This window comes from Microtus pennsylvanicus, chromosome 9, assembly GCF_037038515.1.
Source record: "Microtus pennsylvanicus isolate mMicPen1 chromosome 9, mMicPen1.hap1, whole genome shotgun sequence".
Lineage (NCBI taxonomy): Eukaryota > Metazoa > Chordata > Mammalia > Rodentia > Cricetidae > Microtus > Microtus pennsylvanicus.
Genome location: NC_134587.1, coordinates 49804130 through 49860410, shown reverse-complemented (window position 1 = coordinate 49860410; position 56281 = coordinate 49804130). Strand labels below are relative to the sequence as shown.

General features: G+C 40.6%; 2 protein-coding genes across 3 annotated transcripts; both read left to right on the top strand.

Annotated features, from left to right (window-relative positions):
• The first annotated feature begins 685 nt into the window (after window positions 1-685).
• On the top strand, window positions 686-18724 carry LOC142857548 (complement C5-like). 2 transcript variants are annotated; one of them, XM_075985983.1, is made up of 10 exons: window positions 686-792; window positions 3245-3437; window positions 8828-8990; window positions 11487-11557; window positions 11865-11956; window positions 14505-14587; window positions 14848-14910; window positions 15215-15277; window positions 15609-15812; window positions 18412-18724. In XM_075985983.1, exons 1-10 carry the CDS (start codon window positions 728-730, stop codon window positions 18423-18425), a joined length of 1011 nt encoding a protein of 336 aa, XP_075842098.1. In that variant the 5' UTR covers window positions 686-727; the 3' UTR covers window positions 18426-18724. The 2 variants fall into 2 exon arrangements, with proteins under 2 accessions (XP_075842098.1, XP_075842099.1); XM_075985984.1 differs by lacking the exon at window positions 14848-14910 and having other exon boundaries at window positions 3242-3437; window positions 18412-18723.
• A 5008-nt stretch (window positions 18725-23732) lies between these two features.
• Window positions 23733-46513, top strand: LOC142857549 (complement C5-like). Its single transcript, XM_075985985.1, has 10 exons — window positions 23733-23805; window positions 30401-30593; window positions 33807-33969; window positions 37016-37086; window positions 37392-37483; window positions 41646-41728; window positions 41983-42045; window positions 42358-42420; window positions 42754-42942; window positions 46342-46513. Exons 1-10 carry the CDS (start codon window positions 23741-23743, stop codon window positions 46350-46352), a joined length of 993 nt encoding a protein of 330 aa, XP_075842100.1. The 5' UTR covers window positions 23733-23740; the 3' UTR covers window positions 46353-46513.
• The last annotated feature ends 9768 nt before the right edge of the window (window positions 46514-56281 follow it).

Sequence of the window (56281 nt, the reverse complement as noted above, 5' to 3'; positions counted from 1 at the left end):
ACAGGCATGCTCAATGGCACCAGAGCAGCAGAGCGACACAGGGAGGAGAAACTGGCATCACAGGCATGCTCAATGGCACCAGAGCAGCAGAGCGACACAGGGAGGAGAAACTGGCATCACAGGCATGCTCAATGGCACCAGAGCAGCAGAGCGACACAGGGAGGAGAAACTGGCATCACAGGCCTGCTCAGCGACATCAGAGCAGCAGAGCGACACAGGGAGGAGAAACTGGCATCACAGGCATGCTCAATGGCACCAGAGCAGCAGAGCGACACAGGGAGGAGAAACTGGCATCACAGGCATGCTCAATGGCACCAGAGCAGCAGAGCGACACAGGGAGGAGAAACTGGCATCACAGGCCTGCTCAGCGACATCAGAGCAGCAGAGTTAATGACTTGGTCTAGAGAAGAAAGCCAAAGGCAGCAAGACTCTTGTTGTCTAGCGCTGAGCCTTTCTTCGTGGGACCAGGCTCCCACATTTGAGTCCTTATTTTGCATTCAATAAAGTAAGTGTCTTGTTACAAATCCCTACATAGTACCTCCTGCCTGTGCTCCTGGGCATGAAAGGGTAGTTCCCTTCCGATTTCAGTGGTCTCATGTAGCCATCCCTTTTCCTGCTGTTAATAATTAACATGGCCTCGCTGATCCCCAAATTCCACATTCACTTTCCTTAAATGGAAAGTCACTTCAAGGAGGTGACATCCATAGTTTTGGTACCATCTCGAGCCATGGGGTTTTGGGAAATACTTCTGGTTTTGGCCTTCCTTGAAAAAAGTTGGGGACAGGAACAAACGTAAGTGAAGGAGAGCATCTTCATTCTATAGTGTGTGTGAGGGTGGTGTGGCTGGTAGTCACCAGACTGCGGACCTGACGGCACTGGGCTCCTCTGAGGCACCAGGTGTGCGGCTCATGTGAATGGGAAAGTCTTGGGAGCGCTGAGGCCAGTGGATGGCTAACCCACGGAGGGCTGAGATTAGTGGATGGCTAACCCACGGAGAGCTGAGATAAGTGGATGGCTAACCCACGGAGGGCTGAGATTAGTGGATGGCTAACCCACGGAGGGCTGAGATTAGTGGATGGCTAACCCATGGAGGGCTGAGATTAGTGGATGGCTAACCCATGGAGGGCTGAGATTAGTGGATGGCTAATCTATGGACTGTTTGTGCGGTCACTCATATTGCTGTTCCACCAAAACTTAACCATGGGATTATATGTATATACAAACACGTGAATTATTTTGCTTTTTGTTTTGTATTTGGTGCTTAGCTTCTTTGTGTTTCTTATGATTTTGCTGTAGTTAAGCCACAGTTACTTGGGGATCCTTTTTTAAATGAATTAGTTTATTTTAATTTTTTAAAAATTTTATATACCATATTTTGATCATATTTATTCAGCTTTCCCAATTCCTCCTGGATCTTCCCCTACCTAACTTCAGGTTCTTTTTCTCACATAAAAAACAAACAAACAAACAAACAAACAAACAAGCAGTAGTGTCGGAACTAGGGTCAGCACCAGAGCTCCCATGTTTGAGTCGATAAACATTCTGAATTCTTTCTTCATCACTGTGTTGACACTACTGAAAGACGGCTCCTTACTTTTCCTGAAAAGTAACAAAGTGTATCATGAACAACATGGAAGTTGATCACTTAATGGATAAACTGCTTGATTCAGCAACTACCTGTTGAGCACGCAGTATGTGTCAGGCAGTGAGGTGTAACAGGGGGAGGAGCAGGTGAGAGCTTTGCCATAGTGGGAAGTCGGGCACTAAACGATTGGCCCACTGATTGCATCAGCAAGGATGGGGCAGGGTAAAGTTGTGTAAGAAGACATAGAAGTCAAAGGGCAGAGGTGAAGGGTCAAGCCATGCACGTACCTGGGGAAAGCATGCCAGAGGAACCCTCCTGCCTCGCTGCAAGCTCAGGATCCTCTGCTGCTGTTAAAGAGCATACAAAGATGAGATTCTCCACATGGGCACACTATGTGGCAGACATGTCAGGGAGGACCAGAATGTGTATGAGGGAGGACCACTGCCAGATTTAAGGGCTTTGACGCTCAGCATGCCACGGCTCACCACTCTGTAACACACACGATGGTTACAACTGCTGAGCACTGAAACCGTCGCAGTCTTTAGCTCCAAAGGCTTTGTCTCATTTCAAAATTCTTAGTAAGTTCAGTTTAGAAGAGTGGTGGAAAGTTTTAATGCTGGAAACAAACAGACTGTTCTCCTTCAGTCTGGCTAGCCCCGTGACCCAGGACAAATGAGCAGCAGTTTGCTGGTCCTCAATGGGAGCAATAGTGACACCCTCTGAACCGAATGTGGTAGCAACACAGTGAGTGACATATATATAACATGCTGAGAACGGCACAGTGAGTCACACACACACACACACACACACACACACACACACACACACACACACGTGTGTGTGTGTGTGTGTGTGTAAAACATGCTGAGAATGGAGCCTGCTCATAGGAAAGTTTCAGTAAATGAATCTTATCGCCCACTTTCATTTTGTGTCTGGCTAAGCACATACCTCAGATGAGTAGGCTTACAGGTTCCTCAATTGATCCGCAAATGCCTCCAAATCACTTTTGCAGGAAAACTGCCAGATTTGGTAAAGGTCTCAATTGCTGACTAACTTCATTGCTATGAAAGACTTGCTGACTTAAGTTTGTATTATAACCTAAAATGTAATCATATAACTTAAGATAGTCTACCACTGGTGGGTGCCTGCACGGTCTCAGTCGGGTGTGCACTGCCCCTCTCTGTTGGCAGTGTCAGGTGGGTGCCTGCACGGTCTCAGTCGGGTGTGCACGTGCTCTCAGTCGGGTGTGCACGTGCTCTCAGTCGGGTGTGCACGTGCTCTCAGTCGGGTGTGCACGTGCTCTCAGTCGGGTGTGCACGTGCTCTCAGTCGGGTGTGCACGTGCTCTCAGTCGGGTGTGCACGTGCTCTCAGTCGGGTGTGCACGGTCTCAGTCGGGTGTGCACGTGCTCTCAGTCGGGTGTGCACGTGCTCTCAGTCGGGTGTGCACGTGCCCCTCTCTGTTGGCAGTGTCACACACCTTGTGCCCACCGAGCTAACACATGTCTAAGATCGCTTTCTCTCATCTACTTCAGTGAGTCTCATTCTTTCTTGTTGGTAGTGTGCTGATGTTTTCTAGACATGTTTTTATTTAGCACACCACAGAAACAGTGTGAAGTACGGTGTCACCAAAGCTGTTACGTCTTGGCCTGTTTCAGCAGATTCGCCATTTCAACACCAGTGGTCTTCCGCGTCGGAGTGTCAGAGAACGTCATGGTCCAAGCCCACGGCCACTCTGATGCCTTTGATGCAACCATCTCTGTAAAAAGCTATCCTGATAAAAACGTCACTTACTCTTCAGGCTCTGTTAGTTTATCACCAGAAAATAAATTCCAAAACGCGACAATCTTAACAGTATGTATTTTTGTCTTTCTTTTGAAAATATACAGAGAGAATATTTTTGGTAGCATGTATGTGTTTTGAACATTGACAGAGATCTTGCATCGGTTTACCATTGCGTGAGTATTAGATGATTATCACCAACTCATAACAATCTGAGGTTCACAGAATTATTTTTCTAAAGGATTTATCTTTTATGTGGGTGTGCCTGTATGAGTATACATGCGTGCATGTTCAGGTGTCCAAGGCCAGAGGATGTTGGTCCCCTGGAACTGGAGGTGGTGAGTGGTCACGTGGGTACTAGGGACAGAACTCCAGGTCCTCTGCAAAACAGCAAGTGCCCTTAACCGCTGCGCCATCTCTCCAGCTCCTGAGTTGAACGATATTCTAAACAGACAATTGTGTTTGCTTTTTGAGCAATGGATGTAAATGTTAACATTTTTATTGGGAAATAAAATTGTCTCAGCTTGGAAACATTTGGAGATGTTTAGAAATGCCTATGAAATTATCACTAAAAATAGCAAAGAAACAAAACATGCATGTTTTTAACACATCTATGAGAATTATTACAAACAGCAGAGAAACATAAATGCTTTTAACACTGGTCCAGACCTCAGTAGTCTATGGTTATATGTACTGCCCCAAACTTATAAAATTACTGTTTTTGTTTATCTTCTCTCAACAATTCATGACTCCCTCCCTGCTCCCAAAGAAGATGGTACACGGGGATAGAGCTTGGGGGTATATGGGGGTGGTGGTCTCATGTTAGACCAGAACTCTACCACTGTGCTACAGCCCCAGTGAAATGATTGGTGACCGCAGTGAACAGCTCTCACTGATAATCAGCAAGAGAAACAGCATGTTTAAGTAAACGCTTTTTTAAAATGACATTCCAGGCAGGGGATATACACCTCAGTGGTGGAGCGCTTGCCTGGCATGTACAAGGACCTGGGTTCAAGCCCCAGTGTCACAAAGACTCATTTGAATACAGATTGTTTGCCAAAGTGCTTGCAGCCCTTCTTACTGATAGCAGCAAACAAGAAAAATGAGAGAACCTCACCTTTGGCTTGAGCTGGTTTTTGGGAACCTGTTCCCCATGCTGGGTCGCCTCGCCCAGCCCAGCCTTGATGCAAAGGGAGGAACTTGATCCTACCTCAACTTGATGGGTCATGCTTTGCTGACTCCATGGGAGGCTTGCCTCTTTCTGAAGGGAGACAAAGAGAAATGGGTGGGAGGTGGGGGGGGCATAGATCAAAAGTGCAGGGAGGGAGAAGGAAGAAAGAAGAGAGGGGAAACTGTGGCCGGAATGTAGAATAAATGAAAAGATTTAATAAATGCTAAAAAAAGAAAGAAAGAAAGAAAAGAAGAGGCTCTGTGGCTCCAGAGAAACAGATGTCTCTCTACAGTGAGAAGCAGATAAGGAAAGTAGCAACGGAAACATACAGAGGGCCTACAGTTAGACTTCTATGCATTTATTTTAATACTTTTAAGTTTTTATTATTATTTTAAAAATCTTTAAATTAAAAAATTCTTTCTTTGTGTATTTGTGTGTGTGCCTTATATGCACTGTGTACATGCAGACCCTCAGATGCTAGAAGGGCCAGTCAGCTTTCCTGAAAACTTAGCTGCATGGTATGGGGGCTGGAAACAAAACCCAGGTCCTATCCAGATCCTCAAATACTGAGCCATCACTCTAGTCCCTATTTTGGATTTAAATATCTAAAAACCATAAATGTAAGATTTCTGCTTAATTCAAGTATTTATGTATAGATAGATATTTGAAATATTTATATGTATTTCAAATTATAAATTTTTTATTGCACTGTAAACAACAAAATGTCAATGCTGTGAATCTTCTATCTTTCATTATTTAAAAGTAATAGTCCGGTAGTGGTGGCGCACACCTTTAATCCCAGCACGGGGGAGGCAGAAGAAGCAGGCGGATCTCTGTGAGTTCGAGGCCAGCCTTGTCTACAGAGCTAGTTCCAGGATAGGCTCCAAAACTACACAGAGAAACCCCGTCTCAAAAAAATCAAAAAAGTAGCAGGAATATATACTATTACTCATATTTGAGAAACGTTGGTTAGAATAAATTCTAACCAGACATAGGAATTGCCCCATCATTGCTCTTGAGAATAAATGTTCTAATCTCTGTTAAAAAAAGGTTTTCCAAATACTTGGTTTATGAAAATTTAGAGTTAATTCTACAAACAATTACTTTCTCTGACCACTCTGTTATGACACATGGCAGCCACTAGCCACATTTGCCTTTAAATGCAAATGAATTAAATGCAGCTGATGCAATACTTCATCTCCTCGCTGGCACTAGCCTGTTTAAGTGCTAGAGTTACCACGTGTTGGGACAGCATAGTTCCAGGACATGTCCTTCACCACAGGAAATCCCACTGAGCCATGCTTTCACGGTCAGCTCAGTGAAAGCATGGAGGAATGAGAAACTTTGGTCCATGAAGACTTAGCTTCATGTTGACACTGTAAAGTATTTTTATGCCAATTAAATATTTTGTCATAATCTTGTCTTTGAGTCCATGATTAAATCTTTTTTTCTTTTTTTTTCTTAGAATTTTTTAAAACAGTCTTCTCATTTTACACAGCTATCCCCATTCCCACTCCCTCCCCTCCTGCTGCTTCCTCCACCTTCCCTGCATCCCATCTCCCTATCCATGCCTCAGAAAGGGTAAGGCCTCCCATGGGGAGACAACAAAGTCTGACACTCCACTTGGAGGAAGATCAAGGGCATCCCCACTATATCTAGGTATCCATTGATAAAGAAAGTTTAGACACCAGTTCAAGCACTAGGGATAAATCCTGGTTCCATTGCCAGTGACCCCACAGACTGTCCAAGCCTCACAACTGTCCCCCACTTTCAGTGGGCCTAATTTGGTCCTAGGCAGGTTTGCCCGCTATCAGTCCAGAGTCAATGGGCTTTCACTAGCTCAAGTCAGCTGTTTCTTTGGGTATCACCGTCTTGGTCTTGAGCCCTTTGCTGTATTATCATTACTCTCTCTCTCTTGGGTTTGGTCTCAGGCAGCTCAGTCCAGTGCTTACCTGTAGATCTCTGTACCTGCATCAATCAGTTGCAGGTTGAAGGCTATGATGACAATTAAGGTAGTCATCAGTCTGATTACAGGGGAAGGCCAGTTTAGGCATCCTCTCCACTGTTGCTTAGAGTCTTAGCTGGGGTCATCCTTTAGGATTCCTGGGATTTTTCCCTAGTGCTATGTTTCGCGATAGCCCTTTAATCACCCCTTCAATCAAAATACCTCTTTCCTTCTCTCCCTCACTGTCCTTCTCCCTTCTTAATCATCCCATTTCCTCATGTTTTCCTCCTCCATCCCTTCCTCGCCCACTTCCTTTTAGCAAATCACTTTAAACTGCTTTATACTATTGATCAATGTTCTTTGTAGCTATTCATTTTTGTTTTCAATACATTCTGACTGCAGTTTCTCTCTCGACTCTTCTCCAATCCCACCTCCACAACCTTCCCTTTCCTCCAAATCCACCCTCCTCCATTTCTCTTCAGAAAAGAGCAGGCCTCCCAGGGAGATCTACTGAACATGGCAGAGCAAGATTGGATAAGACTGGGGAAAAACTATCACACTAAGGCTGCACAAGGCCACCCACTAGGAGGAAAAGGGTCCCAAGAGCAGGCAAAAGATCCAGAGGCACCCTTACTCCCCCTGGAGACCCACAAACATCAAGCTGACAACCGTGATAGAAGCTGTAGTTTGTTTTTCAAAGTAGAGAAAGAACTCAGATGTCTATAATTCATCTCAGCACAGAAATCCTAGATTTTTACTGTTTTCAAATCTTTGTAATAATCTCCTAGCAGTTGATTTCAGTAGTTAACTTTACCCCATGTTTCCAAACCCTTAGTTCTCAGAGAAATGTCCTTTCTTTGACTGCCCATGTTAACATATTCAGTGCCCATATCATCGAATATACAGGTGGTGATGGTAATCACATACCCAAACTGGAGAGGGTACATCTGTGCTGTGGGCACAGAAGCATGTGGTGTGATGTTGAATGTCCAGGCCATCGGCCAGAGTCTTGCACAGAGAGAATGGAGAAAACAATTCATGCAGAAGCCAATAAGGTGAAGGTTTCTCACTGTTCCTACAATAGCAGTTCTGTTCAGTATGTCTGAGGTTGATGGTCCCAAAGAGATTTCCAACTACTTAATGTTAACACTTTATTACACTGTCAGACTATGAAGGGATTTTGGCAAAAAAAATTTATTATTATTGTTCCTGTAGTGGTTTTAGTAAATTTTGTTGTTTGGTTATGTTTATGAGACAGATTCTTACCTTGTAATCCTGGATATACTTGAAAATAAGATCCTCTCTGCCTTAGTTTCTGTAGTGCTATACTGTGCTATTATTATTGTTATTATTATTATTATTTATTGTTTTTCAGACAAGGCTTGGAAAGGAACAACCAAGAGTGGGTGAGAATGTTGCCACCTGCTAAGATAAAGTGTCATTGCCAAAACTGTTGATTTGACTCCAGCAAGACAATTTGACATACAAGATAGTAATCTCTGCCTGTAACAATATTCTTTTTTTTTGTTTGTTTTTTTTTTTTTTGGTTTTTCGAGACAGGGTTTCTCTGCGGCTTTGGAGACTGTCCTGGAACTAGCTCTGTAGACCAGGTTGGTCTCGAACTCACAGAGATCCGCCTGCCTCTCCCTCCCAAGTGCTGGGATTAAAGCTGTAACAATATTCTAATAGCTTTGACTGGCCTAGAACTAGCAATGTAGACTAGCTTGGCCTTAAACTCGCAGAGATCTGCCTTCCTCTGCCTCTTAAAATGCTTGGATTAAAGTCGTGCACCACTACAACAGGATCATTATTATTCATTACAATTTCCTGTTAATGGGTATTTTGCCTACATGTGTATTTGGACACCACAGCATGCAATAACAAAGGAGAGAAGAGGAAGTAGGATTCCTGGAACAAAAGTCAGGTGATTTGAGCTGCCACTTGGGTGCTGGGAACTGAACTTTTGTCCTCTGGAAGAGCCACCAGTGCTCTTAACTCCTGAGCCCTGTCTCCAGTGTCTCTTTAAAACTATGCAATGCACAAGCTCAATTTTGCAGCCAGGTGATGGTGACACATGCCTTTAAACCCAGCACCTGGGAGGCAAAAGCAGGAGAATTTCTGTGAGGTCAAGGCCAGCCTGGTCTACAGGAATTAGTTCCAGGACATTTCCAAAGCTACAGAGAAACCCTGTCTCAAAAAAACCAAAAACCAAGCCAAAACAAACAAACAAAAACCAGCATGATTTGGTCTTATGAGTTTGCAGTGGTTTTGTCTCTACAAGGTCAGCACGCTTTAGGACTTCACAATCACACTTTCACACCGTCATGTTTGTTTGTTGTTTTTCAGATTCAGGACAAACAGTTGTCTCAAGGACAAAGCTCATTTTCGTATGTGTATTTGGAAGTCGTGTCAAAGCATTTTTCAAAATCAGAAAAACGGCCAATCCTCTATGACAATGGCTCTCTCTTCGTCCACACTGACAAGCCTGTGTACACTCCACAGCAGCACGGTAGAGTATCTGATGCTTCTTCCAAGGGAGAATGACATAAAGATGTGGAACTTTGAACATCTGAAATTGAGTGGACAGTAGAGACCTTCTAATTTTGGTGGATGCTGATGATGTCCATAGTGAGGTGAATGGGGCTGTATGATAATCAACACATGTAACATGGGCACCTATATATTGATTTGGAAAGGAAAGACCTAGACAGGGTCAGGATGTTGTCGCCAGCTCAGACAGTGAGTCATTGCCTGAATGGTTGACCTAACTCCAACAAGACGACTTCTTATATGAGATAGTAGTCTCTGCCTATAAGAATATTCTTAAGTCCTTATCCTACTGATGTATTTAATGTGAAGACATTTGAAAGATTATTAGCTTAAGCATCTTTGAATAACGGCTTAGTCTCCAAGGCTTCCTAGGATAAAGGACCTTAGAATATTGTCCAGAGTCCTTCAGTTCTTCACAGCCTGGGTCCCACCCTCTTTCCCAGGTCCCTTCTCTGCTATGTTCCCTCAGCTGTGGACTCAAGTTAGTTGCTTTTCCCGCTACTTCATGGAGGTGGATGCAGTGTTACTTCTGCATAGTACGTTTTTATCTTTTTCTTTGACTCATTAACTCCTGCTGGTAGCATCCGCATTCACGGATCCCTTCAGGAACCTGCAACTGCAGCTTGGCCTGCCTCCCCCAGCACATGTTCTCTCTCTCCTCCTTGTCAGTGCTTGGGATAAGTCCAGGGCCTCAAACATCCCAGGCAAGTGCTCCAGCACTTAGAAACATCCCCAGTCCTTTCTTTTGTTGTCTCACCTCCGTACTCCTAGAAACCTACACAACTTGTTTCTCCTCTCCTAGAGCATCAGACGGCATGCATATCAGACTTGGTCACCACTCTTATCTCATTGTCTAGCACAAAGCAGGCATTGCATTAAGTCATGGCTTCAATACGCAGATTTTATTGATCTTGCCTCTGATACGCTAAGATTAATATTCTAAATTAACTAGAAACTAGGTTAGAAACTATGCAAATAATAGTCACTAAAATCATAATGATAACATAAACATTTGTTACCTCTTTTATTCTGAGTCATGTGGAGACTCTGTCCTGTTTGTACCTGTGAGTGTACTGGGAGGTGACACTAATGTTCCTGTTTTATTAGTGAGGTTGTTAAGATAACTCAGAACAGGAAGAGGAAGCAGCGAGACAAGACCACAGTTTTCAACTTTAGAACCTGTGATCGTTGGCTTTTCCACACGCTGCTAACAACTATTTCTTGACACCTGGACAGGGAAGGCAGGTTTGTCATAGATGGGAGGGACAACATGAGGGAATGACAGCACTGACGGGAGGAGAGCACAGGATGTGGGCGACCTGCTCATCATACTGGCTTTACTTTGTTACCTGGTGAAACAGAATTCCCTGGGACATCTCCGTGGAGTTACACAGTATGGACCAAGAGTCGAAATGGTGTAGGGCTTAGGGCACTATTTCTGTTTTAGTGTGAGGACCAAGACTTGGCTATGACTTGAGTTGAAAACCCTTGAAGAAAGAAAATGTGTCACCATGCCCTAGCAGAATCAAAAGCTATACCATTATGTTCAGCCCAGAAGCAGACAGTGCAGCTTAGCAACTGAGCTCCGGTAGGCACCCTGCTCCTTCAGATCTTTGGGTCTTCTGCCTCCTGTTCCATAGCTCTCCCTGATCTCAGGTCTGGGGTTGTGTTTGTACTGTTCGGTGCTGGGTAGCCATGGTCACGCACTCTCTGTATTTGGAGCAGTTGTGAATCTGTGTAGACGACACACAACCCACATGGGGAAGATTTTAAAGGCCTTCTACACGCAAGAACAGCTATATACAGTGGCTGCTCAGAGAGGGAAGCTTGGTTTTTCCCAGGGAGGAGCCCCCACAGCTGATCCAATCCTGAACAGTTAACCCTAAGCACATGCATAGGAACAACACTAAATAAACGTGTGTATGTGTGTGTAAATATAACAATAACAAGCATGCAATTATCTACTAATGCATGTAATTTCAAAAAAATAAAGACTTTAAACTAAAAGATATTGAGCACAATAAACAAAGACAAGGAAGATATTTTAAGGGATCAGTTTCAAATTTATAGAGATTAAAAACTACAATGGTAGAGATGAAATACTTGAAATGTTCTACTAATTGTTTTCTGTGGACTATTTTATTGTTGAATTGCCCTTGTTTTTTGTTTTTCGAGACAGGATTTCTCTGTAACTTTGGAGCCTGCCCTGGAAATCACTCTTGTAGACCAGGTTGGCTTTAAACTCACAGAGATCTGCCTGCTTCTGCCTCCCAAGTGCTGGGATTAAAGGCGTGTGCCACCACCGCCCGGCTAAAGATGTTTTTTAAAATATATATTAATCTTTGAGAATGTCACTCACTGTCTCTTAAATCATTTTCACCCTGATGATGCTTGTTTTAAAAATTAGAATAGTCCTTGCTCAACAAGGTTTTTGATGATATCACTTCTTCTGCAGTAAAGGTTGGCGTCCTTTCGCTGGGAGATGCCTTGGAGCCAGTTACACGGGAAACTGTCTTAACTTTCATAGTAAGTATGTGCTTAGTCCCATGATGCTTCCCTCACAGACGGATACACGGAGCAGGGCTGTTCCTGTGCCAGAGCTTTCTGGTCACATGAACAAACTCTTCCTGAGTTCTTGCTTGCGGTTCTGCTTCTCCATCCAGAGTCAAAGCAGGGCAGCTCCTCCCTGCACAGCGTCATCTCCTTACAACCCTGGCCTCCAGCATTGTGGCCAAGATAAATCTCTAGTCTTCCAAAATTACCTGGTTACAGGTATTACTTTATAACAACGAAAAATGACATAAGGCGGGCACGTTTTTTTATTTCTCTAAAGGACCCTGAAGGATCAGAAGTTGACAAGGTGCAAGGAAACAATCTTACTGGAGCTGTGTCTTTTCCTGACTTCCAGATTCCTTCTAACCCCAAGTATGTAAAAGTGTTTGTTAATAAGTTGTTTTATGAAAAAAAAAAGACCTGGAAATTTTGTTTGTGGGGCAGAGGAAAGGTTAAGTGAGCACCTGCTCTGACCAAGGACAGCACACATGTGGCTATGTGAAGCCTTCCAAAGGATGGTAGAAGTTAGGTCCACTTCTCAGCAGAACAGAAATGAATTCCAGATACCAGAGCACTGCCCAGCAGACCAGGAGTCTCGGATTCCCAGCACACCTTGAAAAGAGAATCCCTTAGATGTAGGTATTGCCAGCCAGCTTCAGCAGATAGCAAAACCCTGTTTTAGTAAATAAATACACAGATCTCTCTCTCTCTCTCTCTCTCTCTCTCTCTCTCTCTCTCTCTCTCTCTCTCTCTCTCTCACACACACACACACACACACACACACACACACACAGAGAGAGAGAGAGAGAGAGAGAGAGAGAGAGAGAGAGAGAGAGAGAGAGAGAAAGTTCCAAGAATTTCCCACCCATTCTTTCTATAGAGAGAGCAATCAATTTAGAAGAGAAAACAATCTTCAGTTGTCCTTTTTACCTTTTCATCCTAACAGAGTGTCCATCTCTGGGGAGAAGGCGTTAGGTTATGGTCTACTGGGAGAGCACTTATGCCTAGCAGGTGCAGAGATTTAGTCTAAATGAGTGTGTGTGTGTCTCTGTGTGTGTGTGTGTGGGTGTGCGCGAGTGTGAAAGAGAGAGAGAGAGAGAGAGAGAGAGAGAGAGAGAGAGAGAGAGAGAGAGAGAGAGAGAGAGACTAGGAAATTTTGTCTTATTTGGCTTCACATGCAAGGACCTACAATCCCTGCCCTCAAGGACCATAGAGCAGGATGTCTCAGACAAGGGCAGCTATACTATACTATACTATACTATACTATACTATACTATACTATACTGGCAGCTACACTATACTGCACTGTACTATACCATACCATACTATACTGCACTATAATAACTATACTGTACTATATTAGACAAGGGCAGCTATACTATTCTATACTATACTGTACTATACTGTACTATACCATACTACACTGTACTGCACTATACGGTACCATACTATACTATTCTATACTACACTATGCATAGCTACTGCAGACATTTCCAGTAGAAATACTTTAGAGTCACTTGTCCTGTGTCCTCTCTAAGGGAAATTGTATTTGGCTCATTTTGAAAACACTTTCTGAAAATCGTCGACTGAAGTTGGGAGGCTGAAATAATCTGGATGATTTAAAATTATACAATTTCTTAAAATGCCATAGGCTCCCTAGTGCAGAATCGAGTCTGCTGTGTTATGATTCTGATTTCACAGATGTCACCTCGTGCCAGCTGTCCACGGCAGATCACTGGAATCCATCAGACTCCACTCTCCCGTCTTAGCAGCTTGGTGTCTGCTGTCCTCTATGCACAGAACACATTCTCCTTCATAGTTCTCTTCTCTGGGGCATGGGAAAATGCCACTTTGTACAAATGCCATCCCTGGATATGACATAGTGTCCACTTCACTCTCCACCTCCTTGTCCTGTGTATTTTCTTTCTTCTCCATGTCTTACTCATTTTTCGTTTATCACCCCCTCCCCATGTTAGACCCCAGGCTCCTTAAGATCAAGGCCCTTGTCCATAGTGTTCATTTAGCTCAGCAATTCAGCATCCTCGGTCCTCGGTAAATACCTGTTGAGCAAGGACAATAGTCATGACAACCGTGCTATCTCCTCCATTGATCGCATCCCCTATCTGCATGGTAGATACGGTTTTTCTCTTTCCCCAGTGACATGCGATAACTCATATGAATCAAAGCTGCTCAGAATACGTGTGAGAATCTGAACTGGTGTGGATTGTTTGCTATAAGGTCTGCGGTTCTTCTGTCTTGACCTTTTTTAAAATCTCAGTGTAGTACTCACTAATTTTTTCTTTGCCTGTTTGGTTTTGGTTATTGGCCTTTGGTCTTTAAGGAAAGAGTTTCTCTGTGTAGCCCTGACTGTCCTCACTGTGTAGACAGGCTCAGCTTGAACTCAGAGATCCACCTCCCAAAGTCCTGGGATTAAAGGCATAAGCTACCACTGCTCAACCTCACTCAATATTTTTAAACGAAGGTTGTTGGACAGGTTATTTTATTCTTTAAACAAGCCGTGCTTTGTTTCCAAATATAATTTTGCTTATATGAGGTGTGATTTACATCACTAGCATGCCATCTTTCAAGACACATTAATCTAAATTTTTTTTGCTGTATTTTGAACTGAACATATATTCCTGGATTAAGTAAATTCTGAAATTCTTATTAGTTCTCCTAACAAAATTGCTATATTAAAGTCAAATATGTAGGAAAAGAATGCAATATGAAAAACTAATTGTTAAACAATTTATTTTATTTTTGAAATGTTCAGTTATGTCTATTTATTTTTTAAATATCTTTCCTCCAAACTTACTTAGGGTGTGTGTGTATTCTTACCTCTTCCAAACAGAAACTACTAGAGTTGATAAATTAAAACTCTTTGTTGCCCTCCATGATTTCAAACATCTGGTTTCCACAGATATGGTAGATGGACGATTCAGGCTAAATATAGAGAAGACACTTCCACCAATGGAACAACACACTTTGACATCAAAGAACATGGTAATCTTCAATCTAAGACTCATTTATAGAACATTAGTTTTTTCCCAGTAATTCTTTTCAGTAATGTAACTGATGCAAACCACTCCCAGGTGGGGATGAGGTCCTGGGCCAGGGTGGTGGGAAGTCCTGGTTCGGTATCCGGCCAGGGAGTCAGTGCTTGTTAGAGGTTGTTAGAGGGCCGCAATGATGTGCAACAGAATACCGTCGTGCGACTGTTTTAGAAGGATTTTATGCCTTCCACACCTCCTTCTCTCTCACAGATAAAGCCTTCAAAATAAGTCTTACGCCAGTAAGTGATTGGCAGCACGAAGTGGAAATTCAAGGTGCTCTAATGCTTTGGTGACTGTTCGGGAGTCTGGGATCAGCTTGCCTGTTATATTTGAAGAAGCCATCTAGATTTATGGATTCATGTTCTTTATAATAGAAGTGGTACAGTCACCATGGGAACCTGGCTTATGGGGGATCTTTCTAGGCTCATGATTTTAGGAAAAATAAACAATTAGTGACACGTAATTAAGTCAACAAACGATTTAGTTGATGAGAGTATTGCGGGTCATATTGCAGGGACAAGACCTATTTTTAAGTAATATAACAACAGTGTAACACTGACCATTCTCCCGCTCATAGATGAAGCCCAAGGCGTGAGTCTCCAGTCAACAGATTACCTGGAACAGAAAATAAGAGAACAAGGTAGTCCACAAATTGTATAGCACTGCGGTTACTGCATTCAAGACCAGAGCAGAAGACATGGGCTTTCCCTAATTGCAATGCAATGGGTGGGGAAAAGATGCCTGTGGAGGTTCAGTTCACCCCTCAAATGATCCTTCACACAAACTCAGGATTTCATTGGCCAGATCCTTACCACGAACAAAGCAGTTCTTTATTATTTCCTCGCATAAAACTATCTAAAATGTTTGTTTTCCCCGAGTATCTGGTGAGGGAGTCCTTTGATGGTAGAGAAATTGACACTTGAGATCTACGACTGTTGGTGGTAAGGACACGCGTATTGACATCGTTTCAGCTGCTACATACAAACATCCAGTGGTAAAGAAGTGTTGTTATGACGGAGCCAGACATAGTGAGCATGAAACGTGTGAGCAGCGAGCAGAACGTGTGAAAAAAACAGGCCCTAACTGTGTCCAAGCCTTCACTCTCTGCTGCACCATGGCAACCGAGATCAGAGCTAATGACACCTTTAAACATATCCACGTGTTGAGGAATCAGTGTAAGTATGGTATTTCCTGTCGGAACCTTCCAAACCTGTGTAAATTCTCCAAGAAAAGCGGTTTTCATGTTCTACTTACAATTAGAGTTGAAAGACAAATAACTTGCAATGCCCAGAAGGAAGCCCTGTTGTGTGTTTGGGGAACTGGAAACAGGATAGCACACTCAGAGAACACTAGTTCAGAGCCAAGACTCAGTGCCACGAAGGCCAGCTCATATGCAGACTCGAAGGAGATTCAGAATTTCCGGTCGATAAAAGGCAATGATTCTGTCACATTACAGTCAGCAAAAGTTGAAATCTATTTCAGTGTTAGCATTAGTAGATGTTTCTGGATGAAAGAACTTTCTTAATGTTTCCAAAACTTCAGGGACTCCTTTTCTATATTGTCTTTAAGAAAACAACAACAGAAAGATGCCTTCTAATTTTACTCTGAATATTTTTAATTAATTTTTTTTATTTGGGAGATTTAGATATAATCACATTATTTTCCCCTTTTCCTTTGCTTCCTGCAAAACAGCCAATAAATCTCCCTTGCTCTCCTTCAAAATCATGCCCTCTTTGTTCAATGTTACATTCATATATGTACAATTGTATATATGTGTACATACATATATGTTCCTAAATATAACCTTCTCCATCTGTACATTTACATGTGTGCTTTTGGGAATAACCAGTTGCCATTGGATGAGCAGTCAGTGTGCTCTTCCCTGGGGAAGACTCTTTCTCCCGCTCCAGCATTCCTCTGATGCCTGTACCGGTGGTCTTTACCCTTCACTCTGGCATGTCTATTGTTGTGTCTTTGTTCAGCTCACATTGGGGGAGCCATGCTGGGGAGACTGTCTGGTACAGCCTCTGGCGTTGCTAGGAGACAATGTCTCACATCAAAACCTTATCCTCTGACTCACAGCTGCCTATGACCAGATTGAGCCCTCTTCTTCTAGCAGCTGTGAACACCTATACTTGTGTGCACATAACCACACACAGACACATAACATACACATGACTGAAATAAAATAAATCTTTAAGCAAGAGTAAAGTGTCCATATAAGCTTTTGGACTATGGGGAATATTGTATATTTTCCATATAGTATTTTATTTTTACTTTTTATGCAACCCATCCCATAAAGTATGATCCCAGTAACACAGGGGAGGAAACGGAGAATGGGAACTGGTGAAGCAGTGGTGTGTCTAACCTATACCATTGTGAACATAGTGGTGTATCTAACCTATTCCATCATGAAGACAATGGTATATCTAACCATTATGAACACAATGGTGCATCTAATCTATACCATTATGAACACAATGCTGTATCTAATCTATACCATTATGAACACAATGGTGTATCTAACCTATACCATTATGAACACAATGGTGTATCTAATCTATACCATTATGAACACAATGTTGTATCTAATGTATATCACCCTGAACTCGATGGTGTATTTAACCTATATACTCTGAACCTGTTTTTTGTTCTTTTTATGGATTGAACTGAGCAAAAATGAACTGTTATAGAGAAAGTCTTTGATAAAAAATCATATAACTGAGTTGTAATTTATAGTCATAAGCCTCAGGCCATATAGAGACACACATACATTTAAAATACGATTCTCAGGTTTGTTTAAGAGGAGTTTTGAGGGGCTGAGAAACAAGACTCCTAGTGGCTAGAACATATAAGCCTTTCCCCCAGGTAAGGGGCCATAGCCCTTAATGGTGCTGGTGTTGACACAGGCAAACCAGGTGAGAGTAGCAAATAAAATTGGAAATAATGAGCATTTATTGGATGGCTTAGCTGTTTACCCAGCTGACAGTGAATATCACCTAAGGATCAACTGTTTTTATGGAATATGTGGAGCAACCATTAGAGTCACAATAACCCCTTCCTATCACCCACTAGGCTTCAAGAGCTCCAAGGTGGTTTAGAGAAACAATGCAATGGGCCAGGTTTCAGATGCTCTTAAGTTAAAAGCATGACTAAGAATATAGCATTAGATCAACATTATTTATTATTACCGGCTTCTGTAGGTGGGGTTTCTGTTTATTCGGTGTTTCAGATTTTTAACGCACCTTGACACTTTCCATCTGAGCCCAACATAGCTATAAAAATTCATTTTCTCTCATTATTGTGTTGTGTTTGTATGCATAGGTATGTATACATGTGTGTGTATGTGGCATAGGATGTGTTTGTGTGTGTGCACATACACAGATGGATGTGCAGTCACACGTGTGGATGAAGATATTGCATGTCCTCCTCAATTACTCCCCACTTTATCTTTTGAGAAGGATCTCTCACTGACCCTGGAGCTCCCAGATGTGACTGGGCCACCTGGACAGTGACCTCCAGGGATCCTGTGCCTGTGCCTCTCCAGGGCTGGGAATGCAGATGTGCACTGCTGTGCCCCACATCAGCATACATACTAGGAATCCAACTGCAGGTCCTTTGCTTGTACAACAAACGCTTTACCCCTGGAGTGTCTCCCTCTACTATTTTCTCTAATATAAAGAGGGCATTTAAAAGAAATTAGGCATTATTAGGGTCATAATAATTTCTGTGACTAATGTTCTTCACAGTAGTGCATAATTTTTTCAATTTTAGTTCAAATTCCTTGAATCTTTTACTGAGGAGAAGAGGCGATCTAACTGCATGGAATAACTAACTGTTAAACCCAGAAGACGGTGCTCACGGCACTGTGGCTGCCACAGTGAATGCTGACATGCTGCCCAGGGAGAGCTGAAGACTCAACAGCACACACTGCTGTGTGTCACCGTGCTGCCCAGGTGCCCAGATGTCTGTAACCGTGTATCAATTCACCACAAATGACCAGATGTGCCAGCAGAGCATGGGAACCTCTAAAATGATACTGTGCCTATAAATATGTGATAAAGCAGAATATTTAAATCAACAAAAAATTATCACCATGCTGAGAAATTTTCAGTGATGAAATTTTTCCTATGTTGCTTACATCTTAGCTATTGGTACACATCCCTTGGCCAGTTTTCTATACTTGGCAGTTTATTCCTATTCTTCCCCACCTTCATTTTTTATTTTCTCTGCAATTGTTTGCATCACGATCAATTCCTTTTATGTAACTTTTATTTTAAGACAGATTCAGTTGTTTGTTTTTCATTTAATTTCTGCTTTTTTTGGGACCTTAGTTGTTAGTTGTTTTAATTTGTTGACCATAATAATTTAATACATATAGCCCGAGGTCTGTAGATCCTAGGATTTTAAGGTTTGGTGGGATGGAATGTCTGTTATTGGGAAGAGCTTGACTGATCTATGTTCAATCCCTAGCACTAAAAAATAAACTCAAGTTTATATTCTTTACCATTTTGCTTATAATAGCATGTTTTCTACGTGTAGTGCCCCCATTGTCTGTTTTTTTGTACGTGTTTCCCATAAAGTGTTTATTATGAATCAAACCAACAATGAAAGCATATCTTTTATAGCAATGAGTATAGAAGTTAATGCAATTTCTTTAGTATCAGAACATTTTGTGGGATGAAGGCATGCACAGTAAATCACTCTTGGGGCAGTTCCTACTAAAATGGAATTAAGATAAAATTTGATGCTCAAAATGTGTTGCTTCCTGGTGATGGTAGGTATTATTTCACACATAAACGACATCAATGAATAAGAAAAACTTTGCATGTGGCAAAGACAGCCTGTCCATGCATGTGCGTCAAATGTCCGCTGTTTACATGATCCTTTCAATAAATTACGTAGCATCAGTGTGCTTCTCCAGCAGGGAAGACCCGGCCAAACTAGAGAAGCAGTTACCTGATTTTGTTACATGATAAGCTGAAATCATATAATTTTAATACCCTGGTCACTTTCTCAATCTTCCCTTTTGGATGAGAGCAGGAATAAAATGCCATAACTTTAATATTTTTCACAAACTCTCTGTGTACTACTTGGAAACACATGAGTAGATACTTGACATCGCTTATTCCATGTCATAAAGCATGAAACACAAATGCGTTCATCAGGGGCTGCTGTGTCAGTCAGAAAACCCTGCTGTCGCCCTAGACAGTCCTTGGTAGACTCCAGTGGACACAATTAGTCAGTCTCCTCAAGTCACTGTCGTGGTGACCCTCAGTGGAAGATAACACTTCATACTAAGGAACTCAAAATATCCAACATAAATTCCTTCAGTGTGGCTGCCTTCCACTCTTTTCTTATCCTTTTGAAAGAAATAGCAATCTCCTTCAAAACCAGGTGCTGTTGTATATAATCTCACACTGCTTCCCTTATCTAGGGCTCTCAATTCCCTCTCTTCTCAATCTATGGCTAAAGTTAGATTCAATGACCTTTATGCCATATGCCTTATGCACGAACTGCATCTAAAGTGTGGCATGAAGAAATGGGGCCATAGAGGTGAATTAGATAAATTTATCCCCACTCCATAGACCTTATATTTGTTTTGCATAGATTGCAATGTTTTGGTTTTAGTGATACTACAGAGCCTTGGCAACACATACATACAGAGCCAACCTGCAACATAGCATGATATCGGCACATAAACAGATATATAGAAGACTGGAGTAGAGGACGCAGAAATAAAAGCATGAAGCCACAGCTGTCTGATACTAGACAAAATTCCAGAATGTATGTTGGAGAAGACAGCCTCTCTAACAAATGGTATGGGAAAAGCAATATGTCCACCAGAAGAATGAAAGTAGATTCCAGTCTCTCAACATGTAGAGAAATCAATTCAGATGTGAAAATTTGAAATACTACTGAAAAACATAGGGGAAAATACTTCAAGATCTAGATATAGGCAAGGACGTTCTGAACAGAAAATAAGAGCAAGAGTTCAAAATGCCCTTGAAAGAAATAAAAAAACAATTACACAACAGGCTTGGGAGACGGCTTCATGGGCAGACGCACCTGCCCTCTAGCATGGGGAGCTAAACTTTAGTGTTTATCATCTCTGTGGGTTTTGCTGTTGCTGTTTTGTTTCTTGTTGTCATTATTGTTTTTGTTTTTAAAGCCAGTGTGGTTGTTTGAATGCAAATGGCCACCATAGGGCCATAAGGAATGACACCATTAGGAGGTGTGGCCTTGTTGCATAGGTGTGGCCTTATTGGAGAAATGGTCACTGGGAGTAGGCTTTGAGATTCAGATGCTCCAACCAGGTTCAGTTTTACTCTCTCTTCCTGCTGCCTGCCAATCCAGATGTAGAACTCTCAGCTACCTCTCCAGCACCATGCCAGCCTGCATGACACTATGATACCTACCATGAGGATAATGGACTAAACCTCTGAAGTGTAAGCCAGCCCCAATCAAATGTTTCTTTTATGAGTGTTTCTGTGGTCATGGTGTGTCTTCACAGCAATGGAAACCCTAAGAGAACCATGCATGCAATCCGTGCCTATAATCCCAGCATTAGGAGGTGGGGCAGATCCCACTGTCCAGCCAGCCTCATGGAAATGGAAGCTTTCGGTGCAGTGAGAGACTCTGCTCAAGGCAATAAGGTGTCCAACATCCTACTCTGTCCTCCACATGTATGTCCATGAACTGGTGATCCCACACTCATGCATACACACACTATACATATGTGAAGACAGATAGTAATAGTTTTCCTTAGTTATGGTGAAAGATGAATTAGGTTTGAAACTTTGGACTCAGAAAAAATTTTATAACTGTAAATCTTGTTTGATACACATTTTGTTATATGTAATTTTGCTATGTTAAAGTTAAAACCTTCCTTATTATTTAGACAGAAAAGGGGAGATGATGTGGAATTCCCTTCTATTTATTGTGAATATGTTTTATTACCATTTGTTAGTAAAGAAGCTTCTTTGGTCTATGGCAGGGCAGAATATGAGTAGGCAGGAAAACTCAACTGAATGCAGGGAGAAATAAGGTTGAGTCAGGCAGATGTCATGTAACTGCCAAAGGAGGGTAACACCATGTTGTTGCCCAAGAAGCAAGAGGTAACAAACCTAAGACTCGTGGTAAAATATAATATAATAGAAATGGGTTAATTTAAATATAAATATAAGAGTAGATAGAAATATGCCTAAGTCATTGGCTAAAGAATGTTGTAATTAATATAGTTTCTGTGTGATTATTTGGGTCTGGGAAGCCAGGAATAAAAGTTCAATCTCTATTTGCACATATGTGCAATACACACTTATACATACACCAACAAAAAGTTGCCCAAGAAAGTAAACAGCAGATTGAAGAGGTAGTGTACAGAAAGGAGAGTATCTTCACCATCCATTGGTCTCACAAGAAATTACTCAGAACGTATAACGAATTTGAAAACTAAATGCTAAATAAATAATAATCCAACCAATAGAAGAGTAAATGATGCAGTTTCTAAAAGAAGTTCAAATGCCAAGAAATCCTTGCACACATGTCCATCACTGCCGTGTGGGTTCTTGAAAGTCACAAGCCAGCATCTATTCACCTGGACAGAATCTCTATGACAGACCAAAGGACCAATTCTACTCTCGTCTAGCTTGGTGATCCTAAGAAAGGTTACAGGAGCATAGAGTGGATTGGGGGCAACTGATGTCCCCAAAAGACCCACCCTACCATGTGTATAGAATCAAGAAAGCTACATCTGTGGAATTTCCTGACAAATTTCCAGGCATCTCCAATAAGAGTCTCTTCTCCTCTAGCAATTGTACATTGCTTACAAAAACTCAGAGAGGGTCCTGTGAATCTGGTTTCTGGGTCCAGTTTCATGGGCTTCAAGCCTTGTGAGTTTCCTTTGGTACTGATTCTTAGGAACCTCCCACTCTTCTCCAGAATGGTACAACTTGGGGAAATGGCTACATTAGCCATCATCTTTAGCCATCAGGGAAATGAAAACCAAAACTACATAGAGCTTCCATTTCACCAGTCAGAACAGCCACCATCAAGAAGAGTTCTGGGAAGAGGTGGAGGAACAGGGAAATCAGTACCAAGGTCTCTCATAAACTAAGAATAGAACTGTCATGTGTTCACCATACTACAAATCCCAGATGTGAACCCAAAACAGCAAAGCCAGCACATGAGAGAGATTGCTGCAAGCCCATGTGTGCTGCAGCAACATTAACAACAGTTGATTTCAGGGTTCAGCCTAAGTACCCAGCACTGGATGAAGGATAAAGAGAAGGCAGTATATGAATAATTTTGTTGATAGTGGTTTCTGTCCCGTCCGTTTCTGCAGCTGTTTAGTCCCAAAGAAATAAATACACTGCCACTTCTTCAGGTCAGATTTGTTTTCTCTCTGTCTCTATCTATCTATCTATCTATCTATCTATCTATCTATCTATCTATCTATCTATCTATCTATCTATCATTTGTTTATTTATTAAGTTTACTGAGACAGGGTTTTACTGTGAAACCTTGCCTGTCATGGAACTCACTCTGTAGACCAGGTTGGCCTTGAACTCACAGAGATCTGCCTTTCTCTGCCTCCTGAGTATTGGACTTAAAGGTTGGCCAAACTCATTCTAAAACCACGCATTTAAAATGAAATCCAGGTGAGTCTTTCTTCAATCTCAAAGACAAATGAATCCTGCCAGAATCAAGTTTGAAGGTGGCAGAGTGTCAGCACAAAGGACCTGGCTGAGACATGAAAGTCAGAGAAAAGCGGCTCCTGGCTCCCAGTACTGAGCCTTCCTGCACTGTGGCAAGCACCCAGGTTAGGACCTTTTACTTCTATTCATAAAAACAAGTCCCTGGGTCTAAGCTGATGTCAAACACCCCTGTCTTTATTACTGGAGATGACAGGATGGTAAAACATGTTTTGTGTTCATTAAAACACCCTCATGTGCCCATTCCTGATTTTATCTTTCTCACTTAGAGATCTTTTTCTATGATGTTAATAATTAACCAGAAAACTAATTTACCCAAACTCTTTAACCCAGTTTACTTAAAAGTAGGTTCAAAAGGTTGTGCCCACGGGTTTATGCCACTTTCTGCCATGGGCCTTTGGGGAGCACTTTGTTTTTTAATTTTCCTGGGCAAAACTTGGGGACAGGAACAAACGTAAGTAAAATGAGCTATCTTCCCTTTCCTGGGTGTCTTACCTGTGGTGAGTGAAAAGGAGACTCAGAGCTGTATCGATTTGATAATAACTATCCTGTCCTAACATAATGAGTTTGTAGTCTCAGCTGACCATGAGAGCAGTGGACACGTCTGGATTTGGTGAGCAGTTAACAACACAACTGATCTTGTGGGATGGCTACCCGTAACAATGACAGAGAGGATTATTCATTTCCTAGTCAGCAAAAGTGCACAGTTAAAGCAAGATAATCAAGTATATTGGCAGTTATTACCTACTTGTACTTGGTGCTTAGTTTGTGCTTTTCTTGGTCTAAGTGCAGTTAAGCGGGTGTACCTCAGATACGGTGACCTTATAAAACCAATTGCTGAATTTAATTATTTACATATAAGCTTGCTTTTTAGTGAGTCATAAAGCATTCTCACTATGGAATAAATTCAAAAACTATGCTTGTAAGCACATCTACATCCTGAGCCAGGTTGTCATACTTTTATTGCTGTCAGAATCCTGTCCTTGTAAACAGTGCTGTCCTGTGTGTACATCTTAGGATTGGAAGTTAACCGAATGTTACCTCACTGAACTTATTCTTTTCTGTTCCCCTTTAGCCCATCCCCCCTTAAATGTAAACATACATCTATAGACAATATTTCAAAATATGGGCGTAGTTTTTTTCAAACTTCCTGCTTTTTGCCGGGCGGTGGTAGTGCACGCCTTTAATCCCAGCACTTGGGAGGCAGAGGCAGGCAGATCTTTGTGAGTTCGAGACCAGCCTGGTCTACAAGAGCTAGTTCCAGGACAGGCTCCAAAGCTACAGAGAAACCCTGTCTCGAAAAAATATGGGCCACATAAAGATGGAAAATACAGAGTCAAGATTATGTATATTATATATGTATATTATATATACTTTAAAGGTATTTTGTCTTCAAAATTTGAGTCTAAGGATATGATGCTTTGGAAAAGAGGTTCTCTTTTGTTTCCACAGAAATGATAATCTGTGGATTAATTCCAAACTAATGTGGTTTGATGCACCAAGACCATCCAAAAGGTCAATATGAATATCCCCCCAAATGCTTTGCCCAACAAAAAGCAGGAAGTTTTTATTTTGTTTGTTTGTTTTTCGAGACAGGGTTTTTTTTTTTAACATTTTTTTATTGATAAAAGAAGAATAAAGAAAAAAAAACAAATTTCCACCTCCTCCCAGCCTCCCCTTTCCCTCCCCCTCCTCCCACTCTTCTCCCTCTCCTCCCACTCTTCTCCCCCTCCTCCCACCCCTCTCCCCTTCCCCCCACTCCTCTCCCCCTCTCTCTCCAGTCCAAAGAGCAGTCAGGGTTCCCTGCCCTGTGGTAAGTCCTAGGTCCTCCCCCCTCCGTCCATATCTAGGAAGGTGAACATCCAAACTGGCTAGGCTCCCACCAAGCCAGCAGATTGCGTAGGATCAAAACTGCGTGCCATTGTCCTTGGCGTCTCATCAGCCCTCATTGTTCGTCATGATCAGAGAGTTCAGTTTTATCCCATGCTTTTTTTGGTAATAGTCCAGCTAGCCTTGGTGAGCTCCCAGTAGATCAGCTCCACTGTCTCAGTGGGTGGGTGCACCCCTCGTGGTCCCGACTTCTTTGCTCATGTTCTCCCTCCTTCTGCTCCTCATTGGGACCTTGGGAGCTCAGTCCAGTGCTCCAGTGTGGGTCTCTGTCTCTATCTCCATCCCTCGCCAGATGAAAGTTCTAAGATGATATGCAAGATATTCGTCAGTATTGCGCTAGGATGGGGTCATTTCAGGTTCCCTATCCTCAGCTGCCCAAGGAACTAACTGGGGACCTCAGCTTGGGCACCTGGGAGCCCCTCTAGGGTCAATTCTCCTGCCCACCCTAAAGTGGGTCCCTTAACTAAGGATTGTGGTTCCGTGCTCCCCTATCCAACCTTCCTTTATCCCGATCCTCCTATTTCCCCAAGTCCCCCCTCCTTCCCTTCTACCTTTTCTCTCCCCATCTCCCCTTCCCCCCTTCCCACCCCACCCCCAAGATCCCACTTTTCTCCCCGGCAATTTTGTCTACTTCCCTTATCCAAGAGGATATCGATATGTTTTTCCTTGTGTTCAGACAGGGTTTTTAATCTGTGGCTGTCTGTACTCTGTCTTTTTAAGGACTTTGTTTCATTTTTTAAAAAACAATTTGATTATTTTTCTAACTCTCTAAATTCTTTTTCTTCTTTCTCCTAAGCCTATGTACATTTATCTAACACTGTGACCCATTTAGACATCTTTTCCTCTGAATTTGTCTTTATTGCATATCTGTAATCCTTTTCTGATGAGAACCACTTTTTAAAAAGCTAAGCAACATTACTATGACTAAGGCTGCTTTGCCTGTTGGCTGTGCCCAGTCCAAGATGTTAGAGGATGTCCATTCATTGCCTCTAGAGCCATTCTCTCTGCCCCAGATCCAGGGTCGGGTTGTAGCAGGTTGTACTCTGCTCACAAACCCCATTTAAAGCCTCCATAGCCGGACTTCCAGAAAGAGTCAGAGTTTGTGCTGACAGCATGGCCCACAAAGTCATCATTTCAAAACTGTGCAGCTTTTTTTTCTGCTACCACCAAATCAGTTAGACCTTTTTTAAAGGAGCTACAGCATGCTGCCAGCAAGTAAAGCCTGTTTGGAAAAGAAAAAACATGGCTAAATTTTGTTTTGTTTTTTTTTTCAATTTTTTCCAAGCTTCTTCAGGTTTTTTATTTATTCTTTTTATTTTTTTATTAAAAATTTATTTATTATGTATACCACATTCTGTTTCCATGTATGCCCACAGGCCAGAAGAGGAAACCAGATATTATTACAGATGGCTGTGAGCCACCATGTGTTTGCTGGGAATTGAACTCAGGATCTCTGGAAGAGCACCCAGTGCTCTTAACCACTGAGCCATATCTCTAGCCTCCCCTCTGGTTTTATGTGGATTTAGGCTAGCACATGTTGGAGTGCCAATTTGTTGTAGAAGGGCTGCTTGTTCGTTTCCCAGCAACCCAGACTCCTGAAATAACCAAACAGAAAACTATATTATTTACAATACTGTTTGGCCAATAGCTTAAGAATGTTGCTAGCTACATCTAGAATTGACCCATTTCCATTATTTTATATTTTACCATGAGGCTTGTAGCCTACCAGCAAGGTTCTGTTCAGTGTCTGTCTCTGATGGGGCTACATGACTTCTCTCTGACTCTACATTCTTTCTCCCAGCATTCAGTTTAGTTTTCCATGGCTTCTCTCTTACTCTACCTTCTTTCTCCCAGCATTCAGTTTAGTTTTCCCCACCTAGTTCTATTCTACCCTATCATGCCTAAGACTGTTTCTTTGTTAACCAATGGTATTCACAGCATAGAGAGGGGAATCCCACATCACCTGGCAAAATTTGATTATCTGCAAATGTATACATCTCTAATTAAAAATAAGAGCTGGCTTTGGAGTTGGACAATGGCTATTCTTCTCTAAATCCAAGCATGTTGTTAAAAGGAAAATTCAGAATTTCTTTCCCATGTCAGGAAGGACAGAAAAATGATTCTTCTCTTCATGCCCATTTGTCTATATCATATCTTTCATTGAATATATGTCTATATGAATAATGTTTAAGTTTTCCACAAGGAACAGTAGATATTGCTGCAGTAATCTTTGAAGCTTCTAGGAAGAAGATAGGGCCCCACAACAATGACTCCACCTGGTTGATATGACATCATGATGCTGATAGTAGTACTATGAGACAGAGTTTTGGGTACCAACTGTGAAAATGGTGCACCTTCTTACAACATTCTGGCTAGAACTCCAAATGAAAACTTAAAAGAACAAATAAATAATAAAAAACCCTAATGACTACTTGGAAACCATTTGCAATTATGTAAAACAACAGTCTCAAAACTTAACCCTCATTTTACTTTTACAGGATCCCATAGAAAAGAACATTGTCCCCATGTCATCTGAAAGCAATTCTAGAAGACAATGTCCCCTCTCCCAACAAAGTTTGTCCTCACAGTTAGGGACATGATTTAGGGGATGATTATTACTCATAAAGGTTTGGGGATTGGGGTGGAAATTATGTAGACCTAGAGAAAAAAAAGAGTAAAACTTGTATGGGATAATAGATTAGTGTGAACTTACTCACATGAATAATAATAATAGTGAGTAATAGAGTGAATATTTGTGAGCTATTATTTATGAACAACTTACATTAGCATAGATTCTTATATATTGATACAAGTCAAATCATATTTGTTATAGTGAATATACTCCTAATGCTGTTTAGAATATTTGTACACATATGCAAAGTTATTTTGTCAGATTGTATGCATATGTTTCTACCTCTGTCTAAGACATTTTGTATATTAATATAATTTTAGGATATATTTATCATATTGCAATACACATTTTCTACCTCAGATCAAGATATTTATATATTGTTTACATTTTGAAGTCATTTCCTCCTTTACTGCACAGTTGCTTAAAGATTGTTTAATATTCTGATATGAAGTCTTAATCTTAAAGTTATATAGGTATTAAGTATTATAGGTCAATAATCATTCATGTTTGTTATACTTGTAGTCAGACTAATTTGGTTCTTTAGATACATAGAGATTGTCATCTGCATAGATAGGTAACCTTCAACCACTTCAAAGATCTGTAGAACATAGCATTTATATTACTTAGGATTCTGTTGATGTGAGACACGATTACTCCTGGCTGTGCCGATATATTCCCAAGAGAGTGTTGAGCACCAAAGACACTCCACTTGGAATTTGTTTTCTTCTTGGCACAACTGGCCTTTTGGGCAAGGAAATGCTCTTTTCTTGACCATTGACCAAGTGCACAATGTCCAGACTTGACAAGCAGGATACAAGAAAAAACTGTCAAACATTGCCAAGACAGGGTAATATGGTTTTGAAAATTTTCCTGCCTCTGAAAATAGTCTGTCAGTTACTCTAGGTCTTAGCCAAAGTTGGTTGCTTCAACATTGCAAATGAATCTTTGTGTGATTGATCATGCAGCCAGTTGTCTCTGTCATCTACTTCATATGTTTGAAGCTGCTTGATTGCACTTGATTCCTGCCTACTCAAGTGTAATGAAGAGGTGAACAGGTCTGCTTTTCGTCCTGCCTGGCCCTCGCATAGTTAGCTTTACACCCAAAATAACAACACACAAATTGTATTCATTTAAACACTGCCTGGCCCATTAGTTCTAGCCTCTTATTGGATAACTCTCACATCTTGATTAACCCATTTCTATTAATGTGTGTAGCACCACGAGGTGGTGGCTTACCAGGAAGATTCTAACCTGCGTCCATCTCAGAAAGAAGGGCTATGGCATCTGACTCACTTCCCTTCTTCCCAGCATTCTGTTCTGTCTACTCCACCCACCTAAGGGCTGGCCTATCAAAAGGCCAAGGCAGTTTCTTTATTAACCAATGAAAGTTGCACATAGACAGATGAACCTCCTACATCACTCAAGTAATATTCTCTCCCTTCTCAGGCCTTCAAAGGGGTTGAAGATAGTTGTAGTTACCATCATCTTATGATTTAGGCAAGAGGTCTCCAATACAAGACTTAGACTCCTTAGGATAGACTGTTTATTAAAATATTTAGCATATGTTCCTTGCTTAATATAGTTTATGCTGGTTGTAATTGTTATCTGTTCCTAGTGTATATAGTTTTGTATTGGGTTTATAACTCTCTTATTTAAACAAAAGGGGGAGGTGCTATGGAAACTCCTTCAGTGCCTTCAGCTAATAGCCTTTACAATAACAGCCCACTTGGGTGTGGTCTCTTATACTATAAATGCAGTGGTAAAGCAGGCACTTGCTCTCTTGCTTCTGGCACTCACTCTCTCGCTTCCAGTTTTCGCTTCTGCTGCTAGACTCTGTTCCTGTTTCCTGCTTGTGCAGAGAACTGTGATCTAGGACAGTGATCCATGAGTCTCCCCTAAATAAATAACCCTTTATCATACATAATTCTGAACTAGTGTGGGGGTGATTTTGTATCTTCCACCATCACATGTGTCTACTCTGAGATTACACTGCAAGGCCATACTCACCCCACTACTCTCTGTAGCTTTGGAGCCTGTCCTGGAACTAGCTCTGTAGACCAGGCTGTCTTTGCCTTCTAAGAGTCAGTTCTCTCCCTCTACTATGTGGATTTCTGGGATCAAACTCAAGCCATTGGTCTTGGTGCCTTTATATCTCAATTACTGTTTTTCTAAATGGACACCAACTTCTTAGCTTTTGCTAGGGTTTAATTACAACCTGTTTCATGCTGGAAAAGTTAAGTTTATCATAATAATAAATTTTGACTTTCAAAATATCATTTTAGTTTGATTTTTTAAAATACTTGGTTTCTCTGTGTAGCCCTGGCTCTTCTGGAACTAGTAGACCAGGCTGGTCTCAAACTTAGAGAAACACCTTCCTCTGCCTCCTGAGTATTAGCAATAAAGACATGCAACACCACTGCCTGACCTAAGATATGTTTTTAAAGTTAATATTCAGTGAAAGAAAAAATATCAAAAGTATAAGAAAACCTGAAAAACGAACAAACCTTTTCTTTTACTGTTTCAACAGCTTCGTCATTTTAGCACCCAAAGTCTTCCAGGCTGGAGCATCTGAAAATGTTGTAATTCAAGTCCATGGCTACACTGAAGCATTTGATGCAACAATCTCTATAAGAAGTTATCCTGATAAAAAAGTGATCTACTCTTCAGGCTGTGTTAATTTATCTCCAGAAAATAAATTCCAAAACTCAACACTATTAACAGTATGTACTTATTCTTTGTTTTCTTAACATGGTTTTTGTTAAATTTATGCAAAGGTTGATCCTTGGTAAAACTGTAGTCGTTACTGTTGCTCCATAGCTGTGTGGTTGTGAGATGGTAACAGGGAAAGTGATGAGTGAAACACCAAACTCTGTGCAGAAAATTACATTTGATTTTGAGCCAAGTGTGCCATGCCCACATCCTTAAAAATAAACTCTTCTCTGTGACAACGTTTGGAGATGAACAGGAAATTCATCTGTGCACAGTGACAGAAAACAAGCAGTAGTTGCCTTCTGAGTCCTGCTTCTTTCACTTTCTATGGAGACCTCCCGCTGCATCCATTTCCCGGCAGTTTTGTCCTTTGTGGATGTATCCACTTAGCTGTTGATGAACAAGCAGACTGTCTCCATAGCTTGGAAGTCATGATTAGTGCAATAATGAGAATGGATGTGCAAGCATTTCTTACAACGTTGGCTTTTATTCCTCCTGGTAGATACCCAAGTACTGCAGCTGTGCCAGAGGTAGCTCTATTTTTAGAAACTTCCTCACTGATTTTCCCGGTTCCTGCACAAGTTTTCACTCCTTGTAGCAATGCATAAGGGTTCACTTTCCCTACATGTTCCCCAGCATTCTTGGTTTCACCTCTAGTTTTCATCTATCTATCTATCTATCTATCTATCTATCTATCTATCTATCTATCTATCTATCTTCCATGCATCCATTTACCTATCAATCAATCAATCAATCAATCATCATCCTCAGCTAGCTTCGCTGAGAGCTTATGAATCTTGTTCCGTCTTTAAGCATAATGTTAATTTCATCACATGACTCTGTGTCTTTGGTGTGATTGGGAATGTGATTTGAGTGCAGGTGCCCATTGAGTTCAGAAGGTCAGATCCCAAGGGTTACAGATGGTTAAAACTGAGAAATATTGCTTGGAATCAATTTTAATCAGAAATAGGGACTCTTTCATTAGTGTTCTTGAGAATAAAGATCTGATCTATATTAAAAAGGTTTTCCAATTACTTGGTTTATGAAAATTTAGAGTTAATTCCACAAACTATTACTTTCTCTGACCACTCTGTTATGACACATGGCAGCCACTAACCACATTTGCCTTTAAATGCAATCAATTAAATGAATCTGATGTAATACTTCACCTCCTCACTGGCACTAGCCTGTTTAAGTGCTAGAGTTACCACATGTTGGGACAGCATAGTTCCAGGACATGTCCTTCACCACAGGAAATACCACAGTCATGCTTTCACGGTCAGCTCAGGAGCTGAGGAGCATGGAGGAATATTTTGTCATAATCATGTTTTTGAGTCGATGATCAAATCAATTTAAACTGTGTTTTATACTATTGATGAATGCTCTTTGTAGGTATTTATTTTTTTTGTAGTCAATGAATCCCAACTGTAGTTTCCTCTCTCTATTCTCCTCCAATCCCCCCTCCACAACCTTCCCTTTCCCCCAAATCCATCCTCCTCCATTTCTCTTCAGAAAAGAGCAGGACGACCAGGCAGATCCATTGAACATTGCAGAGCAAGATTGGATAAGACTGGGGACAACCTCTCATACTAAGGCTGGGCAAGGCCACCCAGTAGGAGGAAAAGGGTCCTAAGAGCAGGTGAAAGAGCCAGAAGCATCCTTAGTACCCCTGGAGACCCACAAACATCAAGCTAACAATCGTGATAGAAGCTGTAGTTTGTTTTTCAAAGTAGAAAAAGAACTCAGATGTTTATTATTCATCTCAGCACAGAAATCCTAGATTTTTACTGTTTTCAAATCATTGTAATAATCTCCTAGCATTTGATTTCAGTGATTAATTTTACCCCATGTTTCCAAACCCTTAGTTCTCAGAGAAATGCCCTTTTTTTGATTGCCCATGTTAACAAATTCAATGCCCGTATCATCGAATATATAGGTGGTGATGGTAATCACATATCCAAACTGGAGAGGGTACATCTGTGCTGTGGGCACAGAAGCATGTGGTGTGATGTTGAGTGTCCAGGCCATCGGCCAGGGTCTTGCACAGAGAGAATGGAGAAAACAATTCATGCAGAAGCCAATAAGGTGAAGGTTTCTCACTGTTCCTACAATATCAGTTCTGTACAGCATGTCTGAGGTTGAGGGTCCCAAAGAGATTTCCAACTACTTAATATTAACACTTTATTACACTGTCAGACTATGAAGGGATTTTGGCAAAACTAATTTATTATTATTGTTCCTACAATGGTTTTAGTTAAGTTTTGTTGTTTGGTTATGTTTATAAGACAGATTCTTACCATATAGTCCTGAATAGACTGGAAAACAAGATAGTCATACCTCAGTTTCTGTAGTGCTATACTGTGCTATTATTTATTTATTTATTTATTTATTTATTTATTTATTTATTTATTGTTTTTCAGAAAAGGCTTGGAAAGGAACAACCAAGAGTGGGTGAGAATGTTGTCACCTTCATAGATACAGTGTCATTGCCAGAACTGGTGATCTGACTTCAACAACAATTTGCCATTCAAGATAGTAATCTTTGCCTGTAACAATATTCTAATAGCTTTGGCTGTCAGGATATAGCTATGTAGATCAGGCTGGACTTGGACTCGCAGAGATCTGCCTTCCTTTGCCTCCTAAATTCTTGGATTAAAGGCATGCACCACTACAACAGGCTTATTATTATTCATTACAATTTCCTGTTAATGGGTATTTGGCCTACACGTGTATTTGGGCACCACAGCATGCAATAACAGAGGAGAGAAGAGGAAGTAGGATTCCTGGAACAGGAGTCAGGTTATTTGAGCTGCCACATGGGTGCTGGGAATGGAACTTTTGTCCTCTGAAAGAACCACCAGTGCTCTTAACTTTTGAGCCCTATCTCCAGTGTCTCTTTAAAATTATGCAATGCACAAGCTCAATTTTGCAGCCAGGTGGTGGTGACACATGCCTTTAAACCCAGCACCTGGGAGGCAGAAGCAGGTGAGTTTCTGTGAGGTCAAGGCCAGCCTGGTCTACAGGAATTAGTTCCAGGACATTTCCAAAGCTACAGAGAAACCTTGTCTCAAAAAAACAAAAACCAAGCCAAAACAAGCAAACAAAAAACACAAACAAGCTCGATTAGGGCTTACAGTTTGCATTTTTTTTCTCTACAAGGTCAGCACGCTTTAGGACTTCACAATCACACTTTCACACCATCATGTTTGTTTGTTGCTTTTCAGATTCAGGACAAACAGTTGTCTGAAGGACAAAGCTCATTTTCATATGTGTATTTGGAAGTCGTGTCAAAGCATTTTTCAAAATCTGAAAAACGGCCAATCCTCTATGGCAATGGCTCTCTCTTCGTCCACACTGACAAGCCTGTGTACACTCCACAGCAGCACGGTAGAGTATCTGATGCTTCTTCCAAGGGAGAATGATATAAAGATGTGGAGCTTTGAACATCTGAAATTGAGTGTAGACCAGTTTCTACTTAACTCAAGAGAAACTCAGTTCCTCATGACTTTTATATTCTCACATAGCATTTCCACTTGTAATTTATAATGGAATTGGTAAATTAATAACATAACTAATGATTACTTTATCTTTCCTGTCAGAGAATTTATTCATCATAAATAGAGAAGACACGATTGCAAATACAATTTTAGCACTGGGAAATAGGTTATCTTAAGATCTTCTTTGTAAAACAATCTTGGATTCAGTAGCTAGTTGCAAGGATGGAAAAAGCACCCCTTTGTAAAAAGATTAGACCTCTGGCAGAGACTAACGTACATCACAGAGGTGCCCAAGTGCTGATTGTACACAGTGTATCACCTGAGAAAGTGTCTGTTGTGCATGGTTTCATATTTATAGTTTTCCTGTTGAGGGGAATGGCAGGAAAGACACTGTGACTACGGAAAATCTACATTTCCCCCAGGAAGTGCAAATAAGACATAGGAAAAGTCAACATTGCTTGGAAAACCTTCTGTCTTTTCCCCTGCCACTTGCCATCTCTGGACAATTAGAGATGCGTTTATTGAAGATGTACATTGCAGAAAGATGCGGGAATGTTTTTCATTCATGGTACTTTGGGGGACGGATTGACGAAGACAAGGGGTCTATCATGTTTTGATTTGGTGTTTACTTTGTGCACAGTAGAGACCTTCTAATTTTGGTGGAAGCTGGTGATGTCCATGGTGAGGTGAATGGGGCTGTATGATAATCAACACATTCAGCAGGGTCACCTGTTACGTTGGCTTACAAAGGAAACCTAGATAGGGTCAGGATGTTGTCACCAGCTCAGACAGGGAGTCATTGCCAGAACTGTTGATCTCACTTCAACAAGACGACTTCTTATATGAGACAGTAGTCTCTGCCTATAAGAACAATCTAAAGACCTTATCCTACTGATGCATTTAATGTGAAGACACTTGAAGGATTATTATCTCAAGCATCTTTGAATAAAGGCTTAGTCCCCAAAGCTTTCTAAGATAAAGGACCTTAGAATATTGTCCAGGGTCCTGTGTCCCACCCTCTTGCCCAGGTCCCTTCTCTGCTATGTCTCCTCAGCTGTGGACTCAAGTTAGTTGCTTTTCCCGCTACTTCTCACGCACATGAGGGGGATGCAGTGTTACTTCTGCATAGTACGTTTTCATCTTTTTCTTTGACTCAGTCGAATTGGTGTTGGGCTTATGGCACTATTTCTGTTTTACCGTGGGGACCAAGACTTTGCTATGACATGAGTTGAAAACCCTTGAAAATGTGTCACCATGCCCCATCATAGTCAAAAGTTATACCAATATGTTCAACTCAAAAGCAGACAGTGCAACTTAGCAACCATACTTCTGAGCTCTGATAGGGACCCTGATCCTCCAGATCTTTAGGTCTTCTGCCTCCTTTTCCATAGCGCTCCCTGATCACAGGTCCGGGGCTGTGTTTTAGTTGGACCATTTGGATCTGGGAACCCATGGTCATGCACTCTCTATATTTGGAGCAGTTGTGAATCTGTGTAGATGACACACAATGCCATGGGGGAGATTTTAAAGGCCTCCTACACACAAGAAGAACTATAGACAGTCAGTCGCTGCTCAGAGAGGGAGGCTGGGTTTTTCCCAGGGAAGAGCCCCCACAGCTGATCCGATCCTGAGCAGTCTACCCTAAGCACATAGGAACAACACTAAATCAACATGTGTATTTGTGGGTGTAAATATTACAATAACAGGTATGCAATTACCTACTAATGAATGTAATTCCAAAAAAATAAAGTCTTTAAGTTATAAGATATTGATCACAAAAAACAAAGACAAGGAAGATATTCGAAGGGATCAGATTCAAATATAAAGATTAAAAACTATAATAACAGAGAAGGAAATACATGAAATATTACACTAGTTTTTTTCTGTGAACCACTTTATTTTGTTGTTGAGAAAAATGGGTTTGTCTGTGTAACAACCCTGGAAATCACATAGTGGTAGACCAGGCTGACCTTGAACTCATAGAGATTATCATGCCTCTGCCTCCCAAGAGCTGGAATTGAATGTATTTGCTGCCACCTGGTTCTGTGTACCTACTTCCAAAGTGAATGAAAAGAAGAAGAAAATTAAGCATGAATCAGCTGTGAGACACACAGCATTTAGAGAGTGGAGGATCTCACAGTACTTGGTGGTGCGTGTCCATGAGCCCAGAACCCAGGAGGCTGATGAGAGGGTGTTATAAATTATAAGCTAGCCTGGGCTACTAAGCAGGGACACAAAGAGACACGTGTTTCTGGACAGAGTGCTTGCCTAGGATGTGTAAGGACCAGCAGTTCTGCAATGTCGCCTCTATTCTTTTAATGAGGGGAGAACAATCACAGGACCTGGGGCAACAGATACAACATAATTACACGATCACAGCATATCACAGAAAGAGCTAATTTGGAGCCTTGCTAGTTTTCATAAGCAGGAGAGTGTATGCTATCTGAACCAAACCCCAGTTTGCCCTTCGACCTTCCAGCCCTAATGTAAGGCAGTATTATATGGTTTTCATACAACCTACAGCGGAGCTCACTCTTTAGTATAATAAAATTCCCAGTAAAATGACGACTAAGTACAAAAATAATTAATTTTACACTATTCACACGTTTTCAGCAATTTGAACATAAAAAGTATTTTCATTAGTTAAATTTCCTATTCACTATAAGTAAATCTTGAGAAGTTAAGTTAAAATGAAAGAATCTATAATGATGTATATGCTTAACAACAACTTTCCTTTAAATATGAGTTTTTATCTAGGGGCTATATTTGGCTTTTAAAAAGATTTATCTCATTTAAGATATTTTAAAAATATATTATTAATATTTGACAATGTCACTCACTATATCTAAAAGCATTTTCACCCAGATGATGTTTGTTTCAAAAATTAGAATAGTCCTTGCTCAACAAGGTTTTTGACAATATCACTTCTTCTGCAGTAAAGGTTGGTGTCCTTTTTCTGGGAGATGCCTTGGAGCCAGTTAGAAGGGAACCTGTCTTAACTTTCATAGTAAGTATGTGCTTAGTCCCATGATGTTTCCCTCATGGATGTACCGAGCAGAGCTGTTCCCATGGGAGAGCTTTCTTGTCACATGAACAAACTCTTCCTGAGTGCTTGCTTGCCATTCTGCTTCTCTATCCAGAGTTGACACAGGGCAGCTCCTCCCTGCACAGCGTAATCTCCTTACAACCCTGGCCTCCAGTACTGTGGCCAAGATAAATCTCTAGTCTTCCAAAATTACCTGGTCACGGGTATTACTTTGTAACAACAAAAAAAAAAGACTTAAGGTGGGCACTATTTTTATTTCTCTAAAGGACCCTGAAGGATCAGAAGTTGACAAGGTGCAAGGAAACAATCTTACTGGAGCTGTGTCTTTTCCTGACTTCCAGATTCCTTCTAACCCCAAGTATGTAAAAATGTTTATTAATAACCTCTTTTTTCTGAAAAAAAAAAAACATCTGGAACTTTTGGTTGTGGGGAAGAGGAAAGGTTAAGTGAGCACCTGCTCTGACCAAGGACAGCACACATGTGGCTATGTGAAGCCTTCCAAAGGATGGTAGAAGTTAGATCCACTTCTCAGCAGAACAGAAATGAATCCCAGATACCACAGCACTTCTTAGCCTACCAGGAGTCTCAGATTTCCAGCACACCTTCAAAAGAGAATCCCTTACATGTAGGTATTGTCAGCCAGCCTCAGCAGATAGCAAATCCCTGTTTCAGTAAATAAATACACAGATATACAGACACAGATACACACACACTGAGAGAGAGAGAGAGAGAGAGAGAGAGAGAGAGAGAGAGAGAGAGAGAGAGAGAGAGAGAGAAAGTTCCCCAAATTCCCCACCCATTTTTTTTATAGAGTGCGCAATCAATTTAGAAGAGAAAACAATCTTCAATTGTTTTTTTTTTTTTGCCTTTTCATCCTAACAGAGTGTCCATCTGTGAGCAGAGGGTGTTAGGTTATGGTCTATTGAGAGAGCACTTATGCCTAGCAGGTGCAGAGATTTAGCATAACGTGTGTGTTTGTGTGTAGGAAATTTTGTTCTATTTGGGTTCATATACAAGGATTAAGACCATGCTCACACAGAGGTTTATAAAATACATGTTTAATGAGCACTGCTTGTGTGTGGAACTCACAATAAGAGAGCAAGCTGCCAAACAGAAGTCAAGTGCCCACAATCCTTGTTCTCAAGGAACATAGAGCAGGGTGTCTATGACAAGGGCAGCTATATTGTATTGTTCTATATTGTACTGTTCTTTATGGTACTGTACTATACTATACCATACTATACTGCACTGTGCTATACTGTACTGTTCTTTATGGTACTGTACTATACTATACCATACTATACTGTACTATACTATACTATACTATACCATACTATACTGTACTATACCATATAATACTATACTGTACTATACTATACTAGACAAGGGAAGCTATACTGTACTGTACTATACTGTAGCATAATATACTGTACTATACTATACTGTACTGTTCTTTATGGTACTGTACTATACCATACTATACTGTACTGCACTGTACCGTACTGTACTATACTATACTGTACTGCACTGTACCGTACTGTACTATACTATACTGTACTGCACTGTACTGCACTATACTGTACTGCACTGCACCGTACTGTACTATACTATACTGTACTGCACTGCACCGTACTGTACTATACTGTACTGTTCTTTATGGTACCGTACTATACTACACTATACTGTACCGCACTGTACCGCACTGTACTATACTATACTGTACTGCACTGTACCGTACTATACTATACTGTGCTGCACTGCACCGTACTGTACTATACTATACTGTACTGTACTGTACTATACCATACTGTACTGCACCGCACCGTACTGTACTATACTATACTGTACTGCACTGCACCGTACCGTACTATACTACACTGTACTGCACTGCACCGTACTGTACTATACTATACTGTACTGCACCGTACTGCACTATACTATACTGTACTGTACTGTACCATACTATACTGTACTGCACTGCACCGTACTGTACTATACTATACTGTACTGCACTGTACCGTACTGTACTATACTATACTGTGCTGCACTGTACCGTACTGTACTATACTATACTGTACTGCACTGCACCGTACTGTACTACACTATACTGTACTGCACTGTACCGTACTGTACTATACCATACTGTACTGCGCTGCACCGTACTGTACTATACTATACTGTACTGCGCTGTACCGTACTGTACTATACTATACTGCACTGCACTGTGCCGTACTGCACTGTACTATACCGTACTATACTATACTGTGCTGCACTGTACCGTACTGTACTATACTATACTGTACTGCACTGTACCGTACTGTACTATACTATACTGTACTGCACTGTGCCGTACTGTACTGTACTATACCGTACTATACTATACTGTACTAGACAAGTAAAGCTATACTGTACCATACTATACTGTACTGTTCTTTACTGTACTGTATTATACTATACTATCCTGTACTATGCCATCCTGTACTGTACTATACTGTAGCATAATATACTGTACTATACTATACTGTACTCCACTATACTGTATTATAGTATAATGAGCTATACTACACTGCACTATACTGCACAATACTATATTATACTGTACTATTCTTTACTGCACTATAATATACTACAGTATATTATACTGTACCACACTTTGCAATTCTATACTATACTGTACTATAATATTCTATATTGTACTATAGTATGGTATGCTATGCTATATTGTACTGTACTATACTATACTTTACTATACTGTACTATATGAGACAAAGGCAGCTGTGCTATTCTATACTGCACTGTACTATATTATTCTGTATTAAACTGTAGTATACTAAACTGTACTATGTTATTCTGCACTATACTATACTGTACTATTCTATGATGATATTATACTATACTATACTTTACTCTACTATTCTATACTATGTTATACTGTATTATACTGTACTGTACTATACTATACTACACTGTACTGTACTCTACTATACTGTACTACACTATCTATAATACACTGTACTATATTATACTATACTGTACTATTCTATACTATACTGTTCTATACTACACTGTACTATACTACACTATACATAGCTACTGCAGACATTTCCAGTAGAAACACTTTAGAGACACTTGTCCTGCATCCTCTCTAAGGGAAATTGTATTTGGCTCATTTTGAAAACATTTTCTGAAAATCGTCGACTGAAGTTGAGAGGCTGAAACAATCTGGATGATTTAAAATTATACAATTTCTTAAAATGCCATAGCTCCCTAGTGCAGAATCGAGTCTGCTTTGTTATGATTCTGATTTCCCAGACGTCACCTCGTGCCAGCTGTCCACGGCAGATCACTGGAATCCATCAGACTCCACTCTCCCGTCTTAGCAGCTTGGTGTCTGCTGTCCTCTATGCACAGAACACATTCTCCTTCATAGTTCTCTTCTCTGGGACATGGGAAAATGACACTTTGTACAAATGCCATCCCTGGATATGACGTAGTGTCCACTTCACTCTCCACCTCCTTGTCCTGTGTATTTTCTTTCTTCTCCATGTCTTATTCATTTTTCGTTTATCACCCCCTCCCCATGTTAGACCCCAGGCTCCTTAAGATCAAGGCCCTTGTCCATGGTGTTCATTTTAGCTCAGCAATTCAGCATCCTCGGTCCTCGGTAAATACCTGTTGAGCAAGGACAATAGTCATGACAACCGTGCTATCTCCTTCATTGATCGCATCCCCTATCTGCATGGTAGATACGGTTTTTCTCTTTCCCCAGTGACATGCGATAACTCATATGAATCAAAGCTGCTCAGAATATGTGTGAGAATCTGAACTGGTGTGGATTGTTTGCTATAAAGTCTGCGGTTCTTCTGTCTTGATCTTTTTCAAATCTCAGGGTAGTACTCACTAGTTTCTTTCCTCTTTTGTTTTTGAATATTGGCTTTTGGTCTTTCAAGACAGAGTTTCTCTGTGTAGCCCTGACTGTCCTCAGTCTGTAGACAGGCTCAGCTTGAATTCAGAGATTCACCTCCCAAAGTCCTGGAATTAAAGGCTACCACTACCCAACCTTACTAAATTTTTGGATGAACGTTGTTGGACAGGTTGTTTTATTCTCTGAAACAAGCCATGCTTTGTTTACAATACAATTTTGCTTAGATGAGGTGTGATTTACATCACTGGCATGCCATCTTTTCAGACACATTATTATCAAATTTATACTATGTTGTGAATTTAACATAAATTCCTGGGTTAATTAAATTCTAAAATTGTCATCAGTTGTCCAAACAATATTGTGATATTTAAGCAAAATATGTAGAAAAAGGATATGCTATAAAAAACTAATTGTTAAACAATTTATTTTATTTTTGAAATGTTCAGTTATGTCTATTTATTTTTTAAATATCTTTCCTCCAAACTTTTACTTAGGGTGTGTGTGCATTCTTACCTCTTCCAAACAGAAACTACTAGAGTTGATAAATTAAAACTCTTTGTTGCCCTCCATGATTTCAAACATCTGGTTTCCACAGATACGGTAGATGGACGATTCAGGCTAAATATACAGAAGATGCTTCTACCAATGGAACGACACACTTTGATGTCAAAGAACATGGTAATCTTCAATCTAAGACTTATTTATAGAATGCTAGTTTTTTCCAGTAATTCTTTTCAGTAATATAACTGACGAAAACCACTCCTAGGTGGGGATGAGGCCCTAGGCCAGGGTGGTGGGAAGTCCTGGTTGGGTATCCGGCCAGGGAGTCAGTGCTTGTTAGAGGTTGTTAGAGGGCTGCAATGATGTGGAGAATACCGTCATGGGACTGTTTTAGAAAGATTTTATGCCTTCCTCATCCCCTTCTCTCACAGATAAAGCCTTCAAAATAAGTCTCACTCCAGTAAGTGATCGGCATCACGAACTGAAAATTCAAGGTACTCTAACGCTTTGGTGGCTGTTCGGGAGTCTGAGGTCAGCTTGCCTGTTATTCCCAAGGAAGCCAACCGGCCCTTGTGGATTCCTGTTTTTTATAAAAGAAGTGGTACAGTCTCCAGGGGAGCCTTGCTTATGGAGGATCTTTCTAGGGTCATGATTTTAGGAAAAATAAACAATTAGCGACAATTAAATAGTTAAGTCTCAAATGATTAAGTTGACAAGAATATTACGGGTCATATTGCAGGGACAAGACCTATTTTTAAGTAATATAACAACAGTATGACACTGACCACTCCATTCTCCCGCTCTAGATGAAGCCCAAGCTGTGAGTCTCCAGTCAACAAATTCCCTGGAACGGAAAATAAGAGAACAAGGTAGTCCACAAGTTGTATAGCACTGTGGTTATTGCATTCAAGACCAGAGAGCAGAAGACAAGGGGTTTCCCTAATTGCAATGCAGTGGGCGGGAAAAAGATGCCTGTGGAGGTTTAGTTCACCCCTCTAATGATCATTCACGCAAACTCAGGATTTCATTGTCCAGATCCTTACCACGAACAAAGCAGTTCTTTATTATTTCCTCGCCTAAAACTATCTAAAATGTTTGTTTTCTCCGAGCATCTGGTGAGGGAGTCCTTTGATGGTAGAGAAAATAATGCTTGAGATCTACGACTGTTGGTGGTAAGGACACGCGTACTGACATCGTTTCAGCTGCTACGTACAAACATCCGGTGGTAAAGAAGTGTTGTTATGACGGAGCCAGACATAGTCCCTATGAAACCTGTGAGCAGAGAGCAAAACGTGTGAAAACAGGCCCGCGCTGTGTCCAAGCCTTCACTCTCTGCTGCACCATTGCTAATGACACCTTTAAATTTCGCCTCCTTGCAATGGGCCATGGAGGTATTGTATTTTCTTTTGGAATCTGCCGAAGTCTCAGTAACTGTGTAAATTAACTTCTCCAAGAAAAGCAGTTTTAATGTTCTAATTACAATTAGAGTTGAAAGACAGATAACTTGCAGTGCCCAGAAGGAAGCCCTGTTGTGTGTTTGGGGAACTGGAAACAGGATAGCACACTCAGAGAACGCTAGTCCAGAGCCAAGACTCAGTGCCACGAAGGCCAGGTCATATGCAGACTCGAAGGAGATTGAGTATCTCCAGTCGATAAAATGCAATGATTCGGTCACATTATGGTCACTAAAAGTTGAAATCTTTTTTTTTTTTTATTGAGAAAAGGAAAAAAAAGTTTCCGCCTCCTCCCAGCCTCCCCTTTCTCTCCCCCTCCTCCCACCCTTCTCCCCTTCCCCCTACTCCTGTCCCCCTCCCTCTCCAGTCCAAAGAGCAGTCAGGGTTCCCTGCCCTGTGGAAAGTCCATGGTCCTCCCCCCTCCGTCCATGTCTAGAAAGGTGAACATCCAAACTGGCTAGGCTCCCACAAAGCCAGCACATTACGTAGGATCAAAACCCCGTGCCATTGTCCTTGGCTTCTTATCAGCCCTCATTGTTCGCCATGTTCAGAGAGTCCGGTTTTATCCCATGCTTTTTCAGTCACAGTCTAGCTGGCCTTGGTGATCTCCCAATAGATCAGCCCCACTGTCTCAGTGGGTGGGTGCACCCCTCGTGGTCCTGACTTCCTTGCTCATCCTCTCCCTCCTTCTGCTCCTCATTGGGACCTTGGGAGCTCAGTCCAGTGCTCCAGTGTGGGTCTCTGTCTCTATCTCCATCCATCACCAGATGAAGGTTCTATGGTGATACGCAAGATATTCGTCAGTATTGCTATAGGATAGGGTCATTTCAGGTTCCCTATCCTCAGCTGCCCAAGGAACTAACTGGGGACATTGCCTTGGGCTCCTGGGAGCCACTCTAGGTTCAAGTGTCTTGCCAACCCTAAGGTGGCTCCCTTAACTAAGAATTGTGCTTCCATGCTCCCCTATCCAACCTTCCTTTATCCCAATCATCCTGTTTCCCAAAGTTCCTCCCATCCTCCCCTTCTCACTTTTCTCTCCCCATCTCCCCTTACCCCCATCCCACCCCATCCCCAAGATCCCAATTTTCTTCCCTGCAATTTTGTCTACTTCCTATAGCCAAGAGGATAACTATATGTTTTTCCTTGGGTTCACCTTCTTATTTAGCTTCTTTAGATTCGCCTATTGTAGACTCCGTGACCCCTATTTATGGCTAGAAACCAATTATGAGTGAGTACATCCCATGTTCATCTTTTTGGGTCTGGGTTACCTCACTCAGGATAGTGTTTTCTATTTCCATTCATTTGCATGCAAAATCTGAGAAGTCATTGTTTTTTTACCGCAGCGTAGTACTCTAATGTGTATATATTCCACATTTTCTTCATCCATTCTTCCATTGAAGGGCATCTAGGTTGTTTCCAGGTTCTGGCTATTACAAATAATACTGCTATGAACATAGTTGAACAAATGCTCTTGTCATATGATAGGGCATCTCTTGGGTATATTCCCAAGAGTGGTATTGCTGGTCCAGGGGTAGGTTGATCCCGAATACCTGAGAAACCGCCACACTGCTTTCCAAAGTGGTTGCACAAGATTGCATTCCCACCAGCAATGGATGAGGGTACCCCTTCCTCCACAGCCTCTCCAGCAAAGGCTATCATTGGTGTTTTTGATTTTAGCCATTCTGACAGGTGTAAGATGATATCTCAAAGTTGTTTTGATTTGCATTTCCCTGATCGCTAAGGAGGTTGAGCATGACCTTAAGTGTCTTTTGGCCATTTGAACGTCTTCTGTTGAGAATTCTCTGTTCAGCTCAGTGCCCCATTTTTTAATTGAGTTAATTAGCATTTTAAAGTCTAGTTTCTTGAGTTCTCTCTATATTTTGGAGATTAGACCTTTGTCTGTTGCGGGGTTGGTAAAGATCTTCTCCCAGTTAGTAGGTTGCTTTTTTGTCTTGGTGACAGTGTCCTTTGCTTTACAGAAGCTTCTCAGTTTTAGTAGGTCCCATTTATTCAATGTTGCCCTTAATGTCTGTGCTGCTGGGGTTATACAAAGGAAGTGATCTCCTGTGCCCATCTGTTGTAGGGTACTTCCTACTTTCTCTTCTATCAGGCTCAGTGTGTTCGGACTGATATTGAGGTCTTTAATCCATTTGGACTTGAGTTTTGTGCATGGTGATAGATATGGGTCTATTTTCATTCTTCTACAGGTTGACATCCAGTTGTGCCAGCACCATTTGTTGAAGATGCTTTCTTTCTTCCATTGTATACTTTTAGCTCCTTTATCGAAAATGAGGTGTTCATAGGTTTGTGGGTTAAAATCCGGGTCTTCTATACGATTCCATTGGTCGACTTCTCTGTTTTTATGCCAGTACCCCACTGTTTTCATTACTGTAGCTCTGTAATAGAGTTTGAAGTCAGGGATAGTAATGCCTCTAGAAGATCCTTTATTGTATAGGATTGTTTTGGCTATCCTGGGATTTTTGTTTTTCCATATAAAGTTGATTATTTTCCTCTCAAGATCTGTGAAGAATTTTGATGGGACCTTGATGGGGATTGCATTGAATCTATAACTTGCCTTAGGTAGAATTGCCATTTTTGCTATGTTGATCCTCCCAATCCAAGAGCAAGGGAGGTCCTTCCATTTGCTGGTATCCTCTTCAACTTCTTTCTTCAATGCCTTAAAGTTCTTGTTAAATAGATCTTTCACTTCCTTGTAAGAGTTACCCCAAGATATTTTATCCTGTTTGTGACTATTGTGAAAGGTGATGCTTCTCTGATTTCCCTCTCTGCTTCCATATCCTTTGTGTATAAGAGGGCCATACTAATTTCTAACAAAGTTGACTTCAAACTTAAATCAATCAGAAGAGATGGAGAAGGACATTTTATACTCATAACAGGAACAATTCATCAGGATGAAGTCTCAATCCTGAATATCTATGCCCCTAATATAAAAGCACCCATGTACGTAAAAGAAACATTACTAAAACGCAAGCAGCCATCAAACCACACACACTAATAGTAGGAGACTTCAACACTCTTCTCTCACCAATGGACAGGTCAATCAGACAGAAACCTAACAGAGAAATAGAGAATTAATGGAGGTAATGAATCAATTGGACTTAACAGACATCTATAGAATATTCCACCCAAATAGGAAAGAATATACCTTCTTCTCTGCAGCTCATGGAAACTTCTTGAAAATTGGCCACATACTCGGTAACAAAGTAAAAGTTGAAATTTTATATCAGACTTAACATTAGTAAATTTTTCATGTATAAAGTACATTCTTAATGTTTCCAAAACTTTAAGAACTCTCATTCATATGTTTTCTCTAAGAAACCCAGTGAAGTTCAGAGGTGGAGGTGCAGCCCTTTAATCACAGCACTCAGGAGGTAGAGATAAGAGGATTTCCACGAGTTCCACGCCAGCCTGGTCTGCAGAGTCATCTTGAGGACAATCTCCAAATCAACAGAGAAATCCTGCCTTAAAAAATAAATTAATTAAATAAAGATAAAAGAAAAGAAAACAAGAATAAAAGAAGCCTTCTTATTTTACTTTTAGTATTTTTCCTTTTCAATTATATCTTTATTTGGAAGATTATGATATGATCATATCTTCTGCTTTTCTTTGCTTTCTCCAAACAGCCTATAAATCCCTCCTTTCTCTCTTTTAAATTCATGCCCTCTTTGGCATTCATTGTTATTACATTCATATGTGCATTTATGCATATATGTGTATATATATATATATTCCTAAATATAACCTTCTCAGTCTATATATTTACATAACTTTTAGGAATGACCAATTGTCATTGGATGACCAGTGCTCTTCCCTGTGGAAGACTCTCCTGCGGCCATTATTCCCTAGTTACCCGTAGTTCCTTCAGTAGGATGGAGGCCTCATGGTCTTTACCCTCACTCTGGCATGTCTATTGTTGTTGTCCTTCTTCAGCTCACAATTAGGGGGCCATGTCGATGAGACTATGTAGTGATGTGGGATTCCCCTTTGTATGCTATAAATATGTTTTATTGCTATTGGTTAATAAAGAAACTGCTTTTGGCCAATGGCTTAATAGAATATAGCCAGGCTACAAAAGATAAATGGAGACTTAGGAGGAGTTAAAGAGATACCATGTACCCCTGCAGGAGACAGATTGCACTGGAACCTTGCCAGTAAACCATGAGACTCGTGGTAAATTTTAAATGATAGAAATGGGTTAATTGAAGATGAAAGAGTTACCTAGAAATATACTTAAGCCATAGACCAAACAGCAATGTGATTAATACAGTTTCTATGTAATTTTTTGGGTTTGGGCAGCTCAGAAACACACAAGTAATCTGTGCCTACATTGTGGTACAGCCTCTGGCGTTACTAGGAGTCAAAGTCTCACAAGAAAACCTGATTCTCTGGCACACAACTGCCTATGACCAGATTGAGCCCTCTTCTAGCAGCTGTGAACACGTACACTTGTATGCACATAACCACACACAGACACATAACATACACATGATTGACATAAAATAAATCTTTAAAGCAATAGTAAAGTGTCCAAATAAGTATTTGGAATATGGGGAACATTACATATTTTCCATATAGCATTTTATTATTGACTTTTCATATAACTGATCACATAAAGTATGATCTCAGTGACATAGAAGAGGAAACTGAGAATGGAAACTGGTGAAGTAGCAGTGTATCTAATCTATACCATTATGAACACAATGATGTATCTAATCTATACCATTATGAACACAATGGTGTATCTAACCTATACCATTATGAACACAATGGTATATCTAACCTATACCATTATGAACACAATGGTGTATCTAATCTATACCATTATGAACACAATGGTGTATCTAACCTATACCATTATGAACACAATGGTATATCTAACCTATACCATTATGAACACAATGGTGTATCTAATCTATACCATTATGAACACAATGGTGTATCTAACCTATACCACACTGAACACAGTGGTGTATCTAACCTATACCACACTGAACACTGTGGTGTATATATACCATTATGAACACAATGGTATATCTAACCTATACCATTATGAACACAATGGTGTATCTAACCTATACCATTATGAACACAGTGGTGTATCTTACCAGCTGACAATGAATAATACCTAAGGATTTTCTCAAAATATTTGGAACAAGCTTTAGATTCACAGTAATAACTTCCTCTCACCCACTAGGCTTCGAGAGCTCCAAGGTCGTTCTGGGAAACAAGGCAATGGTCCAGGTTTCAGATGCTCTAAGAATATAGCATTAAATGAATATTATTATTATTACTGGCTTCTGTAGGTGAGGCTTTTGTTTATTTGGTGTTTCAGATTTTTTTTTCATTTTTTAATGTTTTTATTTTTATTGAACTTTACATTTTTCTCTGTTCCCCTCCCTGCCTCTCCCATCCCCCGTTTAATCCTCTACTAAGGTCCCCCTGCTGCTAATGTACTCTTTAGAGACAATGAAAGCCAGAAGGTCATGGTCAAGCATCATGTAGACATTAAGAGACCACGGATGCCACCCCAGATTACTATACCCAGCAAAACTGTCAATCACCATTGAAGGACAAAACAAGATATTCCATGACAAATCTAGATTTTACCAATACCTAGCCACAAACCCAGCCCTACACAAAATACTAGAAGGAAAACTCCAACCCAAGGAAGATGGCTACACCAACAAAAACACAGAAAATGGATGATCTCATAAAAGCATATCCCAAAGAAGAAAAAATGTACAAACTAAATCACCAACAATGAAAACTAAATTAACAGAAGATAAAAATCACTGGTTATTAATATCCCTTAATGTAAATGGATTCAACTCACCTATAAATAGGCACAGGGTAACAGATTAGATATGAAAACAGAATCCATCCTTCTTCTGCATACAAGAAACACATCTCAACCTCAAAGACAGACATCATCTCAGAGTAAAGGGTTGGGAAAAAATATAGCAATCAAATGGACCTAAGAAACAAGAGGGTGTAGCTATCCTAATACATAACAAAATAGACTTCAAGCTAAAATCAGTCAAAAGAGACAAAGAAGGTCATTTCATATTAGTCACAGGAAAGATCCATCAAGAGGAAATTTCAATAATGAACATCTGTGTCCCAAATACAAGGGCACCCTCATATGTGAAAGAAACACTTCTAAAGCTTAAATCATACATTAAAGCCCATACACTATTAGTGGGAGACTTTAACACTCCCTTCTCACCACTGGACAGGTCAATCAGACAAAAAATGAACAGAGAAATAATAGAACTAACAGACGTTATGATTCAAGTGGACTTAAAGACATCTATAGAATATTCCATCCAAACAGAAAGGAATATACCTTCTTCTCAGCACCTCGTGGAACCTTCTCAAAAATTGACCACATACTTGGTAACAAAACAAACCTCAACAAATACAAAAAACTGGAATAACCTAATGTACCTTGTCAGATCACCATGGTATAAAATTAGATATCAACAGCAATACTAATTCCAAAAAAACCACAAACACATGGAAATTAAACAATGTTCACCTGAATCATCAATGGATCAAAGAAGAAATAAAGGGAGAAATGAAAGACTTCCTAAAATTCAATGAAAATGACCACACAACCTACCCAAATTTATGGGACACAATGAGAACAGTGTTAAGAGGAAAGTTCATAGCACTAAATGCCTACATAAAGAAGCTGGATAAATCCCACACTAGTGAATTAACAGAACACTTGAAAACTTTAGAACAAAATGAAGCAGACTCACCTAAGAGAACTAGACTGCAGGAAATAAAGTGAGAGCTGAAATGAACAAAATAGAAACAAAGGAAACAATACAAAGAATCAATGAGACAAAAAGCTAGTTCTTTGAAAGAATCAACAAAATAGACAAACTTTATCCAAACTAAGCAAAGGCAGAGAGAGAATATCCAAATTAACAAAATCAGAAATGACAAGGGGGACATGACAACAGACACGGAGGAAATACAGAGAATCATCAGATCATATTTCAAAAACCTGTACTCCACAAAATTGGAAAACTTAAAGGAAACTTTCTGGATAAATATCACCTACTAAAATTAAAACAAGACCAGATAAGCAAATTAAACAGACCTATAACTGCTGAAGAAATAGAAAGAATCATAAAAAATCTCCCAACCCAAAATGCCCAGGACCAGATGGTTTCAGTCCAGAATTCAACAAGACTTTCAAAGAAGAACTAATTATTCCACACAATAGAAACAGAAGGAACATATTCAAACCATTTTTATGAAGCTACAATTACACTGATACACAAACCACAGAAAGACATTACTAAAAAAAGAGAATTTCATAACAATCTCACTCATAAACATTGATGCAAAAATACTAAATAAATATTGGCAAATTGAATCCAAGAATATATCAGAACCACCATCCACCATGATCAAGTCGGCTTTATCCCAGAGATGCAGGGATGGTTCAACATAAGAAAATCTGTCAAAGTAATCCACCAGATAAACAAGGTGAAAAATAAAAATCACATGATCATCTTATTAGATGCCGAAAAGGCTTTTGACAAAAGACAACATCCCTTCAGATAAAGGTCTTGGAGAGAGCAGGGATACAAGGAACATACCTAAACATAATTAAGGCAATATACAGCAAGCCAACAGCTAACATCAAACTAAACGGAGAGAAACTCACAGCAATTCCACTGAAATCAGGGACAAGACAAGGTTGTCCACTCTCTCCATATGTATTCAATATAGTTCTTGTGGTCCTAGCTAGAACAATAAAACACCAAAAGGAAATCAATGGGATACAAATTGGAAAAGAAGTCAATCTCTCACTGTTTGTGATATGATAGTTTATATAAGTGATCCCAAAAATTTTAGCAAGGAACTTCTACAACTTATAATCACTTTCAGCAATGTAGCAGGAAACAAGATTAACTCAAAATAAAATCAGTAGCCCCTCTGTACACAGATGATAAAAGGTCTGGGGAAGAAATTAGAGAGTCAAACCCCTTCACAGTAGCCACAAATAGCATAAAATATCTTTGAGTAACTCTAACCAAACAAGTGGAAGACTTGTATGACAAGAACTTTAAATCTTTGAAGAAAGAAATTGAAGAAGACACCAGAAAGTAGAAAGATCTCCCACGCCCTTGGGTAGGTAGAATTAACATAGTAAAAATGGCAATGTTATCAAAAGCAATCTAAAGATTCAATGCAATGCCCAACAAAATCCCAGCAAAATTCTTAAAAGACCTCAAAAGTATTTCAGATTTCTAATGCACTTTTACATTTTTCATCTGAGCCCATTATAGCTGCATAAAAGATTTAATTTCTCTAATTATTGTGTTGTATTTGTATGTATAGGAATGTATACATGTATGTGTATGTGGTATAGGATGTGTTTGTGTGTGTGCACATACACAGATGGATGTGCAGTCACACGTGTGGATGAAGATATTGCATGTCCTCCTCAATTACTCCCCACTTTATCTTTTGAGACAGGATCTCTCACTGACCCTGGAGCTCCTGATGTGGCTGGGCTACCTGGACAGTGACCTCCAGGGATCCTGTGCCCCTGCCTCTCCAGGGCTGGGAATGCAGATGTGCACTGCTGTGCCCCACATTAGCATAAGTACTAGGAATCCAACTGCAGGTCCTTTGCTTGTACAGCAAATACTTTACCCATGGAGTGTCTCCCTGCTACTATTTAAAAAAAAAAGAAATTAGGGATTATTTAGGGACATAAAAGTCAAGTTAAGCTCCATAAACTTGTTTTCTCTGACTAATATTCTTTAAAGTACAGCATGGTAATTTTCAATTTTAGTTCAAAGTCCTTGAATCTTTACTTTGGAAAAGAAGTGGAGATCTAACAGCATGGAATATCTAAATGTTAAACCCAGAAGACGGTGCTTACGGCACTGTGTCTGCCACAGTGAATGCTGACACGCTGCCCAGGGAGAGCTGAAGACTCAACAGCACACACTGCTGTGTGCCACCGTGCTGCCCAGGTGCCCAGGTGTCTGTAACCCTGTATCAGTTCACCACAAATGACCAGATGTGCCAGCAGAGCATGGGAACCTCTAAAATGATACTGTGCCTATAAATATGTGTCCAAAGCAGAGTATTAAAATCAATAAAATATTGTCACCCATGTTGAGAAATTTTCAATGTTGAAATTTTTTCCATGTTGCTTACATCTTAGCTATTGGTGCACATCTCTTGGCTAGTTTTCTGTACTTGGCAATTTATTCCTATTCTCTGCAATTTATTACATTAGGACCAATTCCTTTAATGACTTTTATTTTAAGACAGATTCAGTTAAGTGTTTGTTTTTCATTTATTTTCTGCCTTTTGGGGACTTTAGCTGTTAGTTGTTTTAATTTGTTGACCATAATAATTTAATACATATAGCCTGGGGTCTGTAGGTCCTAGAATTTTAAGGTTTGGTGGGATGAAATGCCTGTTAGTGGGAAGAGCTTGACTGACCTTGGTTTAATCCTTAGCATTAATAAATAAACTCAAGCCGGGTGATGGTGGCGCACGCCTTTAATCCCAGCACTCGGGAGGCAGAGGTAGGCGGATCTCTGTGAGTTCGAGACCAGCCTGGTCTACAGAGCTAGTTCCAGGACAGGCTCCAAAGCCACAGAGAAACCCTATCTCGAAAAACCAAAAAAAAAAAAAAAAACAAAAAAAACCTCAAGCTTATATTCTTCACCATCTTGCTGATAGCATGTTTTCTACGTGTAGTGCCCCCATTGTCTGTTTTGTTGTATGTATTTCTCATAGAATGCTCATTATGAATCAAATCAACAATGAAAGCATACCTCTTATATCAATGAGCAAAGGGTATAGAAACGAGTGCAATTTCTTTAGTATCAGAACGTTATGTGAAATGAAGTCATGCATGGTAGATCACCCATGGGGTGGTTCCTACGGAAATGGAATTAAGAAAAAATTTGATGTTCAAAATGTGTTGCTTCCTGGTGATGGCAGGTATTATTCCACACATAAATGACATCAATGAATAAGGAAGGACAGCTAGCATGTGGAAAAAGCAGCCTGTCCACACACGTGCATCAAATGTCCGCTGTTTACATGATCCTTTCAATAAATTACGGAGCATCAGTGTGCTTCTCCAGCTGGGAAAACCCGGCCAAACTAGAGAAGCAGTTACCTGATTTTGTTACACGATAAGCTGAAATCATATAATTTTAATACCTTGGTCACTTTCTCAATCTTCCCTTTTGGATGAGAGCAGGAATAAAATGCCATAACTTTAACATTTTTCACAAACTCTCTGTGTACTACTTGGAAACACATGAGTAGATACTTGACATCGCTTATTCCATGTCATAAAGCATGAAACACAAATGCGTTCATCAGGGGCTGCTGTGTCAGTCAGAAAACCCTGCTGTCACCCTAGACAGTCCCTGGTCGACTCCAGTGGACACAATTAGTCAGTCTCCTCGCGTCACTGTCGTGGTGACCCTCAGTGGAAGGTAATGCTTCATACTAAGAAACTCAAATATGCAAAATAAACTCCCCCAGTGAGGCTGCCTTCCCCACTTTTCTTATTTCCTTGAAAAAAAAAATAGCCTTCTCTTTCAAAACCAGGTGCTGTTGTATATAATCTCACCCTGCTTCCCTTCTTTAGGGCTCTCAATTCTCTCTCTCCTTAATCTATGGCTCAAAGTTAGATTCAGTCACCTTATATGCCATATGACCAATGCACGAACTGCATCCAAAGTGTGGCAAGAAGCAATGTGGCCATAGCAGTGAATTAGATAAATTTACCCTACTACATAGACCTTATATGTGTTTGCATAGATTACAATGTTTGGTTTTAGTTATACTACAGAACTTTAGCAACATAGACAGAGCCAACTAACCACATAGCATGATATTGGCACATAAACAGATATATAGAAGATTGGAGTAGAGGAAGCAGAATTAAATGCATGAAACTACAGCTGTCTGATATTAGACAAAAGTTCCAGAATATATGTTTGAGAAGACAGCCTCTTTAACAAATGGTATAAAAAAAGCAATATTTCCACTAGAGTATGAAAGTAGATTCCAGTCTTTCAACATGTAGAGAAATTCAGACGTGATAATTTGAAACACCAATGAAAAACATAGAGGGAAATACTTCAAGTTCTAGATATACACAAGGACGTTCTGAATAGAACATAGGAGAAAGAGTTCAAAAATGGCCTGGCATGAAATGAAAAAGCTGCACAACAGGCTTGGGAGATGACTTGCTGGGCAGACACACCTGCCCTGTCAGCATGGGGAGCTAAGCATATGTCTGGAGCATCCCTGTGGGTTTTGCTGTTGCTGTTTTGTTTCTTGTTGTTGTCCTTATTTTTGTTTTTAAAGCCAGTGTGGTTGTTTGAATGCAAATTGCCTCCAAGGCCCATAGGGAATGACACCATTAGGAGGTGTGGCCTTATTGGAAAAAGCTCACTGGAATTAGGCTTTGAGGTTTCAGAATCTCCAACCAGGCTCAGTTTTACTCTCTCTTCCTGCTGCGTGCCAACCAGATGTAAAACTCTCAGCTACCTCTCCAGCACCATGTCTGCCTGCATGACACCATGATACCTACCATGAGGATAATGGACTAAACCTCTGAAGTGTAAGCCAGACCCAAACAAACGTTTTTCTTTATAAGAGTTTCTGTGGTCATGGTGTGTCTTCACAGCAATGGAAATCCTAAGAGAACCATGCATGCAATCCATGCCTATAATCCCAGCATTCGGGGGTGGGGCAGATCCCACTGTTCAGCCAGCCTCATGGAAATGGAAGCTTCCAGTGCAGTGAGAGACTCTGCTCAAAGCAATAAGGTGCCCAACATCCTACTCTGTCCTCCACATGTGTGTCCATGAGCTGGTGATCCCACACTCATGCATACACACACTATGCATATGTGTATGACATACATATATATGCACCCTAAAAAAGTTTCCCAAGAAAGTAAACAGCAGATTGAAGAGGTACTGTACAGAAAGGAGAGAATCTTCAGTATCCATTGGTCTCATAGGGAATTATTACTCAGAATGTATAATGAATTTGAAAACTAAATGCCAAATGAACATTGCAACCAATAGAGGAGTAAATGAGTTTTTAAAAGAAGTTCAAATGCCAATAACTCCTTGTACACATGTCCATTTCTGCTGTGTGAATTCTTGAAGAGTCACAAGCCAGCATCTATTCACCTGGATAGAATCTCTATGACAGACCAAAGGACCAATTCTACTCCGGTCTAGCTTGGCGATCCTAAGAGAGGTTACAGGAGCATAGAGTGGATTGGGGGCAACTGAAGTCCCCAAAAGACCCACACTACTGTGTATATAGAATCAAGAAAGCTACATCTGTGGAATTTCCTGACAAATTTCCAGGCATCTCCAATAAGAGTCTCTTCTCCTCTAGCAATTGTACATTGCTTACAAAGACTCAGAGAGGGTCCTGTGAATCTGGTTTCTGGACCCAGTTTCATGGACTTCAAGCCTTGTGAGTTTCCTTTGGTGCTGATTCTTAGGAATCTCCCCACTCTTCTCCAGAATGGTACAACTTGGGGAAATGGCTACATTAGCCATCATCTTTAGCCATCAGGGAAATGAAAACCAAACCTACATTGAGCTTTCATTTCACCAGAAGCATGCCCACCATCAAGAACATTTCGGGGAGGAGGTGGAGGGACAAGGAATCAGTACCAAGGTTTCTCACAAACTAAGAATAGAACTGTCATGTGGTCATCATACGAATCCCAGATGTGAACCCAAAACCAAAAGTCAGCGTGTGAGAGAGATTGCTGCACGCCCATGTGTGCTGCAGCAATATTAACAACAGTTGGTTTCAGGGTTCAGCCTACGTGCCCAGCACTGGATGAAGGATAAAGAGAATTCAGTATATTGATGCAGTGGACCTTCACTCAGTCATGAAGAAAATAGTGCTGGGCTGGAGAGAGCTCAGATGTTAAGAATGCACACTGCCTTTTCAGAGGATCCAAGTTTGGTTCCAACACAGACTTGGAAGCTCACTACCAACTTTAACTCCAGCTCCAGGGTGTCTGTGCCTCTTGTGCTTCTGAGGCCACCATCACTGAAAAATGCACTTAGCAATAAGTGTTCTCTCTCTCTCTCTCTCTCTCTCTCTCTCTCTCTCTCTCTCTCTAATCTCTTCAAAAAGAATAAGCCTTAAAAAAAAGAATTACAGCATTTGCAGAAAGATGTGTGAAACTAGAGGTCAACATATTTAA

What these genes read in the sequence shown, in the direction of transcription:
- LOC142857548 (XM_075985983.1), top strand. Translation starts at nt 728, where the DNA reads ATGGGGTTTTGGGAAATACTTCTGGTTTTGGCCTTCCTTGAAAAAAGT. An exon ending in AAACTGTCTTAACTTTCATA is followed by an intron (nt 11,558 to 11,864) that starts GTAAGTATGTGC and finishes ATTTCTCTAAAG; the next exon opens with GACCCTGAAGGATCAGAAGT. An exon ending in GCACGAAGTGGAAATTCAAG is followed by an intron (nt 14,911 to 15,214) that starts GTGCTCTAATGC and finishes TCCCGCTCATAG; the next exon opens with ATGAAGCCCAAGGCGTGAGT.
- LOC142857549 (XM_075985985.1), top strand. Translation starts at nt 23,741, where the DNA reads ATGGGCCTTTGGGGAGCACTTTGTTTTTTAATTTTCCTGGGCAAAACT. An exon ending in AAAACTCAACACTATTAACA is followed by an intron (nt 30,594 to 33,806) that starts GTATGTACTTAT and finishes GTTGCTTTTCAG; the next exon opens with ATTCAGGACAAACAGTTGTC. An exon ending in ACGGAAAATAAGAGAACAAG is followed by an intron (nt 42,421 to 42,753) that starts GTAGTCCACAAG and finishes ACATCGTTTCAG; the next exon opens with CTGCTACGTACAAACATCCG.